Source organism: Vicia villosa, linkage group LG4 (assembly GCF_029867415.1).
Source record: "Vicia villosa cultivar HV-30 ecotype Madison, WI linkage group LG4, Vvil1.0, whole genome shotgun sequence".
Taxonomy (NCBI): Eukaryota; Viridiplantae; Streptophyta; class Magnoliopsida; order Fabales; family Fabaceae; genus Vicia; species Vicia villosa.
The window spans coordinates 165,165,604-165,237,692 of NC_081183.1; the positions used below are offsets into that span (position 1 = coordinate 165,165,604).

General features: G+C 33.5%; 4 protein-coding genes and 1 long non-coding RNA gene across 25 annotated transcripts; 1 reads left to right on the forward strand and 4 right to left on the reverse strand.

Moving 5' to 3' along the window:
* Positions 1–3,826: 3,826 nt before the first annotated feature.
* Positions 3,827–7,813, reverse strand: LOC131595769 (uncharacterized). 4 transcript variants are annotated; one of them, XR_009282069.1, is made up of 5 exons: positions 7,559–7,813; positions 5,785–5,970; positions 4,557–4,934; positions 4,289–4,468; positions 3,827–4,027 (listed from the first exon to the last, which is right to left on the reverse strand). XR_009282069.1 is itself a non-coding variant. In XM_058868228.1 (2 exons), exons 1-2 carry the CDS (start codon positions 6,073–6,075, stop codon positions 4,740–4,742), a joined length of 486 nt encoding a protein of 161 aa, XP_058724211.1. In that variant the 5' UTR covers positions 6,076–6,493; the 3' UTR covers positions 4,289–4,739. The 4 variants fall into 4 exon arrangements, 1 of the variants encoding a protein (XP_058724211.1); XR_009282068.1 differs by lacking the exon at positions 7,559–7,813 and having other exon boundaries at positions 4,557–4,585; positions 4,738–4,934; positions 5,785–6,493; XR_009282067.1 differs by lacking the exons at positions 3,827–4,027; positions 7,559–7,813 and having other exon boundaries at positions 5,785–6,493.
* Positions 7,814–8,579: 766 nt separating this feature from the next.
* LOC131600158 (uncharacterized) lies at positions 8,580–9,572 on the reverse strand. The gene is made up of 3 exons (XR_009283040.1): positions 8,946–9,572; positions 8,725–8,873; positions 8,580–8,629 (listed from the first exon to the last, which is right to left on the reverse strand). It is a non-coding gene; the product is annotated as an uncharacterized LOC131600158 (long non-coding RNA).
* A 24,598-nt stretch (positions 9,573–34,170) lies between these two features.
* On the reverse strand, positions 34,171–35,873 carry LOC131598243 (uncharacterized). The gene is made up of 3 exons (XM_058870862.1): positions 35,559–35,873; positions 34,528–35,481; positions 34,171–34,383 (listed from the first exon to the last, which is right to left on the reverse strand). The coding sequence occupies exons 1-3, from the start codon at positions 35,871–35,873 to the stop codon at positions 34,171–34,173; spliced, it is 1,482 nt and encodes a 493-aa protein (XP_058726845.1).
* A 14,630-nt stretch (positions 35,874–50,503) lies between these two features.
* Positions 50,504–51,539, reverse strand: LOC131598244 (early nodulin-like protein 3). The gene is made up of 3 exons (XM_058870863.1): positions 51,344–51,539; positions 50,690–51,265; positions 50,504–50,529 (listed from the first exon to the last, which is right to left on the reverse strand). Exons 1-3 carry the CDS (start codon positions 51,537–51,539, stop codon positions 50,504–50,506), a joined length of 798 nt encoding a protein of 265 aa, XP_058726846.1.
* Positions 51,540–54,330: 2,791 nt separating this feature from the next.
* On the forward strand, positions 54,331–58,456 carry LOC131595770 (uncharacterized). Of its 18 annotated transcripts, none has more exons than XM_058868238.1 (10): positions 54,331–54,620; positions 54,739–54,801; positions 54,957–55,031; positions 55,173–55,238; positions 55,321–55,377; positions 56,233–56,282; positions 56,447–56,512; positions 56,620–56,689; positions 56,815–57,098; positions 57,263–57,442. In XM_058868238.1, exons 4-9 carry the CDS (start codon positions 55,188–55,190, stop codon positions 56,860–56,862), a joined length of 342 nt encoding a protein of 113 aa, XP_058724221.1. In that variant the 5' UTR covers positions 54,331–54,620; positions 54,739–54,801; positions 54,957–55,031; positions 55,173–55,187; the 3' UTR covers positions 56,863–57,098; positions 57,263–57,442. The 18 variants fall into 18 exon arrangements, 11 of the variants coding, with proteins under 11 accessions (XP_058724221.1, XP_058724212.1, XP_058724215.1 ...); XM_058868229.1 differs by having other exon boundaries at positions 56,457–56,512; XM_058868232.1 differs by having other exon boundaries at positions 54,331–54,589; positions 56,457–56,512.
* Positions 58,457–72,089: the final 13,633 nt, after the last annotated feature.

Sequence of the window (72,089 nt, forward strand, 5' to 3'; positions counted from 1 at the left end):
GTAGTTGGGGGCAGAACGAGACGGAGTAAGGAACAGATTTTGTTGTTGGTTGGTATACTGAATTTGTTCTTGTTCTCGTAGTTGTTGTCATTGTTGTTGCCGTTGTTGTTGTCATTGTTGTTGCCGTTGTTGTTGTTTTTGTTCCTCTTCAGGTTGTTGTTGGGGTAGGATGTAGTTGTGAGCACGGGGGTCTATTAAGTAGAACGGGTCTGCAATAAACAAGTTAGGGGTGGTAACCGTACGGTACCAACTCATGTACTCGGCGGACGGTTTCATCTCATGATCACTCACCGGGAAGTTGAGGACAAATTGGTGACGGTCCTTCCACATCTGGCGCCATTCGGGTGCGTAATCCTTCCAGTTTTGGTGATTCCACTGATGGTTGACTCGTCTGAGGTACCACACTCCCAAGTCAGCTGGAGGGTCGGGTATACCTTGACGCATTCTGAACTGTAGCTTGACCCGTTCACTATGGTGCATTTCGATGATGTTGTACCGGATCAGGCAACATGTTGTAGTCCAAATGGCTGCATCTGCAGCTCTAGGCTCATGGTCGCAATTGAGGGTTTCTTGTGTGCATAAGACTACACACACGAAAAAAATGAGATCTCGAATAAGGCCAGATAGCAAGAACCAGAGCTCTGAGCCTCCACCACCTGTGAGGCGGTTCGACTATCAACCGGAGTATCGTCGAAGGAACGGGTACGTCATTTTCTCTCCCGTCAAACCTCCCATGCATGTTATGTTTTGGAATATCCATTCCATGGAACAACTTAAGAGAACCATCCTGAGGTTTTTGGACGGGGAGTACAGTCCCGCCGAAGAAATCAGATCTATCAAGAGGCTTAGAACAAGGGGTGGTGTTTTTCTTGAAAGACAGCGTTGGTGGGAGACTATGGAAGACGACATCCGATGCACTCGGATGATGGAGGACAGAGAAGACATTGTTTTAACCATTGTAATATCCTAGATGCCGCAGTTTCTTTATCATTTATGTAACTTCTGTACCGTTCAATCAAATGCTCTTAGCATATTTCAATGAAATGATATTTTATCGTTATAAAGTTTCCAATAAGTATTTAATTTATAAATAATTAACAAAAATCTTTCCCGCCATATGTACCCGCTAAAAAAAGTTGCTACAAGTGGTTCTCTCTTCTATAAATAGAGGTGTGTGTGTGTGGAGTTGAAGCATTAACTCTTTTTTTCTTCTTACTGCAAACACTTAAAAATGAATTAGGTTTGGGCTGTAGTCTTTTTTGAGGAAGGTAGGCACATGCGGGTTTGCGTGAACCCGCATTGGGATTTCAAGAGAATTGTTAGAGCCATCAACACCGGGTTTCGTCAACTGGATAGTCCAACCAGGAAAGTTAAATAGATAGATTATCGTTGTCCATACATTACATTGACAGATAGTAACCCAGAAGGCACCTACATGTATTATTGGGATCGTGTGAAAGACGATGTGGACGTGGATCTAATGTTTTGCACACACAGTGGAGAAGTTAACCGAGGCGTTGAAAATCCACTTGTTCTTGCAGTGATACTTGAGTAGTTTAGATTATGTGTTGTTTTATTTGTTGCAATGTAATTTCGTGTACTACCAGTTGTTTTGTGTTATTTTCTTTTTTGCAATGTAAAATCGTGTTCTACCAGTTGTTTTGTGTTGCAAACGCCGGATCATTTAATTAAAATTAATGTGATTGTTGTGTTAGTTGTGGTTGTCTGAACATTAATTAAGCTAACAGACATATACATTTTATAATTGAATAATTACTAAAAAATAGATAATATTTATATTTTCAAACAAATAAAAAATAAACATAATTTTAAAACATGATTATTCTTAAATTAACATATAACATCGTTATATATATATATATGTGTGTGTGTGTGTGTGTGTGTGTGTGTGATTATTATATACATTTTTTATATTTCAGTTTTTTTTCTCTTCAAAGTGAAAGTTTATAATCTTTTGTTAAAATCTTGTGACTGACCTAGATCAGCGTGCGTCTGTCTTTTACATTCAATTTGGAATCCTGTGATAGACATAGATCAGCGTGCGTCTGTCTAGTCTCATCAATTTGGAATCCTGTGACAGACATACATCAGTGTGCATCTGTCTAGTCTTGTCATGTTGGAATCTTGTGACAGACCTAGATCAGCGCGCGTGCGTCTGTCTAGTCGCGTCACGTTGGAATCTTGGGACATACCTAGATCAGCGTGCGTTTGTCTAGTCTCGTAATGTTGGAATCTTGTAACAGACCTAGATCAGCTTGCATTTGTCTTGAGTCAATGCAAAGCTGTAAGCATTACTCTATATAAGACAACCAATATTTTCTAAACATTACAACACACACAAACAATATTGCCTACTCTGACCTGATATTACAACACCCAATCACTAACCCGAAAAAATGGCTTCATCTCCCCAATACCTTGTACATGCCCATCTAAACGGTGAGACTTACTCACATGAAATAGCCGGTTTTGTGATGAGAAACACTCAAGTTGTGCCATTTTTGTTAAGCAAAAGAGACACCTTTACGTCCTTCATTCAGCAACTACACGTTAAGATTGCAATGGGTCCTATTGCAAACATTTTTTTACCAATGTCCCTCTTTCAATGACAACAACACCGTCAAGTTTTATGAGATAGAGATTGCAAATGACGAAGACCTCCAAGATAATTAATATTTAAAAATGTATTATTGTTATACTAAAAAGTAATAATATATTAATTAAAATGTCAATGTTATTATGTATTAGAAAAATAATTGCTACGATTATAAATTTATTTTTTGGGAGACTAATAAAATAAGGGACGTATAAAAAAATGGTTGCAATTATAGGGTAGGTCTTATAGAAAAATTTCTTGAAAAATATCTTAAAATAAGGGACTTAAAAAGGAAAAATAAAATATTTTTTATTTTCGTTTAAGATAATCAACAATATCTAATATTAATTGAGTGTTAAACTTATTTAGAAATAATCATGGACATTCCAACTTATTTTATTTATTACAAACTCAAGCGTTAATTAAATCTAACGATTGATATTAATAGTTCTCATTTCTCATATAAGATATCAGTTCTCACCGGATAGGCTCAATATATATATATATATATATATATATATATATATATATTTATTAACTGATATATTTATTAACAATGGTTGATATAACACTAGTACAAAAATGTTAATTTACACCCGTTTTTTATTAAATTTACACCCATTATTTTTAATAAAAATCGGGTGTATATCCACAGGGTGAGAAATGTCTAACGAATTTACACCCGTTTTATTTTAAAAATATCGGGTGTAATTGGGCGTAATTACATTTTTAATTACACCCTGTTTTAATAAAAATCGGGTGTAATTGGGCGTAATTACGTTTTTAATTACACCCTATTTTAATAAAAATTGGGTGTAATTTGGCGTAATTACGTTTTAATTACACCCTGTTTTAATAAAAATCGGGTGTAATTGGGTGTAATTACGTTTTAATTACACCCATTTTAATAAAAATCGGGTGTAATTGGGCGTAATTACATTTTAATTACACCCTATTTTAATAAAAATCGAGTGTAAATATGTTCTTAATTACACCCTATTTTAATAAAAATCAGGTGTAAATACGCCATTTATGAATGAACAATTATATCTATTTACACCCTATTTCATATACACCATTTAGTTATATTTCATTTTCAGTCATAATATTGCAAATACTATAAAAATCATACACATAAAAATCATATTTTAACTAAGTCAAAATATTTTTCATATTAACCAAAAAAATATACAAAATCATGTACAGTCATAATATTTCAAGTATTATAAAATAATACACATGTAAATTATATTTTAACTAAGTCATAACACTTTCTTCATATATAATTTTACGCCATGCGTGACGGTTAGTTTCGGTGTTCTCTAGTTCAATTGAATCCAACCGCTTTCCACATGTAGCATTGGATTCATCCATGGCCAAAATACCATGCCCTGGAGAAGCAATTGTTTTCTGTATGCAAAAAAACAAGACACAAAAAATTATTACAAGAAAGTGTTATTACAATAAAGAGTCACATGTATCAATGGTATATAGCTCAGATGTGCATTTTAACACGCTAATGCTTTGCAACAAATATGAAGATTTATTCATTTTTTCAAATCATTACTGATGTTAGCATGTCAGTGTCGGTGTCATGTCCGGTGTCGGTATATGTGTATGTGCTTCATAGTCTAAATATGCTTATGCATACAGTTAGAGAAAGATACATACCAAGAGTTTGATTGATCCTTCTATTGTAAGCAACAGGATACATCTTAAGAAGCAAAAAATGAAGTGATTGACACACTGTTGGGAAGTGATAGTATTGATGCCTACATGTTGGACACTGAGACTCACGCCGACAATTCATCGACTTATACACACACCAGAAACAACATATGTGACCACAAGCTGCAAAAATGAAGGGAAAAAAACAAAATTCACAACGCTACTCGCATTTTTAATATATATTTCAAGAAAATATTGATTGTTGCCTTACATAGTACAATGGGCTTGTATAATAGATCCCTGCATGATAAAAGAAGTGTCAAAGTTAGTTAGTACAATTTGATAAAGAAAACAAAGCAGCTCAAAAACAAACTTCAAATGAAACATGTCAAAAACCAATTTCATCCTTTTAATTTGGGCTATAAATAAGTAACAACGATTAAGTAAAAAACCTTCATATACTCATAGAAAAAAAATAAGATTTGAGGTATTCTTTCTCCACTCTAGACAACACAATCCACGGCAGAGTGTTCATGATTCGAGCGTTCTTAAGGGCGAAACCCTTAAGAATCGGCAATGGAATTCCCTTCTTTAACTGCGAGTTCAAGTACGGTATCAGGGCGGTTTTGAGGACAGTTGATGTCAATGACTGCAAAATGGATACAAAGTAAAAGAGTAAGATTCATATAAATGCCTTGACTAAGTAACTGATAAAGGTCATGTATTTCAAAGTCGAAATTACAATGATTTTTGTATGAACATGGAGATGGTGTTACATATGTGAAAAGATCAATGATTAAGTCTATGGAAACGATAACGTCGATATCTTGATCAGACACTTCTATAACCGGTGGAGAAGATACCGAGATATTAAAATTCATGTCATCATTTGGATATTGTTTGTATAGTTGAGGAATGATGAGTTTCCATTGAGGAATGATGAATTTCAAAAGAGTAACAGTTATGTTATTTTATGTTCTATTCTCCATGGAAAAACTATTTACAAAATTCTAATAGTGCCTTAATCACTATTAACATGTTCCCTTATTCTTTAAGCAGCTTTCCAAATTTCACTACACAGATTTGACAAGGGAAATAATTTTATTGAATCATACTGTTTGTACAAATCTTAGGTGTGTACTTGACCAGTGGAATGCACTCCTACCAACGTGACAGTGTCAATCATCTCATTAACTTCATATGGAAAAGAACAATATTTGTTGTTTCTAGGTGTTTTATTCATTGTAGTTTTAGGAAAGTCACCATTTATGGCATGTAAGAGGATTTGATGGCCATGCCTCTTGAGTTATTTTATAAAAATGTCACTTGAACATCAGTTTGAGAGAGCTAATTTTTTAAATGGTTAACGCATTTCAATGAGTGGTTAATGGGTATATAAAGATTGGACAACTCATTAACCATCAACTCAACTTAATTAACAACAATCTCAGGTGTTACACTACATGTAGATTTGAACACTTGAAAAGTAGCAAACATACCTGCTGTGATTTTTTAACAAGTTGCTGCATGACATCAGATTTCAGACGCCGCAAAATAAATGGCCCTAGGATAGACTTCATACGACTAATTAAATCTGTATCTTCAGCACTTAGTAACTTTTTTAAATCAACATCTTCAGAAGCAAAAATATCAGGCATCATAAACTCCAACATAGACCATAACTCCTGCAACAAATTCATGACAAGGCTTACTTCAGGAAATACATTTATATTAATAACAGCAAAACTAACAAATAGAGGAGACAGATTTTGCTCAAAATGCAAATACATTATCAACACAGAATAGAAAAGACGGTGTGTTTCTTCCTTTTGTTTTCCCTGGCAGCAACTGTTTCTGCATAAGCCTAACACAAACTTCCAAAGTTGTTTCTATCAAGTTGTGTATTACCATACAGTTATTCAAGAGGAACTGTATAATATAGCATAATATGGATGAAAACCCGGAAGTATTCATAATTTGAAAATACATACAACCTACGACCTAAAGTAATAATCAATAAGCACCCAACAGTTTTGTTAACCTACTTTCTAAGGAGGGAATAATGGGAAAGGTGACGTGACATGTGAATTCCATATAAAAGAACATGACTTTAAAAAGTGAGAAAAGAGAAGGCGGCATTCAGTGACAGGGAGAAATCGATGCCCTTGGACAAGGAAGAAGCAGATCCTCTAAGAGTCTACAATGCCGTTCACAGTCTATCTTTTTTCTTTATTTTTTGGACTACAGTTGATGGGAAAATTAGAAGTTTTTCCCTACTGTAAGGAGTTAATCTCCATATTTTTCATAGAGAAATTAGAGTTCCTATCAGAACAATGCTAACTAATCCATCAAAAACAAACAAACAAAGTGTACACTGAACATACACTTTTTTGAGACTCAGTGGGTTTTAATTGATCCATGTTAGCCAACCCCACTCAGTGTGATAAGGTTGGTTGTTGTAGTTAGAGAGGGGCTTTAATTGAGTAATTACTTCCCCACTTGGGAATTTTTCATCCTTTAATAGTTTGAATTGATCAAGGAATTCCCTTCCATTTCTTCTATAAATTAAATTCTTCCCATCTCTCATCTATGCAACTATTCTCGTCATCTACTTATCTCTACAACTATTCTTATCTTCTCAACTCCTCTAGTTGCCTCGTAATATAATCATGTCCTCATCTATTCCTGTTGGAATTTTTCATCCTTCAATGGTTTGAACTGTTCAAGGTATTCTCTTCCATTTCTTCTATAAATTCTTCTCATCTCTCATCTCTGCAAACTATTCTCATCATTTCCTCAACTCTGCAACTATTTTCATCTTTTCAATTCCTCTTGTTGTCTCGTGATTTAATCATGTCCTCATATATTCATGTTGTTGGTGTGTCGGGTAGAATCTTACGATACGTGTTACAATCCCAGAATTTACGCTTTTTCTCGAAAGCTTTTGGATTCACATAGCCGTGGGTTTCCACTTTCCACATTCCACCCCAAAAAAAGCTTTTGGATCTAGAGAACATGGGAGCCAAAGGGAGAAGCAAAATCAGGGAGAATAGCAAGGCCATCCTAATAAGAAGGTTCAAAACATGCTGAAAGAAACCCTACAAGAGGTAGATGCCAAAATCAGAGAGGCAAAGACAAAACCTCCTAAATAAGGAGAGAAAATCAACAAGTTTACTTCTGTTTTTAGAAAATGAAAAAGGGTGTGATCTGTGAAATGTAATCATAACAGCTAAAACCAACTCACAGACGCAAACCTGGAAAAAAAAAACTCACCTCTCAAAACCACTCAAAGACAAAACATATAACGTTCCATCTCTTCTGTCAAAATGTTTCTTCACCCACAACTTTTGTTCCGCTTAGTCCCATCCTCCCATTGCTTCCAACAAAAAAGTAATGTAATGGGCCAAGTTAAGCAAGGGTGGGAAAGGAAATATGGTGGGCTGCGGAGGAAGGAAGTCTGAAGTTGAGAGGATCCTATTATAATTTCTCTGCGTCTAAACAAACAGCAGGGGGGCAGGGAATGAGATACAAGAAAAATAAAAGCCTATCATGCTCAGATTTCATCGTAAAAACAATAAATGATCAATGAAAGTTTGCATAATTGCATTCATAATTTTTTTGTACTTTAAAAAAGACAAACAATTAATACTTACCAGAACACAGTTCAGTTTCATAATATCAAACTTTGCCTTCTTCTCGATAACCCGCCGCATGTATTGTACAGCCATTTTAACCTAATTGGGGAGAAAATGCAGCCAAATATCTGACTCAATAAATGTACTAAACAATTTCCTAATAAAAAGAAGAACCGTAACTATAACAAGAAAACCTAGATTCAAAACAAAATCTTAATCAAAATTAATTCCAGTCTTCAATCCTAGGGTTTCCTGCTACTTTACTTTTCCATCTTAACAAAAGGGAAATTACTAGGACCCGCAGATACACCAAGTCCTAGAAGCTAGAGCGTAGAACAATTTAACCTACAACAATGTAAGTTTGTGACAAGTTAGAAAAAACACGGTTTTCAAACTAAATCTCTATGTAAAAGAAAGTAATAACATGTACTTACTTCAAGAACTTTGTCCAGTACATCCGTGTCCAATATGTCTGGTTTGAATCCAACACCATTTCCAGTTATATGATGAGGACCTGTATATATGGATAACATCAGAATCTGCGATGACTATATTCATTACTTTCCACCCTTATTTTAACCGCCTTTTACATCTATATTTCATATAAATCACTTCACCGATGTCAAAAATGACTAAGAAATGAACAATGATATTTAACAGGTTTACCACCATTGAGCACATTACTTTCAGATGGCTCCACTCCATATATCTGATAAGATTGAAAACAATTCAAAGTATTCATTAAGAGTATCTAACAGAACACTCTTTAGTTTGTAATTTTAATTGTGATATGAAGAAAATCACCTAAACATTGGGGTTTTGGGATTTAAGATACTGTCCAACCCCAGAAACAGTGCCGCCGCTACCTATTCCCATAACAAATATGTCCACTTGCCCGTTCGTACCCGCCGCCGCTTGGAACTGATCCTGTAAATCTATTCTTCCCCAAGTTTCTGTTAACACAAAAAAGAAGAACATAAAAAGAAGAACTTAAATTATACTTCATTCATTTCATCACCACATACCACAATAACCATCAATTTCTTCAACTTCTTCTCCCAGAAGCCACATCACCACGAGATATATAAGCGCTTATAACAACAGTCCACACAACAACATTACTCTCACGCATTTCACCAAACACTTTATAAGCATCTTCAATACAACCCTTTGCCGAGTTCAGATCAATCAACGAAGTAGCCATAAAGGAATTCGACTTAAAACAGCACTTCGTAGCACAACAATGAACTTCTTCACCTTCTACAAATCCTTTCGACTTTGCACACGACTCAATGATCATCAGAAACGTGAAGCAATTCGGCATCACCGCCGTCACGATGAAGTTTGTTTTGGGTTATTTGGTTGGGGAGTTTGATCAAACAGCTTCAGCTTCGTTGTCATCACTGTGAAATGAGAGATGGTTTCCTCTCAAACTTCTTCAGCTTCATTTTCGTCACTGTTAAATGAGCGATGGTTTCTTCTCAAACTTCTTCAGCTCCGTTGTCGGTGGTGAACCACGATGCTAAACTGTGAAATGAGCGAAAAGTTTTGGTGAGAAGAGTTTCCGTGAAAAAGGTTTATGTGAAATGCGATGAATATGGGGTTTAGAACATTGTGCGATGAATCTGGGTTTAGAACAGTGTGCGATGAATCTGGATTATTTTATTCACACTATTTGTTACTATGTCAATTAATATGTTTAAATTATGTTATTTATCTAATAAATTTAGACTCATTAATATTCATTCATTAATTTATTAGTAATGTTTAAATTATCTATTAGTATTTAGTATGTCATATATATTAAATATTTTAAGTTATAAAATTAAATAATTTTTTTTAGTTTATATAATTTACACCCGTTTTTTTAGTTTAAAGGGAGTAATTGAGATTTGATTATGATAATATTTTTAATTTAAACCCGTTTTTAAAAAATAGGGTGTATATTGTACCCTGATAATACTTAAAATAACACTTTATTTACAAAAGTGCCACCGCGTTTCTCATTTACACCCGTTTTTAGTATATTGGGTGTAAATTTTAAAATTATATTGTTCTTTTTCCATTAGTGTAAATAGGAGTGGGTTTAAATGTTCATTTTCTAGTATGTTTATTGTCTTATTTTTTAGGCAGATTTATGCTAACACGTGTATTTGCATAATTTTTATGTTTTTAGGTTTAAAACACGCAGTGTCGGTAGATTTTTTTATCTCGTCATATTTTTTTTTTGGAGTGGCAGTAAATTTTAGATCCACATATTCATAAAGGTGTTTAATCCTATGCTATATATTAATGCTTCTATAGTAAAAAATTTGCTCCAACACAATTATGTCCCCTCCGTCTTACTCCATTTTTGTGTGAACTTTTACGAGACGGATTTTAACGAGACGAGAATGACTGACCGTTTGCCACCGCTGTCTAAATGGTAACAAACCACAAGTTCTTATAGTGTTAGCTATTATAATAATGGTGAGTGTAGCAGTTACTACTATTTACTATATGATGATGGGTCCATTGCAATATGGAGTTGGAGTTTGATAGTTCAAATTCAAACCAATGCGTGGTAATAATTTGAAACCCACTTCACCCTCTCACACACATATGCTACCTAATGTCTAGTTACTCTATAGTACTCCTTTTATCATCAATGAATCATTTTTTTGCTAAGTGTGTACAGAAAATTAACACAATACTGTTCCACTCAAATTCACATGTTATCAAAATAATAACGTGTTCCAATAAAACATTTCATGATAATACTGTATTGTTTTTTTATTTTATTTTAAATTATACTACTTTTTTAGCCTAATGTAACTACTTTTTTGTGTCTAAGTTTATGTTCTTTCTAGAGTTCAAGGTTAAAGAGAAAATAACAAGAAAATTATATATTAAAGGAACAGTTGAATCCTAATAGTATTAGTAACAAGTTCCATCTAGAGAGTTCATGGAACTTGATGCAGTGTATGTAAAGAATCTTTTTGAAATACTGACACACACAAAACTATCATTGGTCTGGCAGAACACATAAACTTTTGCTGATATTTAAGGTCACACTTGAACTTCTTCCTATGTCTTCTCTCACTCTCTTACACTTTTTTTACTTTACTTGCGTCGGCCAAAATGAAATGCAAACAACTAAAGGAAGGTACTGGTTCAAACTGAGAATTCTATACCATAACTTTTTGTTTTTGTTTTTTTATCTAATATCTTTATTAAATTTATATGATTTAGGAAAAACTAGTATCATATATACAAAGAGAAAGAAAGAGACGGCTACAAATTATCTCATTCTCCAACCGTCTAAAAAATATTTATTAGACATTTTAGGTAAGTCACAAGTTTGAAATCGACTAAACGAAACCACCATAAAAAGGACACATGCTAATATTGACATCCACAATTACCTTTTTCCGAAATAAATTTCATGTAGAAGGAAATTTATTAAGAAGAAGTTTTCAAGAAAAAACAATTACTAGTGTCTAATTTGTTGAGAAATAAGGGTGAGATGTGCAAGTATTATATTGTTTTATATTATTTGAAAAAGTAAGTTGAATAATTTATAAGCGATAGGATTCAAACACACACCAATTGTCTTAAATTTTTTGGTGAATATACAACGTCTCTCTCATTTGTTTAGGTGAATCTTTGATATTTAGATGATTGTTGTTGATATTTTTTACATAAAAAAAATATTAGCAGAACTTGTTGCTACCATGGTTACTAATGGAAGTAAAATAAATTTTTAGAGTAATTACCATAAGCACAATGAACAAAAGAAAGTGGTTGTTATGACGATGATGAGAACATTGTAGATGATGAATGAAGAAGACATAGATAATTAAGAAAAAAAGTTATGTACTTGCATACTGAAACAATACATTATATAATTAAACATAAAAATAAAATAACTCCCTAATAATTCTTCATTTTCTAATACATTAATAAAAAAATTTAATGTAAAATCATATAATTATATAATATATAAAATATAAAAGTTAAATAATGTGTTTGGAGTCGGAGAATCCACGGGACGGAGGGTACTTTTCCAATCCCTACCTTAAAGTGTCATCGGGAGAACTTTTCCTTACATCCATGTCTCCACAGAGGAATAAATCTTCAACTTCGATGCTCCAAACAGATAATTCCCACATAGATGCTCCAAACTTCGATGCAAATTGATATTCCTAACGAGTGTCATAGAGACACTCTTTAAGCATTCTATATAAAGGAAATATTCCTTAAATAAATTATTTATTTCAATTTCTAATCTGTTGAATACAAATAATTTCAATAAAATAAACTTTATTACTCCTTAAAAAAAGTAAGTTATTTTGATATTTGAAATATTGAATATAAATATTGTTTACTTTTTAAAACTCTTAACAAATACCTTTGAAACACTCGTTAGCATTTTCCTTATTTAAATAACATAAATATAAATATTAATAAGATATTCAATAAAATAAAGTTAAGGTAATTAAGGAGGTTAAAAACATAACCTAAATATTTGAGACTTAAAAATTTAGATTGAGTTTTTCTGTCAATTTAGTGCGCTTTGATTGAATTTGAACTCTATTGTAATATGTCTTTTGTTAGATTTTAATATTTATAAAATTCTGACATATTTTTTATTTGTATTTAACATGGTTGTGATAAATAATTTTATCGTACAATATTGTGTCTAAATTTCAATCTCTTAAATGTTACAAAAGACATTCGAATATAATTTTCAATTGAATGTGTGAACATTACATTACATTACATATGGTGTAATAAACATCCCCTTCAATTATATTGTGTTTGTAAGTTTGGGCCGTAAAGTCCAAACAGAACTAATGGACGACATTCAAACAATGATGAATGTGTAAATTTTCAACTCATCTCCATATTTATTTTGAGTATATTTTAGTTAAATTATATTTTTGAAAAGTCACTTCCTATAACTAACATGAGTCAATAACATTCTTCTTATAAATGAAATTGTATGGGATTAAGGGTGCAGCTACTAGGGGTGCCAAATGCAAAACTCAAACATACTTTAACAAACAACTAATTGAACTGGGCCAAATCAATGATACACAAAAGGCCCAAATATAAAGAGCCCAACTCTAACTGACCACAAAATATCCATTCTTCTCTCAGCAACACCTACTTTACTATATTCATGGAACACGTCTAAGAGTTAGCACCAAAATGTATATTTTTTTGTAAATGATATCTTATGGTTTTAAGAGTCGAATGATAATTTAAATGAGATTTTGGAGACTAGTCCTAGAAACATATGACTTTCTCCTAAAAAGGAAGTAAGATATGGTATATAAAATGTAAATTTAGGAAAGGAGAAGCGTTTCTAATCTTGAGTTGAAAGTTAGAGACCATACATTACCACATTACCATAAGTAACACAATTTAAATATCTTGAGTTCATAATGCAAACTTCTTTAGGGGAATCTTCTTGTTTTTCTTATTTATGCTAACTGCATATTCCTTCTGGCTACCAGCGCCAATACTGCTCTGATAGAAGTGTGTCTAACGACCCAATTGAAAATCTCATCATAACCAATTCCCTTCTACTATGAATACCCCTTTGGAACTAGGCGAGCCTTGAACTTTTCTCCTTCTTTTTCTGTTATTGTTAGCTTTTTCTTGTACATCCACTTGCAACTGATAGCTCTTTTTTCCTGTGGCAGCTGAACAATATCTCATGTCCCATTCTTTTTATAGACTCCATCTCCTCGACCATAGCACTCATCCACCTATCTTTCTCCTAACTAGCCATAGCCTCACGAAAAGTAGAAGAGTCTCTTGAACTAGTAAGAAGATCATATGCTACTAATTCTTTAAACTCGTATCTCACTGGAGGTGTAATACGACAGGGATCCCTATCACGTACAAGTTTATTGTCTTGTATTCCATATAAATCTTACAGTGCACCTGAATATGAGTCTGGTTCTTCTTATTGTTGAGTTACAATATGCCTTGGACTCACAGGTGGCTCCTCAATGTCCACTTGAATCTTGTCCTGACTGAAATTTTCTATCTCACTTGCAAGGTCATGTTGAATGTGTTACACTCCATAATTTTTATTATTTTATTTAAATTGAATTTAAATTATTAATGGGATTATTGGGAGTTTTGGTGATTTATCGGAGAAATTATGAAAAATAGACAATTGGGCCTAATGTGGGAGTTGGTAATAGGGGAGGTGTAAAATAGTAGGCCTTACTAATTTAATTTTTATTTTCATAAAATAAAGGAAATTGGAAAAGAGAAGGAAAGAGAAAGCAAAAGAGGAAGAAAGAAGAGAAACTGAACATACGTGAAATCAGAGGAAGAGGAAGGGGAAGCTCTCAAGAATTTGGCTAAGGTAAGGGATGACTAATTCCTTTTAGCCTATATTTTTAGTTGTGAATGATAGAATTGATTATGTAGGTTGTTTGTTTCAATTGGATGTATGTTAGGTTTTGGGGGTTTTGGAATGTAAAGTGTAACTGGGATGCAGTTGATGAAATTGATTGATTATGAAACATACTTGATGTTAGGTAACCCCAATGCATGTTAGAAATGTATTAGAATGTGTGAATTGGTGTTGTTTTGAGTTTTCAATTGGTTTGGTACGATTTGGTGTGAAATAGAGAAGAAGAAATGTTGTTAAATATAGAATTTCTGCTACTGAGTACGCTGTAACCAGGTGACAACGGAACTGTAACCGATTACAACCGTGAAAAATAGTTAAACTGAAGTTTTTTTAGGGGCTGTAACCGGGTACGCTCTATGAATTGATAGAATGGTTGTATTATTTATGATGGATACCTAGAAAAGGTCGTGTTCTCTTTGTTTTGTTAATACTAGAATTTTCATTTTAACTTGTCTTGAATTATCATGTTTTGATCGATTAAATGTTTTATTTTGCAGGCTCGTCATTTCCATTTTAATTTTACAGCCACCGTCGCACCTACATTTATTGAAAGTAGTCTTGAAAGTATTTTCTTATCAATTCAGGTTATTTCAAGTGGAAAATTTTTAATTAAACCCTAAGGTATGTGCATGTTTTTTTTTTTTTTTACAGATGTGCATGTTTTTCAAAGTTACACTTCAGCTTATTCTGACTGAGTATGAGTTCTTTGTACTCTTGATTAGTGTTTTGTGGTTATTTTTATCAAATACTCTCTACGTTATTTATTATAATTTATTATAAGTAGCTTTGAATAAAAACTGTATTTAAGTATAAGTCACTTTATAATTTTAATAGATAACTAGTAGAAGACCCGTGCGTCCGCACGGGTAATTTAAATCTTAAGATGGATAATGTATTATAAACGCATAAAAAAAGTTTAAAAATTCAAATGAGGAATGTAAAATTAAGATTTATAATACATAATATAGATGTAATGAAGCTATATATAGTAGTTATTTTAAAAAATAATAAGTTGGAAATGACATCATCTTTGATTGAAGTGTACCAAAAAAATGTGAAAAGAATAGAAAATAAAGAATTAGAAAAATTAATATTGAATGAAAGTGTTATTGAGAAATTAAACATGGAGTAGTAGATATATATGAAGTTATTCAAAGCAAAAACAATGTTTGGATTATTCAAAGAGTTAAAATTGTAGGCAACAATGCATATTTATTGGGATAGACAAATATGAATATAGTGTGAATGAGAAAATATACCTTTATGATTTCATGGTTAATATTTAGAAGTGTTATTGCTTAAAATAAAAGAGGTATTATGGTGATAACAACCCGTGAAAGTAGTGAGTTTTAGTGATAAAGTTAACATAAAAAATCTATTATAGTGGTTGTGACCCGTAAAAATTATGAATGTCCAAATAAAAATAAATTAATGTCCGAAAAAATGTATTATAGTGGTAGTGATTTGTGCATTCGCACGGGCCCATTAATTTTAATTAGTGCATAATTTATTTATAAATACTTGTAAATATAAAATTATAAAATTATTTGTATAATGCACAATAATTTTTTTATCAAAGTAATACACAATAATCATATCAAATATCAAATGAAAGTTATAGTAAAACTATCATAAATAATTGACCAATTATAAAAATGTAATCAATCATCATTTTAAATACTTTTCAGATAAAAAAAATATTAATATGAAAAAAACTAATAAAAAAATAACATTCAATTTGAATTCTAAATGATAAAGTTTGAGTTGTTAAAAACCGTGCGTGCAGATGCCTCTTAAAACATACACTAATATTAATTTAATAAAGTAATTAAATTAAAACAAATAATTAAAAATTAAAATTATAGTTTATATAAAGAAAATAGTAAAATAATTCATTATTGTTTCCATTTCAAGCATCACACAATTTTATCTAATACTTAATAAATTAGAGTGTATATTAGTCTTAGCAAAGCTATAATAGCCTCCGCATCAAGAAGCGGGCCTACAGAAAATGATCACAATTGCATGGTCACAAACAAATTTCAATCTAATGCAAGTGACATTCATTCAATTTAATAAATTAAGTGTCAGTTTAAATATCCACTATATAATCAAGTTGAATGCAAGTGACATTCATTCAATTTAATAAATTAAGTGTCAGTTTAAATATCCACTATATAATCAAGTTGAATGCATATACTAATTGTTTTTTGATACTCAATTGTAGTAGATAGTATATATGTACCATTGCAATTTTACAGATAACAGAGTACCACATCACATATATTAATGCAAAGGTAGCTTAAGTAGTGTCATGATAATTTAAAATGCATAAAAATAAGATGTGATTTGTACTGTAAATGAAAGTATGGGTTCAGATATTCTATTTATAATGTATAAATGTAGTTTACATGGATGTTGAAATCGTAAATGTAATTGTACCTTCCCCAACAAACCTGGTTTGAAAGCAGGCATACAGCAACTAATAAATGGGCTGCTGCAAAAGATAGCAGTTGACATTTAATGTAAACTTGATCCTGCGCAGATGGAAGCTGAAAGTAGCAGTAAGTAAAAAATCAGCTAAAATATCTCTAAATACAAAGCTCTTAAATCATCTTTAGTATGGTATTGTTAAAATTTCTACGCAGCTGCAGGATTGAATTGGACATGACATACACCTAGCCATAAAAATTGTAAGAAGAAATAAAGTAAAAACCTATTCCAAATAATCCAAAACGGACCAGCACATGATATTAAAATGTAATATATTTACTTGGTATTTTAATGAAAAATATTAATCTAATTTTTATTTGGTATTTTAATGTAAAATATTTATCTCATTTACTCCTGATGTATCATACATCTAACTTTTATTTGATTAAAAAGAGTCTAGAATACTTTTTTGATACATTCTTATAATTTTCTATTATAGTCTTGTGGAATATTTGTTTGGGTGCTATGGGATTTGTTAATGTGAATGGATTCTTAGTGGCTTGCATAACAACATCTGTATGGCACATCATGATTCAAGAGTAAACGAGTGAGTAATCTGAGATTAAAGATTTATCTGCAAATCGACATCTTTGCACGATTGAATTACAATAATTTGTGTCTAGTGTATAATTTTATAAAATATAGTGAGATTTTTCATAGTTAAAACTCCAAAATATTCTAATAAAAAAATCTCTAATTGACCAATTTTGAATCCTTATAATGAAAAAATTACAGAATGGTAGTTTGAAACCATTATTATTTAGCAACAATATTTTAGTATTAAGTAGAACTGATACTTCATCTTATAACTAACTTAATACTAAATATATACTTGAAAAAATCTTCTAAGAATTATACAATAAAAAAATATGCATTTCCACCAGTTTTGGTGCTTTGGATCGTCAACTGTTTAGAGGAGGTGAACCATAGTTATATTTTTGTGGATGATCTTGAACATTTATATTAATAATAAGTTGGCGTCCATCACTGAGATTCCAAAACTAACTTGAAAGCAACATGAAGAATAAATTAATAAACAATATAAAAAAATTTAATGGAAAATAAATTAAATGCTAAAACCTTTTTTTATTTAATGGTGGTATCCTTGCAGCCACTGTCATTGACAAGAGAATCACAAGATTCTTTGTTTTGCTTGGAAATTTTTATTAAATAGATTAGCCACTAGAGATCAATTGGTGAGAAGCATGGTTGTCAAAATCGGGATCTCGATAAAGATCGTTAGGGTATAGAAAAAGCGTAAATCGTAGGATCGTAACACGGATCGTAAGATCCCAACAAATAAACAAAATAATAGAAATAACTAGGAAAAATTACTTTAACATAAAATTCTCATTAATTTAATCATCAATAGCAAATATTTTATCCAAAAAAAACATAATAGAAGGTCATTTAAAACATTGCAAGTCCCCAAACCCTAAAGTATATGTGCACAACAGTCAGGGTTAAATATGGGTCAGTTTATGGGTCGATTACAATTGTTTAATGACCTGGTCGAAATGGGTCTAAAGCAGGTAAAATCAAAAAATGGATTGTTGGGATCTCAAGATCCCACGATTTAAAGATTTTTCTCTAGGAGTTCAAGGCTCCAGCCAAATCCAAGATCTTTGTGCCACTTAAATCGGTGGCCGGTTGCCGGAGCGTAAGATCGTAAGATTTTGGGAGTTAGAGCGAGATCCCGACAACCATGGTGAGAAGAGGTGTTTTGGTTGGAGGAATTGATTCCGTGTGCGGTTTATGCTCTACCGGAGAGGAAACTTTATCTCATCTTTTCTTTATGTGTGAGATTTCTATTCGCATATGGAGAAGGGTTTTCATGTGGCTTGATTTATCCGGTTTTTTGTCTCTTGAGGAGTTTGAGGATTTCTTCTATAATGTTGGGAAGATTCCTTGCATTAATAAGCGTTTGATTGCGGGTACCGTTTGGCTTGCTACGATTTGGATGATTTGGTTAAAGCGTAATGCGATGATATTCAAAAAGGAAGACTTTAGCTTTACCGAATGCATGTCGGATATTGTTTTAATTTCTTGGAGGTGGTTATGTGCTTTTCATAAGCGTGTTAATCTTTGTAATTTTTATAATTGGAATACTCTACCGCTTCTTTGTTTTGAGAGGTAGTTGTATTCTTTTTTGTATCGGGGCGGAGCATCCCTTTTGCTCCCGTTAATTCCATTATCTATTTAAAAAAAAAAAAGAATCACAATCAGAAAAGCTAGGTTCAATATAAATTTCTTAAAATCAATCATCTTAGAAAAAAGATAATTGAAGCTATAAGATATACTTATGTGTGGAGTGAATGGGGATTGAATGGAAATAAATATACAAGTCTTGAGAGAGACCCTCCAGAAATATTCTGGCAATAATAATAAAGCTAAAATATATGAATCCATTTTGGACTGAATAATTCTAGTCATTACCAATGAAAAGGATCAACATAATTTTTCACAGGTGCTTTGAAAAGGATCGGTAGAATTTTTGCTAGTCCGATTGCATCCTAACCAACAATTGTAGTGTTAACCAAAGGTTGTTGATGTGATTCTCAAAGTCGTTCCAATGAAGGTGCAGAAACAATCCTATACTACAAACAACAATGGAAATAAATAAGTTTGTAGAATAAAATTAAAATTTAAATAAATAAAATCCATCATCCCACCAAACAATACAACAAAAAGAACCAAATATAAAGGTTGAATTTAATTCCTTCCTCACCAGTGGTCCCATTATATGAAGTGGAAGCTAATAGTATGTGTTAAAATTTACTATTCCAAGATAAGAATGATAATTCCCAGAAGCAGAGCCACTACCCTGCACGGTGATCATATACACAATGTGTAAAATTATCAAATTATAAAGCCATAAATATTTAAAGATTAACAGGTTAATCCATCAAAAGAAGGAGTGCATAAAAAACATCAAAGGGAAAAGAAAACAACTTCCAACTCTGCAAAACCTGTGTGCAGTACCTTCTCAAAATTTCAGCCTTCATGTCAAAACCTGTGTGCAGTACCTTCTAAAACCTGTGTGCAGCAACACGATTTTAAATGCGAGACAAAAACAAAGGTCCTTGTTTTTTTCACTTATAAGAAACCAGCTTTACTTAAAGATTAAGAAAAATAACACTATCATGAACTTGTTCTTTTTCAGGATAATGTCTTTGTCAACGTGATTGCATCTGTACAATACCGCGTTGTGGCTGATAAAGCGTCTGATGCCTTTTATAAGCTCACCGACATAAGGGAACATATCCAATCATATGTTTTTTATGGTATGCTTGATTTTTCTAATCCATTCCATTATTGACATTAGTATTTTCAAATAGTCGTAATAAGAATTTGAAACCTTGAGAGCATGGTCTCAACTGTTTCATCTTCTTCCATTTTGAAGGCTTCGTACTTTTGAATGAGTGCAAGGGCTTTGGTGTCTTTGACTTAAGTGTTTCCTTCATGCGTCATTCTCAGAGAGTCAAAAATGTTTTTGGGTGAATCTCTGTTTGTGATCTTCTCATACTCTGTGTATCAATAACACTAAGACGGATAGTTCTGGCCTTGTGATGATTTTTGAACTCTTTCTTCTGTTGATCAATCATGCTTTTTATTTTGATCTTATGACCAATTTCATTAACCGGATGTTTGTAACCATCTGTTACCATATCCCAGAGATTAGTGTCATGAGCTAGAAAGAAACTCTCGGTTCTGTCTTTCCAGTAATTTAAGTTCTCTCCATCGAACATTGGTGGTATGCCATTGATTTTGTCTCTATCATCATGGTTATCATTGTTGTTGTTTTTAACTGGTTTCGTCATAGTGTTTTTCTTTTAGGATATTTTTTTGACACAGTTCAGTGTATGCACCCAGAACCAGACGCTCTGACGCCAATTGATGAAACAAAAAACACAATAAAGGGGGTTGGATTGGGTTTTTAAAACAAATTAAAATTTGACATGTTTGGTTATCCTTGTTTGTTTGAACTCAAACTACTCTAGTCCACCCTGTTAAGGTGATTTCACTTCTCTCTTACGAGGGCTTAATCAACTAATCAAAAGTTAGATTACAAACACTTAAACAACCACTTAAGTCTTTTCAAGAACAACCACAATCCAGATTTCTCAAGGTATTACAATTACAAACTTATAACTTAGTGAGAAAACAAATTGCTTCTGAAAAGCAAAATCAGAACTATGATATATACACAATATTTTAGCACAATAAAAATTAAGAGATAAAAACGATTGAATAGGTTTTGAGCGCTCTTAGGATTTCGTGCATGAGAGTGGTTGTCCAATTCTTCAACAACGTCTTCTTTATATAGAGTGAAGCTTTAGATCTGTTGAGAGAGACATTTTCTTGTTTTGGGAGTTGATAATTTTGATTTAAGTCTATTTCCAAAAATAGAGATTCTGTCTATTGAGTTTAATTTCCATCCGTTATGGAATATTGCATCGAATATTATGTCATTTATTCTGATATTCTGATCATCATAGTATTGAGTGCAGCTTTGGTGCTTGAAGCGCTTTCTGTATCAGAGATTGAGGATTTTCTTGTTTGTCTTCAGAACTTCTTGTTCTTATAAACTTCCTTTAGATTCTTCGGAACTTCTTGTTCATGTGAACTTTTCTCAACGTCTAGATCTTCTTATTCTTGTAAACCTTTCTCAATGCAGCCTTCTGCTTCTGAGAAACCATTGTCTAGAACATATTATTCTTATAAGCTTCTCTCAATGCAACCTTCTACTTCTGAGAAATCAATGTTACCTACTTCAGAACTTATGCAATGTAAAGCGTAGGATTAGAGTGCATATTTGTTCTTATCTAAAATTATATGTTTGTTATCATCAAAACTCTTTCGAAGATGTAGAACCAAACTATATGCTAACATTTCTTCTTTCTGAACCATTATTCGATCTTCCTATTATCACACCAAAATCAAGGCTAGATGCGTTCCTACGAATCCATGTGAGCATACTATCATGATCATCAAACTCTTGCTTGTTATTAAAGTCACCGCCGACATCTACAGCCTGACAACCCATTTAACATCCGGAGAAACATCGTTTGTAGAAACTAATTCTTTTGAGATATTATCAGGGTGAACCATACCTATTTGTAAACAATAACAAAAATAATACAAAATTAAAAAATTTACGTAAAAAAACATCACAGACATGTTCCGAAGATGTGCCTACGAAACATTTTCATCTTCAACACGTTTCCGAGTTGTACCTACGGAAGCAACATTACATTTTTTTACAAAAAATTGATGATGTGAGGAATGTAATGGATAAAGTTGAATCTTTGCCTGGAATTCAGTCTTCTCTTGCTCCCTTTGATTTGTTGCACCAAAAAGATGGAATTTTAAAATGAAAAGTGATATTGATGATGTAGGGTTTTTAGGTTGGTGAAAGGTGAGTGTTGAAGAAGAAAAACAACAATGGGGAAGTGATCATGCTGGTTTAAAGTATATCAGATAATTCCGGAGCTATATCTATGAAATATTCAGGCGCTAAGACATTCCGTAGATGTATCTATGGAAAAACCCTGAATGATATTAATTTGAAGTTTTTCCCAACTTTAACTAGTTTAAAATACTACCGTAGATGTAGCTTCGAAAAAACCATATTTTAGCAAAAGAAAGGTGTTTCCTAATTTATATCTTTAAAATCATGGGGCATAAATAAAATTTTGCTAGATGTCTAAAAGTATCAATGAATGGATACAAGTATAGCCTATCAAATGAAATGTTATTGATGGGAAATACTTGCTTTAGTTAGAAAAACACCTTTATTTCCTACACACTAAATTCAGGTAATGATGATTTTAGTATTAATTCTTTTGCAGAAACCTGGAGGAATAATTTTACTTCTTGATGAAGCCTGGTATGTGACTGTCAGTGATTTCACTGTTCATTTAGTATTGCTTTTAGTTTTATAGAAGCTAGATGCATTGCCTTTTAGGATGCTACTTTATTTTATTATCTTAGTTTTTACGGTTGTATGCTTTTTCCAGTTTTTTGTAAGTAGGATATATGCAAGATATAATATCATGCATTACTTGAATTTTGTAGTTCTGCTTGTACAGTTGTACTCATGTTAGCCTTGTTGTGTGAAACAATATGTTTCCTAAGACTACACATGAAACATTCGCTCAGAAGTTGTACCAAACATTCAAGAACAACAAGCGCTTTATCAAACTGAAACTTTCTCGAACTAATTTCACAATATCTCATTATATCGGGGAGGTATCTTTACTCTTTTTTTATCACATGTTTCCTTTCACAACCTTTTATTTATTTATTTACTTAAAAACTGTTGCTTGTAATATTTTGTTTGCCTTCTTCTTAACTATTTCTTCTTTGTCTAGGTGATATATCAGGATGATATGTTTCTGGATAAAAATAAGGATTATGTGGTGGCAGAACATCAGGATCTGATGATAGCCTCAAAACTCTCTTTAATGGCAGGTCTATTCTCCCGCTCTCCAGAAAAATCTTCAAAATCATCAAAATTTTCTTCAATATGATCTCGCTTTAAGGTATTAATTTATACCACTCCTTTTCTGAGCTCTATTGTATTTCATTATCATACAGTCTTTGTGACATTCCTAGTTCCTACCTCAAGTTTTTGGGGTTTTGTTTTTATGTTATACTAGTAGTAAATGACACGTTTATGAAAAATGCGGTCACAACTTCAGTCTTTGATGGAGACCCTAAGTTCAACAGAACCTCACTATATTAGATCCGTGAAGCCAAATAATGTTCTCAAGCCTGCTATTTTTGAAAATCTCAATATTATGAAAAGTTTGATAGCAATTCGGGAAGTAATGACGAGCAAAATAATGAAAGTGTAGGCTTAAATAATAGGGATGGAAGTGACAAAGGCAGTGACACTCACGTATAACTTTTAAATACGTAATATTTTGTTTGAAAATCCCATGCATATACTATGTTAGGAAGAATGTAAATAGGTTAACTATTGATTGTACATTATCAAATAATGTAAATAGGTTAACTATTGATTGTATTTTATCATTTCATTATTAATTTTCTTACTGAGGTGGTTTTGAATTTTCATTTGTATCATATTTTCAAACAATGTTATTATTATTATTATTATCATTATTAATATGATTATTATTATTATTATTATTATTATTATTATTATTTTGTGTGCCACTTTAAACAAAAACCCGCTGCCAAAAGGGGTGCATTAGAAAGCACTTCTGAATTAAAGTGGGGAATAGACAGCGCTTTTAAAGAAAAGCGTTGTCTAAAGTGATGCCTAAAAGATAACCAAAAGCGCACTCTAAAGAGAAAACGCTGCTAAAGGGGTACTTTTCAAAGCGCTTTCTAAAGTGAAAGCGCTGTCTAAAGGGGTGCATAAGAAAGCGCTTTTAAAGTCAAAGCACTGCCTAAAGGGGTCATATAGCAGCGCTTTTACATTAATCCAAAGCGCTGTCTTTACCTACAGCAGCACTGGAATATACAGTGCTTTAAAGTGCTGTCTAAAGCCAAAAAAAGCGCTGTCTAAAGTCTTGTTTGGCGTAGTGTCGGTGTCATGCTCTGGTCTTGAACACTGGGGAATGTTTGTTTTAGAGTTATTTTAATAAACTCTTATTTTAATTATTTGGATAATTTGGTTGATTTAATAGTTGATGACTCTTTGGTGTTGATAACTAATGTTTTACATTATTCAATTTATGAAACTCTATTACGTTGTGTTAAACATGTTTGATGAATAATGTTGATTTATGTTCCTCGGAAAAGCATGACAGATGTTTTATTTTATTTAAAGAGTTGTAGCATCCTTTTACTTGTTTTACTCTGAATTTAATTTGTATTCCGCGGGGTTTAGAAGGGTGTTACAGAATGCATTTAGAAATTTGATGTTTAAAAAAATAACGGTAATATGTTAAACTATTTATTAAGAAAAAATGTGACATATCATTAATAATTATATAAGAAAGAAGGAAAATTGGGTAACCTACTACCCATCTCACAAATTTGTGGTTTTACCCAAACCGATCCAATGATATAGTGGGTCGTTATTTTACCTCACCCAAAACAGAGTACCATGTATTTAGGGTGTTCAAAATCAAATCGGCCCAATAAAAAATCGCAAAAAAGAATCGAACCAAACTGCAAAAAACCGCATTTGATTCGGATGTGTTTGAGTCATTTTCTAACACAATCGTGCGGTTCGGTTTGGTTTGCAGTTTGTATTTTGCAAACCAAATCAAACCAAACCAAACTAAATCGCATTATGTTTCAAAACCTTACCAACCAATATATATTTATTTAATTCTCTAGAGAAATCACTAGTATATATTTTATCATTGTATAATATTTATTTTAATTTATATATCATTAAAATACAAAATATTATTCATTTATAAATATTACTTTGACAAAATATATTTTATCGTATTCATAATGTATATCTTTGAAATCATGGGGCATAAATGAAATTTCGTTAGATGTCTAAAAGTAGGGGTGTGCATGGTTGGTTATTTTCAAAAATCAAACCATAACCATTTTAAAACCATTTAAATGGTTTGGATTGATTAATCATAACTACATTTTAATTAAAATTGATTATAAAACTGGTTATAAATTTGGTTATGATTATATAACCGGTTATGATTAATCATAACTACATTTTAAAGACAAATTATTTTGATAATTAAAATATTTGAATTTGGATTATAACCAAATTATAACCGAATCCAAAATAATTTAACCGGTTAATAATTATTTAATTATATCCAGATTATATTAATGGATAACCAAACCATTAATAACTAAACCGGTTAATAACCATTCAATTATATCTGAATATTTAAAAGTATTTTAAGTTTGGTTATAGATTTCACAACCGGATATTTTGTGCACCCCTATTTAAAAGTATCATTGGATGGATTGAGATATTTTCTTAAATTTAGTGGAAATTGAGTCTTATTTTAGTACCTTCTGTTTGACCTGATTGGAAAGTTTGGGCCTCAAACCAACCGGACCCGACAATTTGTCCACCTCTACTTTTCTAAATCTCGGTTTATATGTTGAAATGTAACTATAATGATAGGTGAATTACTACGTCATACAAGATGACAATATATAAATGTAAATTTCTTTTGTAATTATATTCTAACTCTAGTAATTAAGTACAAAGTAAAAAATAAAAAATCTATTAATAATTTGTTAAATTTTAATTGTTAAAATAAATATTAAACATACTTTAAGATCTCACAATTCACTGTCAATGGAAAAATATTTTTCGGTATATTCGAATTAAATTCTTCAAATTATATGATTAATCTAAAATAATATTGAATGGGACTTTACACTGTTTTTTAATAAAAAGGAAAAAGAAAAAGGTTACTAAAAAAGAAAAAGTCATCGGCCAAACTTCCATTATGTGGCTTAGTAGTGCTTCAGAAGTTGACGGGGAAATCACGGGATTTATTCCGAATTTATCTTGTACTTGTACAAGTGGTTATATAATCCTGAGAGAAACAAGGTTTTAAGGTATCATCACTGCTTGTTGTTTTTGTAAATTCATTTTGTGAAGTGATAGAATGGTTGTATTATTTATGATGGATACCTAGAAAAGGCGGTGTTCTCTTTGTTTTGTTAATACTACTAACTTCACTTGTATGGATAATACTAGAATTTTCATTGTAACTTGTCTTGAATTATCATGTTTTGATCGATTAAATGTTTTATTTTGCAGGCTCGTCATTTCCATTTTAATTTTACAGCCACCATCGCACCTACATTTATTGCAAGTAGTCTTGAAAGTATTTTCTTATCAATTCAGGTTATTTCAAGTGGACAATTTTTAATTAAACCCTAAGGTATGTGCATGTTTTTTTTTTTTTTTGACAGATATTGTGCATGTTTTTCAAAGTTACACTTCAGCTTATTCTGACTGAGTATGAGTTCTTTATACTCTTGATTAGTGTTTTGTGGTTATTTTTATTAAATACTCTCTACGTTATTTATTATAAGTAGCTTTGAATAAATAGGAAATTTCTTCACCCACCTCCTAACCTTCTTGCTCACCCTTGGTGAATTCACAACACTACCCGTTGTTTCGGAAGTTCATTTCCGAAAGGTGCTTTTTTTTGAAAAAAAGGTGTTTTCGGAAATGAACTTCCGAAAACGTGTTTTTTTTAATATAAAATATTGATTTCGGAGATGCATCTCCGAAATAAAGTTACATTTTCAGAAAATGTGGTGTTTCGGAAGTTCATCTCCGAACTCACCCCCCTTGGAGGAATTCGGAAATGCACTTCCGAAAAAAGGTCTGGACAGAAGAAAAATAACAAACAAGAATGATTCGCTTTATTTAATCGGATGAAGACGATGGAGGAGACGCTGCAACAGGTTAGAAAGTCTTGATCCTCTAGAAATCCATACCACATTGTAACTTACCAACATAATAAACAACAACAAAAAACTTATGAGCAAACTATACTTACATCATAGTGGTGTAGATCCTTATCAGCCACTCGCAACTGAAAATGATTAGCACGAACTTGAATTTTCCTTCCCAATTTTCCTTCCCAATTTTCCTTCTGAGACGACGGAGCCGACTCTAGAGTAGCCTTCTGTTTAACTTCGGCAGTCAGGCTCTCGATGGAGATCAGAGCCGAACTCAAGGAAGCAACCGGCGCTGGGACAGATGGAACAAACGGCGCTGAAACAGATGGACGAACAACCGGAGCTGCAACAACAGACGGAGGAGAGGTAACCGGGGCCGGAGCATATGACGGAGGAGGTGGATGTCCGGAGGAAGAAGGATTGGAGGTACTTCCACCGCGAGAGCCACGGCCACCACCACCACGGCATGATCCTGCAGCATTGATGGATGATTGTTGAGAATGTGCAGGAGATGGTTGACTCCGGCGATTTTCGGGATGATTTCCTCCACCGCGGCGAGACATTGTGATGAAAGTAGTAACAAGAGATAGAAAACGTTAAAGCAAAGAAGAAGACTTAGGATCGAAAATGATTTGGGATATTTTGAAAGAAAAATGGGTGAGAAGCTTTTAAATAGGAAAGTGTTTTAGAAGTTAACCGTCTGAGAGTGGTGGGGAGAAGGAAAAGGGAACTTCGAAATTTCAAAAGGTTTTTTATTCTTTTAAATAGGGCGTGGCTGTGGAGCTTCCCAATTTTTGTTACGTAGGCTTTTAAGTAGGAAAGTGTTACCACATTTCTTAGAAGGTAACCGTCTTAGAAGGCTTACGTAGGCACATGTGTCCACATTTCTTACCTGATCAGGGGACGTCATTACAAAAAAATCAAACAAAGGGGTGCGCTGGGAAAGTCAAAGTTCTATGTTTATAATCCAGAAGATGGATAGTGTTCGCGGCGATGAAATCCAAGAATCTACATATTGAAATCAAAACAATCCAAAAACTAAGATGATAAATCCAATACAAAAACACTGTGCGATACAATCCGAAATCAGAACAAAACAAAACAAAACAAAACACGTCAAACAAAACAAAAACACGTTATTCTGCCCGACGAGCGTTACAAAATACACATCAAACAAAATAAAAACACGTTATTCTTCCCGACGAGCGAACTCCTCCGAATGAAGATAATTATACCAATCCTCATCCCACTCAGTATCAGAACCATCAGCGTTGATCACGCCTGAAGACTGAGTCTGCACGTCCGAGCCATGGACCCCCAGGGGACGAGAAGCAGAACCAGTCAAAACCTTCTTCTTCTCCTTCACCTCCTTCACCTCCTTCACCTCCTTCACCTCCTTCTTTGAAGAACCCTTTCTTCCCTTAGCGCCACCCATTCCTGCGTAAAAATGAAGAAAGAAAGGTCCATGAGACCTCCTTTTATAAAAGAAGAAAGGGACACAAACTTCAAAGAAACAGGCACAATAAACAAAGGCGTTAAAAATAAAGTACTTGCAAATTAAAACGGACACTCCCTACCCTCTCTAGAAGACGCAGTCCTGCGTGCTGGTTGATTGTCTGACATGTTCCTGTAAACAATTGAAATCGATTAATATGCGAGACAAAATAAAAAACAAAAAAATTTGAACTTCTGATACATTTCGGAAGTTCATTTCCGAAAACTGGGATGGAGGTGTTTTCGGAAATGAACTTCCGAAACACCCCTGCGATGGAGTTTTCTGCAACTTCCATGGCAGACCCCTAAACCAAACTTCAAACCAAATCAAAATGCTTCTAAACAACCTAAATACTACTAACAACCTAACCATATATCATTTATGCAATTAAAACCCTAAATAACATGCATTTGAATAATATATCTAAAAATTTCAAAACTTACAAAGTGTTAGGATTGAGGGCTTTTGAATGTTGTTTAGCAGCTTTGATGCAGCTTTGGAATTCTGTTTGCACAAATTTTCGCCTTTGCCACTTTTTGTTTTGATTTAGGGTAAATGATTGGGGGAGGGGGAGTGTTTTGATAAATCTGCAGAAATAGCAGTATTTCGGAAGTGAACTTCCGAAATAATGTTTTCGGAAATGAACTTCCGAAATAATGTTTTCGGAAATGAACTTCCGAAATAAGTCAATTTTTTCAAAAAAAGACGCTTTCGGAAATGAACTTCCGAAGCAGGGGTATTTTGGAATTTTCGCTGGGGGTGACCCCCATAGGGAGGTGGCTAAAGAAATTTTCTAAATATAAGTCACTTTATAATGTTAATAGATAATTAATTAATAATATTTTTTTGTGTAATCGGGTTGAAGAATCCTTAGTTCTCCATTTTTAATATCTTGTTTACAAAAAAAAATTATAACTAATGATATTTTTTCTATTATATTCTTAAATATTTATTATTTTTTATTTTTTCAATTATATAAATTTATCTTTTATATATATTATTAATAAATGATAATTTTGTAAAAACATTTATAATTTCTTATTTTCATACAATAATTCGTATCTTCCTCCCTAATTATAAGATCCTCTTGGATTTTTTTTGTCCTTTTTTATTAGACCCTCTTCAACTTTTAAAGTGCATTAGTTATTATTTTCCAAACATATCCCTAATCATATTACATACAAAATTGTACAAAATTGTTAATATATTCTTTACTCTAACAAATTTTCTTAATTTTCACAATTTACTTTACTCTATGGGATCTTATATTTAAGGATGGAGGGAGGCAGTATTATTTTTCTTAATATATGTGAAAAATTCAAAATGTCTTTAATAAATTCGGAGGTAACATGTTTTATTAGTTTTTGTTCATATTAGATAAGATTATGGTAGTTAATGATAATGTGGTGATGTATTATAATGTGGTGATGTATTATAATGTGGTGATGTGACTTGTGTTATTTGTGCTTTGTGAATTGTTGGTTGGATATTGAAAATCTAAAATATGTTGCAATAGGGTGAACAATTTATTTATGATGTTTTGTTGTTTATGAACTCATAATATAGTTTAATTGTGAATATGTCTCACCCTTACTGTTGACCATTTTCCGATTAAGGAGTAGCGGTGTTGTGCTTGGTGAGGATAGCTTGTAAAGCTAATTTGTTAGTTCACTCGTGTCAGTGTCATACTCTAGTCTTGTAACACTAGGGAACGTTTGTTTTAGAGTTATTTTAATAAACTCTTATTTTAATTATTTGGATAATTTGGTTGATTTATGAGTCGATCACTCTTTGGTGTTGATAACCAATGTTTTACATTATTCAATTTATGAAACTCTATTACGCTGTGTTAAACATGTTTGATGAATAATATTGATTTATGTTCCTCGGAAAAGCATGACAAATGTTTTATTTTATTTAAGGAGTTGTAGCATCCTTTTACATGTTTTACTCTGAATTTAATTTGTATTCTGCGGGGTTTAGAAGGGTGTTACAGAATGCATTTAGTCATTTGATGTTTAAAAAAATAGCGGTAATATGTTAAACTATTTATTAAGAAAAAATGTGACATATCATTAATAATTATTTAAGGAAGAGAGAAAATTGGGTAACGTACTACCCAACCCACAAACTTGTGGTTTTACCCAAACCGATCCAATGATATAATGGGTGGTTATTTTACCTCACCCAAACCAGAGTACCATGTATTTAGGGGTGTTCAAAATCAAACTGGCCTAATAAAAAATCGCAAAAAATAATCAAACCAAACCGCAAAAAACCGCAATTGATTTGGACGTGTTTGAGTCATTTTCTAACACAATTGTGCGGTTCGGTTTGGTTTACGATTTGTATTTTGTAGACCAAACCAAACCGCATTATGTAACAAAATCTTACTAACCAATATATATTTATTTAATTCTTTAGAGAAAGCAACTAGTATTATGTGTATATTTTATCATATTCTTTGTATAATATTTATTTTAATTTATATATCATTAAAATACAAAATATTATTCATTTATAAATACTACTTTGACAAAATATATTTTATCGTATTATTTGTATAATATTTATTTACGAATGAAATTTTATATATCATTTGTAAGACTCTTCTGACACACGTATAATTTCGCATATATTTTTATGAAAACTAAAACAAATAAGACACAAGGGCGTCACATCTTCATAGAACATCATATAACAAACAATCCTGCTCCGTAACACGGGTTGCAAAACACTTAAACATAAATAGTATCTTTAGTACTATTAATCCAACTTCCTTTAAACTTCGCAGCGGAATTAATAATTCTTAAAAAAAACTCCTTCATTAAATTAATCAATATCATGACAGGTAATTCAAACATCAACAAAATCATCACACTTCATGTTTATAACTTCATGATTATAAAAGTAGTGCAAAATCCTTCAAAATTATGAAGGTATTTAAGGTTCACAACCAATCGATCCCAACCCCGATGTTACATATCAGAGCAAGACACGCTGGACTCAACAGAAACTAAATAAGCGCACTCTGAAGCTACCTCCTAAGCTTCCTGCACTAATCTTGATCACCTGCAAGTTACCCAAGTTTTGAGGCAACATTTTCAAGCAGAAAGGGTGAGTAAATCATAATAATTATAAAAGACATATGGAATAGATATATTAGTTATATCAAGGAAACAACAACATAACATCATTTACTACATTCTATAACATAATAGCTATAACTAGTTCTTCACGTTAAAACATCATAATACAAGCACTAGAAAACTATATCCTATGAATAATACAAGCACTAGAAAACTATATCCTATGAATAATTTTTTTCTTCCAAGACATAAATCATTGCGTTAGTTTTCCAACGCTTCAAATGACGCATCAAACGGAGTTCGAAAACTCAAATTATGGCCTTAGAAAAATCTACCAAAAATGGATGTCACTTGGGACTAGTCAGGTCGGCCTCTCTGTTCTTCAAGTCGACTCATACTGAGTCTTTGGGCATGCATGAGTCGACGCAAGGCCCTGATTAGGTCTACGCATAGGTCACGGTTGTGGAGTGTGTTTCCCTCGGGTTTTCCCAGATCGACCTCCCTGTTCTTCAGGTTGACCTATCCCTGGTTTGTGTTGAATTTTTTTGTTGTGTTGTTTTCCTCATTGCTGCGAATTTCTGCACCTAAATAGCCTCTATTCCACTCGAATCCAACACAATACAACCTCAAAATCATCATAATTCCTCATGTTTACCTAATACAACAACAACTCAATTCATTATACATCCTGTGCATCAATAGGAAGCAATTACCACATCAAATCATCATCAATTTTGTCATGTTTATCTCATCATCAAAAATACAACCAAACCCCAATAATCCTTCAAGTATCTAAGCCTTAAATAAATTATAATAACAATGAAAAAACTCCCCTTACCTTAATTCGTAGTTGAATCATACTTCTCTTCACGTTCTACCGAAATCCAAGGTTCCTCTCGCCTCTTTGTGCCCTATCCTTCTCTTCACAGTGTTTCTCCCAATTCTTACGATTGCACAGAATTAGACAACTAAACCATTTTCCCTAGTTTAACCCTATGACCCCTAATATGACTTTCCTCTTTTTGCCCTCACTCAATTTACGATAATTGGGAATCAAATGAACAAAATGTGCAGGAGTTAGCTCATGGTTGTGAGAGGGCTCAAAACTAGTAACTTTTCAAATCTTACAAACAAAGTCATAAGCTACTTGAAGTCTAGCACAACATCCCGTTCGCATAATTGTCCTATGTTTATCCTCATTCTTCTTATTTTTCCTATCACGTATACCCTCTTTATTACAAAGTAATCAACACATAACAATCTTATTTTCATGATTGCGCATCACATCCTCCTCCCTCATAGAAAATCCATGAAAACGTAAATACATTATGTAAAATTGTATAGCCTCTTCCTCTGTGCTAAATTACATAGCTCTTATATCATCATGTGTAATTTCCCTTAAACATTTAGTACTATTGCAATTCTCTTTCTTTGATGTATCCCTATTAGTATCATTACCATTATCACTGGTGAATTCTTCTACTTCTCTCTCACGGTTGAAATCCAAAATTTCTTCACTATACGTATACATTTTAAGTTAAACTTGCCTTTAAAAAAGGAAAAAGAAAAATCGTTATTTAAACCCAAAATCACAATAACAGTATCATTACACCTCTAAAATTAAACATTATTTAACATCATTTAATTTGTAATAAATAAAATATTGTAAAATAATAATAAGAGTGAAGACCCATTTTAGTCCCTCACAAATATTGAAGAGTCCAATTTAATCCCTGGAAAAAAAAAGTCCCAATTTAATCTTTTACAAAATTTAACCGAGTCATTTTAGTCCCCGTATTAATAATTTTTTCAAACCGGTTTTTTTCACATACTTTTAAACCGTGACTGGTGCCATGTGTATTATTTATGCCACGTGTATTATTTACAAAAGTAAGAGACACCCATTTTGGTCCCTAACAAAAAAAAGGGACTCAATTTAGTCCCTTACAAAACTTAATTGGATCATATTAGTCCCTATGTTCAATCATACATTATAGTACCACCAATTTAAAACTAGGGAGCAAAAATTTTACATCCTATCATATACATTATAGATATATGTACCATCACAAACAATAATTAGCTTGCACATGACGAAACCATGAAATTCAAAAGATATTGTGCTAACAATATAATTACTTCATAATTCAAAATATTATAGTATCATCCAATTTCAAAATATTGCACCGACAAATAAAACTTTAAAATCCAAAATATCTAGTATCATCGAAATAAAATCAACAAAACAAACAAAGTACCATAAAATTGCAAAGAACATCGTACCAACAATTACAACTTAAAAACAAAACATTTGATGATGTCATAAAATCTATAAGACAAATTTAAATTAATAGAAGGAAACATCAAGTTGGCCGCCATTGTGTAAATTTAGGAGTAGGCATGAATCCATGACTACTAGGCCCTGTTGGTGGTCGGATCGATGAAGTTCCAACTGTTGAAGGACATGCAATGAAAGACGGTGTTGGTAGCCTAACTGGAGGAGGTGATGGTGTAACAGGAGGTGGTGATGGCCTAATAGGAGTAGACCTTACAACTGGTGGTTGTGGTGATTCCAGCTACAAAATTAAATATTAACATAACATTAGATTGAAATAAATTACAAGCAAAAGTAGAAGTGACAAAATTATTACCTGTGACAAACTTTGTGATTGAGGTTGAGTTTATGACAAACTATCCATAGTTGTTGTTTTCTTTGCTACCTTTTTGTTCTTTTTCACATATCCTGGTTTTGGAGGTCCCTTGCATGTCTTTTCATAATGACCAGCTTCACCACACTTTGGGCAAATCACTTCATATCTTCTTTTAACCTTACGTGTTCCGCTCCCTTGCATATCTTCTGAAATTGCATCTTTCCTTCTATGCTTCTTTGGTCTACCGATAGGTATTTTCAACTTTGGTGGTTCTGGCTTAGGATGCTCTGTAATTTTCCAATATTCCTGACTGTTGACTGGTAGAATGTAATGATCATAAGTAGCATTCAAAGCTTCCATTGTGAGCCACTGATGCACATAATTCTCAGGCTTCTCAACCTTATATGCTATAGCTGCAATGGCATGAATACAAGGCATGCCAGTCAATTGCCACATTTGACAAGTACATGTTTGCAAATCCAAGTTCACCCCAAGGCTTGTGCCATGTCTTCGAACCTCATATTGATCATCACCTGTTATTTGAGGTGTCCACTTATTGCTCTCTACCTTTAATCTTTCAATCTTTCTTTGTTGAACAGGTGGTAATATACTCTTGCATGTGCCTAAGACTCTCTTATGGGATGCCATCCTCCTCATCAAGTAACACCTCAACTCTTCCATCATTGTAAAAATAGGCTTTTCTCTATATTTCACAATCTTGCTATTCCAAACTTCACACATGTTGTTTGTGATGTTATCCAACTTAGGCCAATGACTGAAATATGCCTTCACCCATGCTGTTTTATCAATGTTGTTGAGATAACTCCATGCTTTTTCATTAAGTGTCTTCAATTTGTCCATATGAGCATTGAACTCTGGTTCAGTTGTGCTTTTTGCACATTGCCACACAATACCTCGAAACTCTTTGTCCTTATATTGCTTGATGAAGTTCTTCCATATATGGAGTACACAATTCCTATGATAGGCAAGTGGCATTGCTTCCTTTAGTGCAGGCAATAATCCCTATAACAAGAGAACAAAACAATATTGAAAGAAATCACAAAATCTAATCATGTAAATTATAAACAAAATAAAATTACCTTCTGTTGATCAGATATGAAGTTCCATCCATGGCTCACATGGTCTCCTATGTCACTTTCAAGTAATGTCAAAAACCACTTCCAATTATCTTTTGTCTCAGAATCAACCATTGTGTATGCAATAACATAGAATTGGTTATTAGCATCTTGAACAACAGCTGATAGGAGTTGTCCCCCATAATATCCTTTCAAAAAACACCCATCAAGTCCTATCAATGGCCTACATCCAGCTTTAAAACCTTTCTTGCAAGCATCCAAGCAAACATACAGTCTCTGAAATAACGGAGGAGATTCCAATATGGGAATCACTTCCATCTTTGCAGTTGATCTGGGGTTGCTTCTCCTTAATTCAGCCAAGTAATCCCAAGTTCGTCCATATTACTCCTTCTCACAACCTTCTACTATTAATCTTGCATTTTTCAGTGCCCTAGATAATTTTTTTTATTGATATGGACAGAATATTCCTCCTCCATCATCTCATATGCTTGACTCCTTTTAAGGTCAGGTTGAATCATCAATCTTTGCTTCAACTTATTTGCAACCCAATCTCTACTAGCAGACTTGTTCCTAAACACTCTACAACATGCATGTTCTGGATTGATTGTTTTAATCTGATAAGTAAAACTACTGCTATTCCATGAACAAAATGCAACCCATGGACATTCCTTAACACGACAAACAGCCCTAGCCCTTATTTTATCATTCTTTTTCCACTTAATTTCTCTTCCAAGAGCAATGTTCACATCTTTCACGGCATTCTTAAAATCTTCCAATTTTATAAATTCCATGCCTTCTTCTATTCTAACTTCACCAAAAATAGCATTAGAGTTAAAAACATAAAACTTTGACTTTGAACTTCCCTCATCATCTGTGGATTCTGGAGTCCTAATATGCTCAGAATATGATGTATATCCATCAGCTTCAAATGAAGCTTTGTCACTATCTTCTCCATTTGAGTCAACCATGTTTCCAACAATATTTCCTTGATTACTATTGACATTATCGTCTTCATAACTTTCATTGTCCGACTCAAAGTCATCACTGTCGAAGTCACTTTCAGAATCACTTAGAAACGCTTCTGCATATCAATACATATCAATACAGTTAAACAACATATATATATATATATATATATATATATATATATATATATATATATATATATATATATATATATATATATATATATATATATATATATATATATATATATATATATATATATATATATATATATATATATATATATATATATATATATATATATATATATATATATATATATATATATATATATATATATATATATATATATAGTTACTGTACTTTTATTTTTGAAGATTAAAATAAGGTTACTTTTATTTTTGAACTACCAATTTTCGGTCCTCACAGTTAAATAAGTGGCTAAGATTACCTTGGTTATTATCATGAATTTTTGTTCTTTTAACTTAAATTTTTTGGAAAATTCATAATATAACATGATATCCTAATTTCATCCTTTATCATATAGTATCCTAGCTTAAGTTTTTAAGATAATTGGTAGTTCAGCTTCAACTTTTAAAACAATATGGTATTCTAAGTATTTAAGACAATTCTCAATTTTCAAACGTATATCATGTTAACAGGGTATATAGCTTCAACTTTTGGTTTGTACATTGAAGGTTCCACCGCAAAGTTTGTTTCAAGAATCATGAAACAGAAATATACTGGTGACATATGTAAAGGAAATAATTTTTAAAAATTAAATAGATGACAACTTTAATTTTTTGGTGAGTTTTATTTTCAAAGGCTAACATGAATTTTTTTAACTTTCAAACGCTAATTTCAAAATTGCACGTTGATACTAAGGCTAAGATTATAATAACAAAGAAACTTACCTTTGTCTCCGTCTCCGGTATGCCGTATATCGTCTTTTTTAGTGGAATTATTTGTCATTATCGTCAACGTCAAAAATTGATTTTGCTGTATGAAAGTGGGAGATTGAAGAGAGACTAAAGAGAAAAACCTAGTTCCCTGTTTCTATTTTGTGAAAAAAAATATTAATGCCACGTAGATAAATTAACCGTACACATCATAGGTTTAGAATAGTCCAATGATTTAGGGACTAATATGACCCGGTTTTATTTTGTGAGGGATTAAACAGAGTCTTTTTTTTTCTAAGGGATTAATTTGGGTTCTATAATTTTTGTGAGGGACCAAAATGAGCTTTCACTCTAATAATAATTTAATAAATCATTCTTACTGAAATAGTGCTTCAACACTTCTATAATTTGGTAAATAATTTGTTTATATGACTCACCATTTTTATAAGCTTTCCATAAACTTCATAAATATTTTATATTTTTGTATTGAGTATGTTATTCATAGTAAGTTATAATCAGTTAATAAATGTTAATATTAGGAAGATCCTAAAGTCCTACATTGGTTGGAGATAGAGCATTGAAAGAGTATATATAGAGGGACACTCCTCACCATACCAACCGGTTTTGTAAGGATTGACCAAATTATCAGAGCATATCGATCGGACCATGGGCCGCCCACCATTATCCACGCACCAAGCCCAAAAGAGTAATGGGCGTGAGGGAGTGTATTAGGAAGATCCTAAAGTCTCACATTAGTTGGAGATAGAGCATTGAAAGAGTATATATAGAGGGACACTCCTCACCTTATCAACCGGTAGGTATTACTCTATTTTGGTTCATTACTCTACTTGTTTCTTGCTAGTATTATATATACTATTATATTTATTTTTTTAACTTTTAAACATCTCTATAAATTTTTAATACTTTTCAAGCTTTGCAAAAGAATAAAATTAAATTATTTTATTTAATTTTTTTATTAGTTTTAATTTAAAATCCTTTAATTTCTTTTATTGTATTAATTTCTAAATTTTTCTTCATCTTCTTAATTTTTGAATTTTCGTTCATCTTCTTATTTATATTTATTCTAAAATTTTAATTTACTTAAAGTAACCTCAGCTAACAATTTTAAATAAGAAAATTCAAAAAAAAAAATTTTATGAAATATAAAAACTAGCTGTAGTTTAATTTAAAAATATAAATAAAAATAAAAAATTTGAAAATTATTGATCATACCTGATCAGAATGGATCGTCGATGGTCTGTAATAGTTGGACTTGAATGAATTGAGGGAGCGTACCTGGAAGGTATTTTAATGCCAAAGTGAGAAGAGAGAGTAATCAGAATGCAAGTACAATGTAAGAGTGAGAATGAATGATGTTACCTGACCCTCTAGTGAAAGAGGGTATTTATAGCTCCCAGTGTTGGGTTAAGATCGCCATCTTGGACTGAATGCCCAGACCCAAAATGGAGACTGCCAGAATCCTACGTGTGTAGCGGACAACAACAAGTGGTCTCCATCCTGGGTTAACAACTCCGAAGTTTCAGGGGAGACGTGGTCAGAGGATTGAGGGTGAAGAAACCCTACGAGGAGAAGGGTCCTCGGGGAAAAGGATGGACGGAGGCGCTCGCAGAGAGCGCCCGTTTGAAGCTCTGCCTGTAATCCTGCTCGGTCCACAATTCCGCTCGAGGAGCTTGCGGGTTAGCTGGGTTTACTCAGAGTGAGTCGTGTCCGGTGTATGGGCAAGTATAGGTTATGGTGACGAGGAGCCCGACTAGGCCTTCTCTTAGGTCAAGAAAGGTTTGGGCCTCATGTTATATTTGAACCGCGCGCCGGCCCAATCTAAAACAGTTATTATTCAACAAATAAAACATAAGTAGTGTAGAAGTTAACATTATAAACATAAAAAAAGTAAAATAGAGATTTATTATTAGAAGAAGTCAAAGATGTACAAGTTTAAAAACATAAATAATAATAAAATTTTAAATAATAATTTCTAATAAATTTTAATAATCTAAATACCAATAAAAATATATATGATTCAACAATATAATATAAATTTTTTTCAATGGAACTCGAATCCACCTCAAGAACATGGCACTCGAACTCACCTAAAGAACTGTCAATTGTATGGGATTATAAAAAAAGAGTGTAACATCTCATGTATTTACACCTATTTTTTAATAAAAGGGGTGTAAAATAGCATGTATTTACATCCATTTTTTAATAAAAAATTGTGTAACATGTATTTACAACTGTTTTTTAATAAAAAATATGGAACATAGCATGTATTTACACCTTTTTTTAAAAGAAGGTGTAGCATAGCATGTATTTACATCTGTTTTTAAATAAATAGGGTGTAACATAGCATGTATATGCATCAATTTTCTTTGGAAAAGAATGTACATAGCATGTATTTACACCTATTTTCTATAAAAAAAAGGGTGTAAAATAAAATGCATTTACACTCATTTTTTAACAGGTGTAAATTTGTTAGATATTTCCCTCCCTCTGAATTTACACCCCCTAAAAATAGGTGTTAATTTCATAAAAAAATGGATATAAATTAACTTTTTTGTAGTAGTGCATAGTTTTGAGATCTCAACTCAAGTGTCAACTTGGGGCATGATTAATTCACTTTACACCAACTATATATAATATATAATCCATTTCTGCAACATAATATGCCTTTTCTTTTTCTCTCTTTTTCAAATTTAATTCTTTACTATTTTCTTTTTAAAATCACCAACTAATCATTCACTCTCAAACAAGTTTGTAAAATACACGTTTATGATTCTATCAATATTTTAAAATTACTTTTTATTCTATCATTTAAATATGTTTTCCTAATCTATGTGACACTTAACTTGCTACATGAGCATGAATAAGGTTTAACATGCCAATCAAACAAACACCAACATAACATATTTGTCTTTTGTTTTGTTACTATACTAGGAATTTAGGAAGAAAGAAAAACTAAACTTAGAAAAAGACATGGTTGAAAGTATACAACTTAACGGAAAATTCTAGAAAAACACGTTTTTATATTTGAATAAGTTTACAGTAATCACCTATTTTCCCATACATGTTTATTTAAATATGTGATAGCTATTAAAAAATATATAAGTAAATAAAAGTTTTAATTGCACCAATTAAATATTAAAAATAAATAAAAATTAATTATTGAACCACCATCATTTATTACTCACTTCAAATAAATCTTTATTAATAGTAATTTTAATACCAACTAATAAAAAATATAACTGACTCAGCTATCACATGCATACTACAACACAAACTATTTGTAAAAAAGATAATAAGAGAAAATAAAAGTTCATTAAGAAGCTTTAAATAATTCATTACAATGTTATCAAATCATAAAAAACACCTATAAGACAACCAACTCTTTATCCTCAAATCTTTTGAGTAAGTTTGCCGGACTATTTCCTCCAAAAGCAGCATATCCAACAGACCCGCATATAACGTAGAATATTATTGTGGTTAAAACACTTATCAAAGTAGGAATATTCGCCGCTCTTCTTGCCTGTTTAATAATATCATAACAAGCAACTGAGTTTGATAGTTTAATTTAAGAAAATATTAATATTCATGTCATCAAGAGTTTCAAAAGTATTTTTATAAGATAAAATATTTTACCTCTATGACGATCATATAATAAGAATAAGCAGAGCCGGTCCTTTGAATTTGGGTGCCTTGGGCGAATTAAAAGGGTGGTGCCCCTATAATTTTTTAATAATAAATATATAAGAATAAAAGAAATAATTGGATTAAAAAACACATTTTCATTGTATACTATATCAAAACATAAACCAATATAAAGAGACTTATTCTTCTTTTCGTCTTTTTTCCTATAAAAAAATTGACCAAACCTTTAAAATTATTTAAATATCATCTCTTAGCAGTTTTTGTCGCAAAATTGTTAATAATTTGTTCATAATCAATGTTCTTCAAAAAATTATCAACGCAAGACTATTTAATATATTTTGTGACATAGTAGACCTCAAATAGGATTTTAATAATTTTAATTAGAAAAACTTCTTTCAACAGATGCAACACTGATAGAAATAGTCAATATTACTCTATAATTTATGTGTGCATTAGGAAAACAGATAAAAGTCTTTAAAAAACTCAATATCATATAGCTTGATTTTGATTCAAATGTTAAAACTTCTCTAATAACTTTCAATTCTTCAAACAAAATTTCACCATCAAGATCAAGAGAATCGTCATGTTTTAAACAATTTCAAGATGTTTACAATATGCTTTCAAGTTCTTATCAAATAATGATCTAAGCCTTTCAATACTAAACAAGAATCCAAAAATATTTTCATATGTGTTATACTCCTCAAATCTTCTATCAAGTGAGCCAATTGTTTGATCTACAATATGTAAGAAATAATGATTTCAAAAAGACTCTTTTACAAATCCAGATTCTCTATATTTTTTCAAATACTCAATCAAACCTTTTACTAGTTCTATAGTCACATCAATACACATGTCTTTTTTTTTTTGTTGCAAATTTTTGCTAATTTCATTAACAACAATTAACAATTCAAACCAAATAATCATAGCTACAAAAAATTCAAAGTTTCCAATTTCATGAGTTGCTAAAGATTCGACTTCACTTTTATTTTAGGGATCATTATCTTGTTCAGCTAGTTGAAGTAGTGCTTCACTCTTAATTTTGGGATCAATAATATAAAATATTTTTGATATCATTGTTTTAATTTTAGTGTCTCAATTAAACTCTTTAGTTGTTAAAATTATGAATATATTAATTAACTTTATTTTAGATAAATTAATTGATTTTATTCTACTCTATATTCTATTTATAAGAGATTACATTCTTTTATTGAGTAGTATCCCTATAATTTTGTTAACCAGTATTTTTTAGCAAGTATTTTTGTAATAGAAAATTCTCTTTTAATATATATATATATATATATATATATATATATATATATATATATATATATATATATATACGGGTAAGAAAAAAATTTGAGTGCCCTAAAATTATGGGGCCCTGGGCTCCCGCCCCGCGAGCCCGTGCTCAGGGCCACCCCTGATAGAGACCATGCCGAAGTGCTACCAAAACTCTATGAATAATAGCATCATGTTCTTATAGTTTTAATTATCCATGCAAAATATTGTTATTGCGTCAAAATTTAAATAGGAGTTTTACAAACTGATCGGTTGAAGTGATTCGACACCGTGTGAATAATTAGCAGACAAAATATTTCGAGTTTTTACTCGTACCAGATTATTTTATTAATCCATGTTGCACATAGGTCGTGTTGGTAAGCTCGTTTTATTTTTTCGACGGCATTTAAGGTCATAAATTTACCTGTCAAAGTCTGTTTAACCAGGTATTTTTTATTTAAAATTTTGATCATTTTTAGTCTGTTTTATTAAAGTTCGTTCCGCATAGATCATTTTAATATTTTTATTTTTATTTTTTAATAAAACACGCGTTCAACTGTTATTCGTTCCGGGTATTTTTTGTGTGTGTATATCTCGGTTAACAATATAATATAATCTAGGTCTTTTCCTTAAGTAGCATCACTTAAGAAAATTACTAAGCATCACTTTCAAGTGGTAACTAAAATATCTAGATACTTTTAGTTGTTTTATTACTATTACAATGTTTGTGAGTAGAGAGAATTAAGAGTTGTGATTTAATACACATGGATTTAGCATTTGATCAAATGGCCATAATTCATTCACATTCTCTATTTAAGAAAACAATGATCAACACCTCTCACATTGTCTTTCTCCTCTTCTATGTTAACCGAACCTCCCTCCTCCACTCTTCATATTTTTCTTCTTCTTGCATTTTACATATATACCTTGTGAGATTTGAATGATCTTTTAGAGAGTTTTAGTAGATCAATTTAAGAGATGATTAAAGAAAAGATTAAAGCTTGAGGTAACCAAATATTTTTTCCTCTTTTATATTATCTTAGCTGCCCAATCTTGATGAGAGTTTTAAAAAGTTCCATAAAGAAATTACTAGTCATATATTTTGATGAAGATATTTTCTGCTTGTTACTTTAAAAATGTTGATTATTTTAATAACTTTTGTTGAAAAGAAAAGAGAAAATTAAACTTATTAGAATTGTACATATACACGTAACGACATATGTAAATAAATGATATTTAATACTCTTGCATTTATAATTAACTAACCGTTGGATTAATTTTTTTTGGAAAAGAAGGACTCACTGCTCTAGTTTTTGTTGAATTACTTTTATTAAATTGATTGAAAATAGTGAGTTTAATTTATAACTAAAATTTATACTTGTATGATCAAAAAGAACTAAGTTAATTCATTATCACTTAGTCCAATTTTATGTAACTTATGTATAAGGATATCAAATCTGTTTTAATTTGAAAGTTATATCTTTAGAATCAAATACTAAATATATTAATATTTTAGATCCGTTGGGTGATCATAATTTTGTTTTGTCTTTAAACTTGATTAAAGTTAAAATTGTATTGGGATGATTTAAATTCATTATTGTTTTAAAGATGGTAATATTATATTTTAAAGAATAATAACTTGTTTTTTTTGTAAAAATGACTAGAGTTTATGTGTTGAATTTTTTTACAATTGAAATTTTTAGTATAAAAGGAATATAAATTTTTTTGTTTCGAAAGTTATGTGCTTTAAAGGTATAAATAAAGATAATTTTGTTTTAGTTTTCAATCAAATATTATTTAGTTATGTGTAATGCTAACGAGTGCCCCAGAGGCACTGGTTAAGAGTTTAAAATGGTATATTTTGCTTATTAAATACTTTTAATAAATATAGTAAAAATTAAAATAATTGACTATTGTAAGAAATAAAAGATATGTTTTTCTTAAAAATACTTGTATTCAATGCATTGAAAGTTTAAATAATAGATTTATATAAAGAATATTTTCTATATTTGGAATCCTTAACGAGTGCCCGAGTGCTAGCATCACCCTTTAGTTATTTATATATTTATGGCTGTTAGACAATGATTTTATTTAAAGTATAATCAAACTATTTGATACAATAGATTGCTAAAAATAATAAATGAATTTAAACTAGTGAGTTAAGAACTTCTTGCATTAATAATTTATTACTCTTCTAAGAGAAAAATTATTTTTTATTTGAAATGATATATTCTTTTTAATATAAAATGATTAGTTAGTAAAACGATAATTTTAATTGATTAGGTAAGTGGCCAAAATAGAGTCTTAATTATGGATGTAATTGGGTTAGTGTTAACTTAATTAATTTGTGTATTTTAAAAGGTTGAAAGTGTGAACTGGATAGACACCTCGTCGAGAGAGACATACCGTTCTCATGTAGCGTAAGTTGAATGTGTTTGACGCATGCTAAGGTAAGGGCACTTTCTAACGATATTATATATGATTGAATGCATATGTGCTGGTATGAATGATTGTGTGCCCGGTTGGGGATGTGTGTTTTTGCTGTGATGTTAAACTTGAGAATGTGTTTCATATGATTTGTTGAAAATATATGAATTGACTTGTGGTTATGATTACATATGTGAAGATTGTGTAAGCACTACTACAAAATTGACTTTAGACAGCACTACATAGACAACGCTTTTAAAAAAAGCGCTGCTATAGGTTCTTAGAAAAAAAATAAGTTAAAACTTGAGCATAAGCGCTGCCAAAGACTTACTTTAGACAGCTCTTCATAAAAGCGCTGCTATAGGCCGTTTGCACAGGCAGCGCTTTTTTTCCAAAGCGTAGCTATAAGTTAAAAAAAAGCGCTTTTTTTCCAAAGCGTAGCTATAAGTTAAAAAAATTAAAATTTTAGTAGAAGCGCTGCTAAAGTCTCACATTGCGCTTTTGAAAAGTGCTGCTAAAGACCAATGTGCTGCCTAAAGTTAATACATAAGCCATATATGCCTTAGGTAATTAAAAACTTCAAAATTTCTAAAATAATGAGAAAGCGCCTACGAACAGGTTTCTTTGTTATTCGTTCTTCTTCTCAAACGTGAAAACCCTAAATCCCAAATCAATTCTCGTTCTTCTTCCTCTCAAACTGAAAACCCTAAAATCCCAAATCGATTCTCGTTCTTCTTCTTCTCAAACTGAAAACAATAAAATCCAAAATCGATTCTCTTTCTTCTTCTACCATTCTCAGTCGGCATTCGTCGTTCTGTGAATAGGAATTAGTTTAAATGTATTTATTTAGTGTAATTACCGATATAGCCCTGTAACCTTTATATATACGAGAAATAATAATGAGAAAAGTATCAAGCCAAGAATTATTGACATGGTATCAGTAGGTTTTCGATCAAACCTGTGAGTTTTAGGTTAATCTTGCCTTTATTCAGCGACACCCCACTGGGTCGCTCTTGAAATCGTCTCGGTAGATCTCGTTTCTCGGTACTTGAAATCATCTCGGTTCTCGGTAATCTCTTCCAAGATTGCGATTCTAATCTCGGGTGCTTACAAATCGTGTTTGCTTTGATCGTGTTATCGTATCGGTGTCGGCAGATATTCTGAATTAGGGTTTTGACTCTGTGTCGGCAATTATTCTGAATTAGGGTTTCGACTCTGTGTCGGAAATTATTCTAAATTAGGGTTTTGACTTGGTGTCGGCGAGTATCCTGAATTGGGGTGTTGATTTGGTGTCGGCAAGTATTTTCTTCAGTGTTCCGTTGGTGTTTCTTGTTTCACGTTAACAAAATTGTTACGTTAACAAAATTGTTCTTAAGTCATCTCTGATATTATGGCTTCCGAAGAAGAGATAGATCATATTTGTGTTTGTTTTACAGGAAAGAATTATCTTGTTTGGGAATTTCAGTTTCGGATGTATGTCAAAGGGAAAGGATTATGGAGTCACTTGGACGATGTCTCTTTGGCACCGTTAGAGACAACTGACTTAGATGCATGGGAAATAGAAGATGCTCAGATTATCACTTGGATTCTCGGTACTATTGATCCTCACATGATTAATAATTTGCGATCTTTTTCCACTGCCCAAGAAATGTGGAACTACTTGAAGCGTATCTATAACCTAGACAATGCGGCCAAACGTTTTCAGTTGGAGCTAGACATTGCCAATTACAAACAAGGCAATCTGTCTGTTCAAGAATATTATTCTGGTTTTTTGAATTTATGGACAGAACACTCTGCAATTATACATGTTGATGTTCCCAAAAGTTCTCTCGCGGATGTCCAAGAGGTCTACAATACTAGTAGGCGAAATCAATTTCTCATGAAGCTTCGTGCAGAATTTGAGGTTATCAGAGGTGCCTTGTTGAATAGGAATCCCGTTCCTTCTTTAGATACATGTGTCGGTGAACTTCTCAGAGAGGAACAGCGTCTTGCTACTCAAGGATCCATGTCTCGTGATGTTGTCATTTCTGAGTCTGCTATGTTTGCATATGCTCCTCATAGTAGAGGTAAAGGTCGTGATATTCGACATGTCCAATGTTTCTCTTGCAAACAATTTGGACATTTTGCTCAGAGTTGCAGTAAGAAGTTTTGTAATTATTGCAAGAAGCGGGGCCATATTATCTCTGATTGTCCCACCCGTCCTCCACGATCAACACAACGTTCGGTGCAAGCATTTTCTGCTAGTACAAGCTCTGCAGTTGGTCCTTCCATCACCAATCCATCTAATGGTGGTGCTCTCCAACCTCAAATAATCCAACAGATGGTACTTTCCGCTCTATCAACCTTGGGAATTCAGGGTAAGTCTTCGAATGTTTCCCGCCCGTGGTTTCTTGATTCTGGTGCATCCAATCACATGACCGCCTCTTCTGAATACTTGCACAATTTACATTCTTACCATGGTAATCAGAAAATTCAAATTGCGGATGGTAATGCTCTCTCTATCACGAATGTTGGTGACCTCAACTCTGATTTTCGGGATGTGTTTGTAGCACCTGGACTTGCTTCCAATTTATTATCTGTTGGTCAATTGGTTGATAATAATTGTAATGTAAATTTTTCTCGTGATGGTTGCCTTGTGCAGGAACAGGTGTCGGGGAAGGTGGTTGCGAAGGGGCCTAAAGTGGGAAGACTGTTTCCACTTCAGTTTATTTCTAGTCATTTATCTCTTGTTTGTAAAAATGTCTTGAATTCTTATGAGGATTGGCATAGAAAATTGGGTCATCCTAACTCTGCTGTTTTATCTCATTTATTTAAAAATGGTTTATTGGGAAATAAAAGTGTTGTTTCTAATGCCTCTCTTTCATGTTCTGTTTGCAAATTAGCTAAAAGTAAAACACTTCCTTTTCCGTCTGGTGCTTATCGGGCTTCCTCTTGTTTTGAACTGATTCATAGTGATGTATGGGGTATGTCTCCTGTAGTTTCTCATGCTCGCTATAAATATTTTGTCACATTTATTGATGATTATAGTCGTTTTACTTGGATATATTTTCTTCGGTCTAAATCTGAAGTGTTTTCTATGTTTAAGAAATTTCTGACATATGTTGAAACTCAATTTCATGAAAGTGTTAAAATTTTTCGCTCTGATTCTGGTGGTGAGTACATGTCTCGTGAGTTTCAAGAATTTCTTCAACAAAAAGGCATTTTGTCTCAACGATCTTGTCCCAATACCCCCCAACAAAATGGGATGGCAGAACGCAAGAATCGTCATTTGCTTGATGTGACCCGCACTTTACTTCTTCAAGCTTCTGTATCACCCCGATTTTGGGTGGAGGCTCTTTCCACAGCTGTCTTCTTGATCAATCGTCTTCCTTCTACGGTTATTGATCTCGATTCTCCCTTTTTTCGTCTTTTTAAAATTCAGCCTAATTATAATGATTTACATACCTTTGGATGTGTTTGTTTTGTTCACTTACCTCCATTTGAAAGGCATAAGCTTGGAGCGCAGTCTGTTCAATGTGCGTTTATGGGATATAGTCACTCTCATAAGGGATTTGTGTGTTATGATGTCACTAACCATCGTTTTCGTATTTCTAGGAATGTGACATTTTTTGATAATCAGTTTATGTTTCCATGTGTTTCTCCTGTCATGAATGATATTGTTACTCTTCCTAAGTTTTCTATTATGCATCAATCTATAGAACGCTATAAACCAGGTCATGTATATGTCAGAAAACACAAACAGCAGGTTCCCACACCCCTTCCCGACGCTGAACCGCCACCTGATCCTGTAATGGTTGAACCACGACTTTCTGGTCGAATATCTCGAGCACCAGATAGATATTCACCAGACAGGTATGATTCCTCACATACTTCTCTGACTGCCACACTCTCTAGCATATCTATTCCTACTTGCTATTCACAGGCTGTTAAAGATGTACGTTGGATAAAAGCAATGAATGAGGAACTTCAAGCTCTTCAAGAGAATTTCACATGGGATATTGTCTCCTGTCCTCCTGATGTTAAACCCATTGGCTGCAAATTGGTGTATTCTGTGAAATTGAATTCTGATGGGTCCCTTAACCATTTCAAGGCTCGCTTGGTTGCCTTAGGAAACAAGCAGGAATATGGAATTGATTATGATGAGACATTTGCACCGGTTGCCAAAATGACATCTGTCCGTACGGTACTCTCTATAGCTGCTTCTAACGGGTGGACTCTTCATCAATTAGATGTGAAAAATGCTTTTCTTCATGGTGACCTGGCGGAAGATATTTATATGACTCCTCCTCAAGGTTTATTTCCGTCATCTAAGGGTGTGTGCAAGCTCAAACGCTCCTTATACGGTTTGAAACAAGCGCCTAGAGCATGGTATGAAAAATTTCGCTCCACTCTACTTGGGTTTTCCTTTACTCAGAGTCAGTACGATTCTTCTCTATTTATTCATAGAACATCTACTGGAATTGTCCTACTTCTTCTGTATGTTGATGATATGATTATTACTGGTTCTGATCATGCTTCCATTCAAAGCCTTAAACAGCAGTTACAAGCAGCGTTTCATATGAAAGATCTTGGTAATTTGCATTATTTTCTTGGTCTTGAGGTTCATTCTACATCCAAGGGCATATTCCTCCATCAACACAAGTATGCCACAGATTTAATTTCTATGGCTGGTCTGCAATCGGCTAATCCAGTAGATACTCCTCTTGAGGTTAATGTTAAATATCATCGTGATGATGGTGATCTGTTGCATGATCCTTTATTGTATCGTCAACTCGTGGGTAGCCTTAATTACTTGACTATTACTCGCCCTGACATATCATTTGCTGTTCAACAAGTAAGTCAATTCATGCACTCTCCTCGCCACCTACACCTGGCAGCAGTTCGACGTATAATTCGTTACTTGAAGGGAAGCTCTCATCGTGGTTTATTCTTTCCTACTGGCGTTCCTCTTAAATTGAGTGCTTATAGTGATGCCGATTGGGCAGGGTGCCCTGATACTCGACGATCTGTCACTGGTTGGTGCATGTTTCTTGGCTCTTCATTGATCTCATGGAAAAGTAAGAAACAAGCGAGAGTCTCTAAATCTTCTACTGAATCTGAGTATCGTGCCATGTCTGCTGCTTGTTCTGAAATAATTTGGCTTCGTGGTCTTTTGGCTGAACTTGGATTTCCTCAAATAGAGCCAACTTCACTTTATGCTGACAATACAAGTGCCATCCAAATTGTTGCGAATCCTGTTTTTCATGAACGCACCAAACATATTGAAGTTGATTGTCACTCAATCCGTGACGCTTATGATGACAGAATAATATCACTTCCTCATGTCAGTACTCAGTTGCAGATTGCAGATATTCTTACCAAGGCTGTTCCGCGTCCACGTCATCAGTTTCTTGTTAGCAAATTGATGCTCATTGACAAGCAACATCAATTTGAGGGGGGATGTGAATAGGAATTAGTTTAAATGTATTTATTTAGTGTAATTACCGATATAGCCCTGTAACCTTTATATATACGAGAAATAATAATGAGAAAAGTATCGAGCCAAGAATTATTGACACGTTCTACTTCTAGGGTGTTGATATCATTCGCCGCGCCGTTCTTCTTTGTCCAAACAAAGAAATAGAAACTGAAACTCAAATCAAGCAACTTGTACTGATTTTATAGCCATTAAGATAATCAATGTGAAATTTACTCATTCTTTGCTATTTATTTTTCTTATTCTTTGCTATGTTCCTCTGTTTCTAATAAGAATAGCTTAAACATAAGCACTTATTCGATAAGCGCTTATATGTATTAGTGGACTCTTTTGATTGAGCATCAGCACCTGTTAGCTCTGTTGAAGGAACAAAATTATTCCCGAACCTAAAATAGTGAGTATCGATGATTTAACTTCACACATACTTGGCTTAATAGTAGGATCAGTAGCAATAGATGAAGTTATTGAAGTTGGTGTGTCAACCTTCTTAGCAACTATAGAACCATCAGCAGTACAAAGTTTACCGTCTGCGGTAAAACTTTTGGACGACATCACTACAGATGAAACTGGTGGTGTCTTCTGTACAGGTTTTTCAATAGTAGAGACTGTTTTGTCAGTCGCAGCAGTAGAATTGTATATCAAACCAACCCAAACCACAACACCAAAACCCACCGAACTTGCTTTCGACTGAGACGGGGGCGAAGCATCCAAAGCGGACTTGTGAATCAGAGGTGGCGACAAGCCACTTACGGGAGACGGGGCTGCAACCACGGTAGGAGGAGGGTTACGATGTCTAACTTCCATGACTAAAACAATAATCTTTTGCCCTTGTTTACAATGATCAATATTGCCAGTGATGAAAAAATACAGACCCGAATCACCGAGCTTGAATCTCGAATCTCCGTCGTCCATCTTTTGTTTTGGATGGTTGATGTTGCAGGAATCATAGTCTTCCTTCTTCACCACAAGAACTGAATCACTTTTTTTATTGTACTTGAAATCTACAATATAGTCAAAATAAAAACATTAATATAAAAACATTATGATTACAAGGTTGAGAAATAATGAATTGGACTTACTGAGAGTGTCATTGACTTGAAACCTGTTTCTCTGGGCCCAACTATTGTAGTAATCAAAAGGTTTGAGATCCCAACCATCTTTACCCCCAACGTGAAACTCTAGTGGTTGAGATGAGGATGAAAGGAGCAACAATGGTGTCAACAGAAACATAAGACCGAGAAACAAAGCCGAAGAAGAAGAAGAAGAAGAAACCATTTTGGTATCTAAGTTGGTGTGTGAAGAATGAGAATGTAATAATTACTGATTAGTATATATAATAAGAATTGATAGAGGTTAGAGTAGATAACCGTTGAGGGGAAATGTATATACAGCGAAAATAATGTGTTTGCTTGCTGGTAGTGGCATCATGATGTATTGGAACTTTGGAAGCATGTCATGAATATATTGGTATTTAGGGTAGTGGGAATTTACTTGAATCCCAAATTAAATGAATTTCTATGTAAATGTTCTACTGTTGAATTGAATCAATCGCATTTAGTATTTAAGATGCTCTATTTTCTCAATCTGTCGTGGTGATTTTTGTTACGCATATCATACTATTGAGGAGGAGTCTGTTTATGTGTTGTTAGCCTAACATAACAATGAATTACTACCTTGAAAGAATCATTATTCTCTCAGCAAAGTGGGTAATTGAAGCTTCTCTCATGTTATTGTCTTTGTCCTTATTCAATAAATTATATTAAGAAATATATAAATGTCTATGGTGTCAAAATATATCTTTATGGTGTCAAATTAAATTAATAGTATCTAATTTAATTTTCTAATGGCTATGGAATTAGTTTAAGAATTAGTGTGACAGCAAATGGAATAATGCCGCAGATGCTATCGGTAGCGTGAATATCAGCTTAGTGAAAGGTTCTAATTTTTAAATAGCTCACTTTGATGATTAGGTAGTTGGTTACTTAATGATTTTTAGGGAATTTCTACACCACAATTAGCCTCTGTGTAGCTTTTGTTGGGCATTAGCTTCTTTTACTTTAATAGATTTCAATAACAATTAGTTATATTTTAGTGATTAATTCTTAGTTCCATGCATTTTAAATTAAACTATTTAATCTTTCCTTCCAGAAAATGAATATTGGCAATCAGGAATTTTTACTAGCACAAATTCATATTCATTTAACATTTTGAATATAAATGGGTTGCCTTTGCTGTGCATTTGTAATCGCTACTGTTTAACTATTTTCATACTCTAATATTAATGTAATAATGTGGGGAGGAAGGCTGATAGTCTGTGAGTGAAACAGAATATAGCATTTTGTATGTACCATTAACCACCATCACTGCTTATATTAAACTTTCCATATTTTTCTTTTACCTTGTTCTGAAAGCCACAAACCCCACATATATTGATTACTTCTGGGGACTGTATATATGTAATTGATGATTAGAACGTACTCCCTCCGTTTTTTATTATAAGTCGTTTTGGAAAAAAAAATTGTATTTAAATATAAGTCGCTTTACAATTCCAATGATATAATTAATGCTATTTTTCCTATTATATCCTTAAATATTTATTATTCTCTCTCCTTTTAATTATATAAATTTATCTTCCATATATCATTAATGAAGGATAATTTTGTAAAACCTTCATAATTTCTCATTTTCATACAACAATTATTATTTTTCTTAAACTGTGTGAAAAGTCTAAAACGACTTATAATAAAAAACGGAAGGAGTAATTTAATTGATTTTGTGAAATAGTTGACAGACGATGAATAAATGAAAAGGTGTTCATTTAATGTTTATTTAGCATCTTAGTAATGTTCATAAACTGTATAATGTTTATTTAGCATCTTAGTAATGTTAATAAACAGTATTGTTTTAAAATCAATTTTAATATAAATCTAATTCTATAACTAGTTTGAAAATATAGTTAGTTTTAATATAAATTCAATTCTCCTTCAATACCAACTTAGGGTTAATCATATCTAAACCGGATGAAGTCATGGCGTATGTACTCAACCGTTTTATGGCTAGCATAAATTCAGAAAAGTTGTTCTTTTTACCGTTTAATACTTGCAACAGATTAGACTTTAATTCTAAATTCATCTATTATAATTTTTCATATTTTTACATTGTGTAGAAAGTTTTCATCTCACATTTGTTTTGCCTTACAGTGGACATTGGTTGTTGGTCGCGATTAATCCTATCAGTGAAGTTGTATATTTTCTGGATTCCTTACAAAATCCAGTTAGTACATACAAAGCTATGAAGAAGTTGGTTGATATGTAAGTGAGATTGTTCTAAATATTCGTGTGTATATTTATTTATTTATGGGAATTGTTTTAAATTATGTGTTTATGTGTTATTAGCGTTATACAAGTTTTTCGAGCACAAAGAGGAAGTCAAGTACCAAAGAGTAAAGCCAACAACATCACATGGATTCGAGTGGAGGTATATTAATTAATTATCACATTTTTTATTATATCAATAGTGATGATACGTGATAAAACTTAGGCCTTATCCATATTTTCTTTCCATGTGTAGTGTCCTGGGCAGCGTAATGAAGTAGATTGCGATTTTTACATGTTGCAGTTTATGATAGAAATTCTTCTTTCGAATCAAATAGAGATTCCGTCCAAGGTATCACTACTAGAAATTTGGCCTACGGCCACGCTAAAATTTTCCACAGCTCAGAAACTGTGGCCACATATATGATTTGGCCATGGTTATCAAAGCGTAGACGTATGTTATAGAATATTGAATCCGGAGTGTAAAACTGTGGCCTGTACTTCAACTACCACGGTTAGACAACTGCAGATATTTTTAGTCGCAAAAGGAAAATCGCGGCCTTAGAATTTTGACTACAAACTGTGGCCCAAGCCTAAAAAATTTTATCGCGTCAAATTTTCCCTCTTTTCGTTTCCCTCAAATTTTTTGTTTCCCTCCTTTTATTATTATTATTATTATTATTATTATTATTATATTAAAAATTAAATAAAAATTAATTAATTAAAATGAAAGAAGAGACCCAAGTATCAACTTCAAGCAAAAGGAAACCAAAATCCAGCGTAAAACCCTAATCCCAATTGTTCAACCTTCAACAAACCTGGAAACAAAATCCTTCTCCTCCAAATCCAACCTGATAAAAAATTGAAAAAGTATATACAAGGATCCTCTTTCTCATTCCTTCCTCGCGTAACCTAATTCCTCCTACCTTTCTCGCGTAACCTAATTCCAACCTCCTTCCTCGCGTCTCCTATGTTCCACTTCTCTGCGGCATTCTTCGATTCTCCGTTTCGGTACGATCCTCTTCTCCACTTCTCCGCTTCGGTACGAGCCTCTTCTCTGCTTCTCCTCTTCTCCTCTTCTAACGTTTCTTTCATGATTTTCTGTTACAAGGATGCATGTAGTTCATCTGCGTTGATCTAATCTAGATTTTGTTTTGCAGATTTGATTCCTTTGTTGAGGTACCAACAAAAGCTTCCCGTTGTCAATTATTTGTGCTAACAGGGTAGGGTTTCATTTTTATCTGTATTGTTATAACTGTTGTGTTTCTTAAGGTTACATTTTGTTAAGGAGATTTGAAACCGAGTGGGTTGAGGTGAGTAACTAAGCTTGAAGGTCTTGACAATGAGAGTGGTACTGAGTAGTGATTTTTTGTTGCAGGATTGGAAAATAGGTCAAGCTTTTGGATGCTGATATTAATTATTGAACAATATTTCTTCTTTTTAATGTATATTTGTGAGTATGTTGGGGTTGGTTCTTCAATAGTATGATTCTATTTGCAACTCGGCTAAATCAAAATATTAGACCTATTTGATTGAAGAACCAGATTTATTACAAAGCATGCCCGGAAAACTAATATTTTATTTACTTTTTTAGGATGATACAATTACAATGAAGAATGATAAAGGACCGGAGCTGCATAAAGAGAGATTCAAAAATAAGGTAAAAAAAAACACTAGCATTTCAATTTTCAGACAATGATTATATTGATACTGTAAAGTTTAATATAAATCTTGAATGGCAGAAACGTGGAAAACAAGTTTATGTTTCATTTCCGCCTCCTCCACCACCGATAATCGTGGTAATGTATTTTGTACTAGATCTATTTTTCCTTTGTTTCACTCAATTTGAGTTTATGTTTGTAATCTTAGTTAGTTGGAATGGACATGTATTGGATTAGGCTAATTTGCGTGATATGAGCTGGTCATATTGATCATTCTGCTAGAGTCATGAAAGTGATAACATGGAATAGGTCTTTCAAGGGTGTGTCAAACGGAGAGGGTGCTATAGAACTGAAATTTCTCTAATGTATGCTCTACCTATAGCTTTTTTGATCTCCCTTCCCTGGTCTTCAACAATATTCTGCATCTCTTTTGTGATTTTTGTTTGTTGTTTGTTTATTTTTTATTACTAATACATGTTTAACTTCAATCTCTCGGGAAAACGAGGAAATATTTGAAAGGAAGGGTGCATAATACATTTGATTCTTTCTTTTTTGACTGCGATTATCTTGTTGGAACGCTGCTGAAGAAGCAAGGTTAAGGGAGGAATTTGAGAGGGAGGGAAGAAAACTTCCTCCTAAAGAAGAGTCACAAACTTTTGATTCAAATGTAATCACGCCTGGCACCGAATTCATGGCTGTTTATCAATTGCACTTCAATACTATTTTTTTAATCATTTCATGGTTTGTTATAACTACTTGATGTATTTGAGTAATATGCTTTATTAATCATGTAAATTAATCATGTGCTATATGTTTTACATTTATAACATGTGTGTGATTTTCTGCATGTCGATTGCTACAATGGAGTAGTCTCTAAACCTCAGTTGGTATCAGCTACTTATTGAAGTTTTATTTTCAAGTGGAAATTACACCATATCGTATTTTAAGAACCTTATAAATCTATGATTTAATTGCTTAAAAAAGGAATTGCAGGTTTTATGTGTGCATTTCCGACCCTCTGAAGATGCTCCTGCTACTCTGTGGTGAGAAATACTTATGAATAATAGTCTTGAAATGTATGACAGGACACCAAAAGAAATCTAAGCACTGGAAGAATTGAAATGCTTATTTAGTTCATGATGCTTTTTAATTGAGCTAATGATTTTGTATATTTTTAATTTTTTTTTTGTTTACTGTTGTTTTCCAGCTTTCTGCAGCCGGCTGATAGTAATAATACAGAGCTTCAACAATGGTTGTGCAAGGAGAAAGTTAGGTAGGTTACTTGTATGATATTTCGTAGAAATTTTTCAGGATGGATATTAGTTTCTTTTAGATTTAGTTGTTTCTGTTTGTAAAGTTTTTCCCTTGATGTGTTTGAAGTAACCGGCATCGTGTATTTCATTACCCTAATTATGATTTACCATTTCACATTTGGCATGCTACACACAAGGTGCAAATCTTTGAGTGCTTGAACCTCCTTATGCCGAAAGGCCCCAATTATCTATCAGAAATGACAAGATGATCTTTTTAATTGAAAATCAATAATTCATTGATGACTTTTTGATAGTGTTGCAGGCAGACTTCATTATCTTTATCTTTACAGGGTCTTGTGAGTATTTTTAGTACCTCGTTCTATAGCATTTCATGTGACAAAGGGAGTAAAAAAGGAGGAACTTGCTACCAGATTGACAGAGGCAGACCTTTCCTCATCTACCATAAAACGACTCAGTGAGCTTGAAGAAAACGTTGGGAAGTTAGAGTCAAAACTCAATGTGATGCCTCCTGAGAAAGAGGAGCTACTGAATGTTGCAGTTTGTCGTGTGGATGTCGTGGAAGCAGAGCTCATTGCAGCGAAGAAGGTAACTATGTTTCATTTCAAATCAAATTATATATCATGTATAATCATTTTCCTACATTGTGAAGGAATTTTTTAACTTAAGGTGTGCATTATGGTATTAGTGTATGCTAGATTGATCAGCAATTTGTTATGTATGTAAAGCAGTGTGTTCAACTTTCTAAACAGGCTTTGTACGAGGCTTTAATAAGACAAGAAGAAATTTTGGCTTACACAGACAGACACGGAAAAAGCAAATTCAAGGCAAGTCAAAGGTTAAGGCATTTTTTCTAGTTTATCAATATAAAGTAATCAAATTATTGTTATGCTTCATGGGAATTCTTTAAAAATGTGTTCATTTTGTTTGTAAAGCAGTGCTGGAAAAGTGACAGTGTACAGGACAGTTAGTGGCTATCTCTCACTTTGTGTGTGCGCGCGAGTGTACGACTAGGAGATTAGATTGACATGTACAATAATGTTGATTCTGTATGATCGTTTTCAATACTTCATTTGAATGCTTGGGTATTGAATAATATTACATCCACACATGTAATGACATATACTGACATATTTATGTCAATTTGCTTGTAATATTAATCTTGGGTATTGAATAATATTAATCTTCAGTGTGTTCTTTATCTTTTCTTGCACTTTATCATTATCACAAGGTCAAAGTTCTCACCTTGCTAATGTTTTTGATAATGAAGATGATAAGCAAAGATCTTTTTACTCTTCTCTTTGTGTACAAAGAATGGGATGCTCTGCCTCGGGAGAGGAGGAATAAGTGGTGTTGGGAAAACAGCATCAATGCTAAATGTATGATAAATGGTGTTGATGTTAGGTATAGTTTGAATTCTGTTAGTGAAGTTAGTTTAGAAGTTAAACTATTTTCTTCTTCTTTTGAATATGATTTGTGGGCTGCTGAGTGGTTGTGTGCAGGGAGTTGATTTTTGTTTGATGTGCATTGTGTTGTTATGGTTGGCTGGATGAATTTTAATGTGCCTTCACTCTGATTTTTTGTCTTAAGCAAGTGTAGGTTCTGACTTTGGTTTATGTTTTTTCTATCAAGTGCAGGGCTATTGAAGGCTTTCTTGAACTTTTTCTTCTGTTGTTTGCAAGAAAATGAGTCTTGGAAGAGAATGCAGTAGCTGCTGAAGAAAAGAAGTGTGATAATAACTGTTTGAGAAGTAATGGTAGATAGCTTAGGGATTTATAATTTGGGAAGTTAGTTTTAGATGCATAGGTTCTGTTATTGTGGATTCAGTTTTCTGTTTGAGAACTACATGGCAGCTGGCTAGGTTAACATGTATTTTCAATCATTCAACAAAATATTGAAATATTTGTATCATTTGATGCAGCTGGTAATAATTATTGGTTTTTGATTATTAATACATGTGCATTTATATATATATATATATATATATATATATATATATATATATATATATATATATATATATATATATATAATATGATACAGAAATAAACTGTGGCAAGATTAATGATTTAGAATGCATAACATATAACCACGGTTTTAAATAGGTGGTCATAACCAAACCGTGGCTATATCTTAAACTAATATTGTGTCGTAAACATTAAAATGAAACCGTGGCTTTACCATATAGTCACAGTTTTTAAGTCATGGCAAGTACAAACCGCGGCCTTAATCAAGCTACCTAAACTGTGGCCTAAAAAAGCCACGGTTGTAAAAAAGGCGTGGTCTATACCAAAAAACCGTGGACTTTACTTTAGGCCACGGCCGTATACTCCACAGTTGGATTTCCGTGGCCAAACCGTGGCCTAATCGTTACGCCACGGTTATTTTGCATATAGCCTCGGTTTTCTGGGCGTGGCAGGAGGCCTTTTTTCCTGTAGTGTATGGATTTCTAACTTAAGAGTTATTTTAATATTTAACACATATTTCTCATATAATTAAATAGTTTTAACTTAAACATACCATGTTATATTATTTTGTAGTACTTTGATGACTTCAAGTGTGCTACTTACTCAAAATCTAAGTTGGATGAACTTTAGGAGGAGTGGTGTCAATTCATGATTGAGTTGAAAGTTGTATAGGTATATTGGAATCTTACTATAATTGATGAGAATTTTGAGTATAGCCAAGTGCATGTTGCAATATTTGATTTATCTACATAGATTATTTAGTGATGTGTAGGCCGTTTGAAATACATTCGTGGCAAATGTAGAATGGTTTTATGTACACTAATGTAGAATGTTTTTCACCTTTATATTATTTTGTTTTTGGTTTTCTATTATTCTGTTTTGTGATTGTAATGGTTTGATGCAATTGTAGGATATTGAAGGGTAAAAAGGTTAGCTGGCAACAAGAAAAAGTAGATATTTAGCATCCTTTTGACTTGTGTAAAAAATAACAATGTTTTGGATGATGCAAATTTTTTCATTGAATTGGATGTAATTTTGTTGTTGTTTATTAATATATTCTTAGCATATAAAAAATACAAAGTTTATTCGTAGATATATATATATATATATATATATATATATATATATATATATATATATATAATATATATATTCTTAGCATCTTAGCTCTGAAAAATAGAGTTTTTTGTTGTTTATATGTGAAATTTGTAATGGTATATACAGGTGCAAAATGTGGTGAAAACCTGGGGCAAGCCTTTTTTAAATAGATGCATCTAAAAATTTCGTGGACATTAGACAGCGCTTTAAAAGAGAAGTGCTGCCTAAAATGTAATACCCCGTATTAAATTAAATGCTCTAATGTTATTAACTGACATTGAGGTTTCACTAATTGGTACATTAGAGATACTTAGGACATTTAAGTTAGAAGTGCAAACTTAAGAATATAGTCTTATATTCTTTCCTCTTTTGCTTTTCTTCTTCATTGCAACATAAACAAGGTTCTAGAGAGAAGAAGTAGAGAGAAGGAAGAGCAAGAGGAGAAAAGAGGAAAAAGCTTGGATCTTCACCATTTCTCCGCCGAATCAACTCATCTTCATCATCAACGACTTGTAATCGAGGTGGGTTCTAGTTAGAAACTTATAGTTTTGATTTATGGATGAAATCATAAGTTGAGAAATTGGGGTTTTTGGTAAAAATCTTAGGGTTTGACACAATCTAAGAGATTGATGTTTGTTGCTGCTAATATATCCTGAGTAGAGACCATATATGTTGTTCTATGCTTTAGTATGAATTTGGAACAGGTTTGAGTATGGAGATGGTTGGATTAAACCATGGGAAAAGCAAGAAAACAGATCTGGAACTTCTGATTTCGCGCGCTTCGCCGAACGAACGATAGGTGGCGGCGCGAATCATGCAGAAGGATTATGGGGTTTGGTTCTGTTAACAGTACGCGGCGCGTACAAGGCTTCGCGGCGCGAACACTGCGAGTCTGTGAGGTTTGCCACTGCCTGAGGTTGGCGGCGCGAACAACAGTTAGCGGCGCGAACTGAAGCCTTTTCTTAGCAAATTTTAGTTGAATGAGATAAAACTGTTTCGATCATAACTTTTGAACCATAACTCTGTTTTAATCACCGTTCGAAGTGGTAGGAAGCTAGAAGCGTGTACTTTCTAGTAGTGTAGGTTTTGGGATCGAAAGAAGAATTATTTAATCGGGAATCGGGAAAAATAGTTTGATTCCTCGAGTTGTTTTATCGTTCGGAATTATGTGAACGGTATACTTTTAGCATATTGATTAATTGCTATATAGTTGTGATAACTTGCCATTTGTTTACAGGAAAATGATAAAAATTGTTGGTTGCCTTTGGTGTAACCTAGTATATTGTATTTGTTTGGGTGAATCCTATTGCAGGAGGATTGGTATACTTCATCGTATACAAATATGTAGCAAGAGGTTTGAATAACTACATGGGTTATACGAATAAGAGATTAAGTGAGGAAAACTAGGATTTGTTAGGTTATGTAGCTTAACAAAGAGTACCTAAGATGAACATTATGTGGAACATACGTGTATTTAGAATCTTATGAGGAAAGGCTAACAGGCCTAGTGATTTGCGTGAGCGATCACCAATGTATGAAGGGCTAACATGCCTAGTGGTTTGCGTGGGCGATTACCATTGTATGATGTATTAATCGGAACCATTGTATTTCTTTTTTTTCCTTTTTTTTCCTTTGAATGCAAAAGAGGCATTCTATGTGCAGAGAGGCACTGTGCAGAGAGGCACTGTGCAGAGAGGCACTAATAATCTTGGCAGGTTTGATTCCCGCCTTTGTGTACGAATGGAACCTAAGGGTAGAGACTTGTGATGGTGTACGGGCCATGTGAAGTGACGATTCATGGGGGAAGGCTCATGAATCCGAATCCATTTCATATGTCAAGATTTTCCAAAGGATCCATGACTCGTGCCACCTCCTAGACGTAGAAGGGGACGGGAATAGAGGGATGCCTTGGTATTGGTTTCCGATTAGTAATCTTGTGTTTGAGTTGTTGAACTCTAAGTATGATTCCATATAATGTTAGTATGTGAACTCAAGGTCTAGTTCCTTGTCTTGATTTGAGAGTGATAGGATAGAACCTTGTAAATCCGAGAGGACCCATAAGATAGGGAACTCACTGAGATTATTTTATCTCACCCCATTATATATTGATTTCAGGTACTTCAGTTTCCGCTAAGGGTAAGGAGAAGGCAGTTGACTTCCTTATGCTTCTGTTATTTTAGGCATGGCAAAGCTTCCGTTGTGGAGTTCCTTTGAGATCATTGTTTGATCTAGTTCTTAGAAATTTCATTTTGAACATCTTGTATGTATTATGCCATTGTGTAGAACTTTTGTATTAGGGCATTAATATGTATAATGTGTTGACTAGGAACTTATTGGTATTTCAGTACCAAATACTTGGATTCATGTATATTTATATGATTTGATGCATGTAATTATATATGGGTGTTACAGTTGGTATCAGAGCAGGTCGTATCCTCGACCTTGCCATGAGATATTATAAGTGTTTCTTCTGTCCAATATGTGTTGTGTTCCCATGATTTTTGTTGTGTTATGACTATGGTATTGAGCCTGATCAACTTAATCCCATTTTCATGACCTCCAGGAACATGGTGGACGAACGCAGGACTTGTGGTTGACCCCCACACTCAACCCCCACAAGTGAATCAACCGAATGGCGGTGAGAATATTCCGTGGCCCCAGTTCATGCAACAGATGCAACACCACCAGAATCAGTTCACGTTGCAGATGATGCAACAGATGAATGGCGGTCATAATGTTCCAGTGGTTGTACCCGAAGCTGCAGGTGCGACTTATAAGGATTTCATTCGCATGAATCCTCCGGAATTTCATGGCGGATTAGATCCTATTAAGGCACACGAGTGGGTGGCCAATGTGGAAGGAATCTTTGAGATCGTGCATTGTAGTGAAGAGGACAAGGTGGTGCTGCTTCTCATTCGCTAAAAGGTCCAGCTATGAGATGGTGTAAGAGTGCTTCTGCGTTGATGACTATTCAAGAAGTACCTAAGGAGTGGGTTAATTTCAAGACCACTTTTATGGAGAAATATTTTCCTAGTTCCCTGAGGATTAAAAGGGAATTGGAGTTCCAACAGTTAAGGCAGGAGAATATGTCGGTGGCTACTTATGTTGAGAAGTTTGAAATTCTGGCTGCTTATTCTAGGCAGGCCGGGTATGCTCCTGATGAGAGTTGGAAGGTGGACCAGTTTTTGTTTGGTTTAAGGGCTGAGATTTCGCATAGTGTGTCCTAGAGGGAGTTCACTACCTATACGGAGTTGTTGTTACAATGTTATGTGGCTGAGACCAGTTTGAAGAAAGTTCAAGCTGAGGAAGATTTGAAGAAGAATCAGAATGAGAGAGGAAGGCCAAGCCAATAGTTTCGGCCTAGGTCACAAGTTTTCTAAGGGAAACAAGTGTAAGGTTCTCGGTTTAGTGCACCTCCGGTGTGTCGTGGTTGTGGTAAGAATCACCTTGGAAGGTGTAACCTTAAAAAGGGTGAAATGTTTTTATTATTGACAAGAAAGGCATGTGGTGAGGAATTGTCCTCAGAATAGGAATCAAATGCAAGGAAGAGGTACTGGTCGAGTGTATACCTTGGATGAGATAGTCGAGACACCGTGGTGTGTGAGAATTGTGTTTTATCTGTGGGTGGTAGAAATTCCAAATTGATCTTAATTGTTTACCACTTAAGAAAGTAGATGTTGTTTTGGGAATGGATAGGCCTTCTACTAATTCGGTATTCATTGGGTGTGAAGAGAAAGTAATCATTATTCCATCTGAAGAAGTTACTCCGAAAGATGTTTTGACTACTATTCTGGAAGGTACGGTAGGTATGATTAATTTCTTGTTTGGGAAAGAGGAGATTGTTCTGTTGGTTCTCACTGAGGAGACGAGTGACAAATTCGAGATTTCACAATTGCTGTTAGTGGTTTCCCTGATGTTTTTCCCGAGGATGTCAGTTCTCTTCCTTCCGGAAAGGGAAGTGGAATTCTCTATTGACCTGATACCGAGAACGGCTCCTATATCTGTTTCTTTGTATCGGATGGCACCACTTGGATTGAGAGAATTGGAGGAGCTGATGGATAAACACTTTGTACCGTCAGTTGAATAAGGCCACTATCAAGAACAAATACCCTTTACCAAGGATAAACGACCTGTTAGATCAATTGAAAGGAGCCTGCGTGTTCTCGAAGATTGATTTACGGTCGGGTTATCACCAGATCCGTGTGAAGAGCTCAGATGTGCCAAAGACTGCCTTTAGAACTCGTTATGGTCATTATGAATTCTTGGTAATGCCTTTTGGTGTAACGAATGCTCCAGCTGTTTTCATGGACTATATGAATCGGATATTTCAACCTTATTTGGACCAATTTGTAGTAGTCTTTATTGATGACATTCTTATCTATTCTCGTACTCCACAAGAACACGGAGAACACCTGAGGATTTTTCTGTCGGTATTGCGAGAGAAGCAATTGTTTGCTAAATTGAGTAAGTGTGAGTTTTGGATGACGGAGGTAAAAGTTCCTTGGTCACGTTATATCTCAGGGAGGTGTGGCAGTGGATCCGTCGAAATTGAAGCGGTAATTAATTGGGAGAGGTCGAAGAATGCCTCAGAAGTCCGAAGTTTCTTGGGTGTAGCCGGCTACTACAGAAGGTTTATAAAAGGGTTTTCTCAATTGGCTCTACCGATGACTAGACTTACTAGAAAGGAGTGTCCTTATGATTGGGATTCAGGGTGTGAACAAAGCTTCATGAGTTTGAAGAAAAGATTAACGACTGCTCCTGTTTTAATCGTTCCTGATCCAAATAAGTCCTATGAAGTATTTTGCGATGCTTCCAAGAAAGGGTTAGGATGTGTATTGATCCAAGATGGCCAGGTGGTAGCATACACATCTCGACAGTTAAAGGTCCACGAGGAGAATTATCCAACTCATGATTTAGAATTGGCTGCGGTTGTTTTTAACCTGAAGGTGTGGTGTCATTACTTGTATGGAGTTCATTTTGAAATGTTTAGTGACCACAAGGTTTTAAAGTACCTATTCGATCAAAAGGAGTTGAACATGCGTCAGAGGCGGTGGATGAAATACTTGAAGGATTATGAATTTTGACTTGAAGTATCATCCAGGCAAAGGGAATAAAGTGGCGGATGCATTGAGTCGGAAGGTGTTAAAGAGAGCCGAATTGATGATGTTAGAGTATACATTGTGGAAAGATTTCGAGATCTTAATCTTCAATTTGTTGGACTGAAAATGGAGTGTTGATGGGAAACTTTAATATTAACTCCATTTTGAGAAATGACATTCTACAAGCACAAGCGTCAGATGCTAAGTTACAAGAGGTGTTGGTTCAACCAAGATTTATTCGAGCTATGGATGGAATGATTATATTAATCAGAGGATTGTGTTCCGGACGATGCGTTGTTGAGACGAAGGATTTTGGATGAAGCTCATAAAGGTGCTTTCACTATACATCTGGGTTCTTCGAAAATGTATCAAGATTTGAAGGGAGATTATTGGTGGTCCGGAATGAAAAGAGATGTCGTGGTGTACGTATCGGAGTGTGCGATGTGCCAACAGGTAAAGATTGAACATCAAAGACCAGGTGGGTTATTACAACTACCAGAGATTCCATTATGTGAGTGGGATAGTATTTCAATGGATTTTGCGGCTGGATTACCATCGTATTCAAGGTGGATATGATTCTATCTGAGCGATTGTAGATCGGTTGACGGAATCTGCACATTTCTTAACCGTGAAGACTACTCACAAGGAAAGTCATCTTGCACGGTTATTTATTGCAGGAATTGTGAAGTTACATGGTGTACCCTCTGGTATCGTGTCGGATAGAGATCCAAAGTTACATCAAGGTTTTGGAGAGCTTTTCAACAAGCTACGGGATCTGAATGGTGTTGAGCACTTCGAATCACCCTCAAGCAGACAGTCAAACGGAACGAACGTTATAAACCTTAGAAGATATGTTAGAGCGTGTGTGCTTGAAAGTGGAGGAGATTGGAAAGAGCTTTTGCCATTGATTGAATTTGCGTATAATAATAGTTATCACGCGAGTATTGGTATGACACCTTATGAAGTATTATATGGGAGGAAATGTAGAACACCGCTGTGTTGGATGGGTGTTGGTGATGATAGAGTTTTGGGACCGGAAATTATTCAGGAGACCACGGTCAAGATTAGAATGATTCGTGATAAGGTTAAACGAGCACAAGATCTTCAGAAGAGTTATGCGGGTAACCGTAAAAGGCCTTTGGAGTTTATAGAAGGTGACCATGTATTCTTGAAGGTTACTCCGAGATTGAGGTTGAAGGGACCGTTTAAGTCGAGAAAGTTAAGTCTGAGATACGTGGGACCGTATGAGATTCTAGAAAGGATTGGTGAAGTAGCTTATCGTTTAGCTTTACCACCTTCTCAATCGGAAATGCGGGATGCTTACCCTCATTTATTCAGGTAATTCTTAAATTCGAGGACGAATTTCTATTTAAGGGGGGGAGGATGTAATATGTAACACCCCAAATCTACCCAACGTTATATTTAAATCAGAATGCGGAATTTTCAAACATTAAACATGAGGCATTACATTCTCAACTTATTCCAACAAACAACCAACCTATATTTGCTTTTATTATGATACATAGCATTCGGCGTTCACAACTTATAAATCATATACAACTTTATCCAACTAAAAATCAAAACTTCAATTTATAATTATTCAAGAATTATTGTAATAACAACAATTAGAAACAATTTCAACAACAAATAATAACAACTATTCATCGTCTTATAATAACAACAACGTGACCGACATAAACAATCATAATCCCATCCCGAGTGCTACGTATCAGAGCAAGACACCAATCGACTAACAGCAACTAAAGACTTCATAAAGTTACTTCGCTTCCACAACTATTCTTGAGTACCTGCTCAATTACCCATAATAGGTAACATCATTACAGAAGGGGTGAGATATCATACAATATAAACAGGTGTATGATAAACAGTATATTAGATTAGGATTATACAAATTCTACCACTTTACATAGCAATTATACAACAACGAGTAAGCGACTTAAATCAATACAACTTACTAGCAACAACAACTTAGTAACAACAACTTAATAACAACAACTTAGTAACAACAACTTAATAACAACAACTTAATAACAACAACTTAGTAACAACAACTTAATAACAACAACTTAATAACAACAACTTAGTAACAACGACTTGATCACAACAACAACTTAACAGTAATGACAACTTAACAGCAATAACAACTTAATGGCAATCATAACTTATAACCAACAATAACTTAATCACAAAAGCAACTTATAACCACATCAACTTATATCAAACGACAATTTATCAAATAGCAACAACAACAACAACAACACGATAACAAATTAAACATCGACAACAACAACGGTAACAACTTAAACATCAACAACAACAACAACGGTAACAACTTAAACATCAACAACAGCTCAGACATACAAATCGAATGTGACTCAACTATGCAAATGCATGTGGTACCATTTGGAGTAAAACTCCCAACGTAAACATATGCTAGGTTATCGAGGCATTTCAACAACGTAAACAGGGTGCCATCAAGGCCAACGTAATCAGGTGCCATCTAGGCCAACGTAAACAATGCAAATGTATGCATGCTACAACAACCACAACGTCATAACAACAACGAAACAACAGCAACAACGACAACAACAATGTAAACAACAACTTGAACATGCAACAGATGCATCAACTTAATCCAACATTGGTCATACGACCTACAACTTAAACATGCCCACAAGTCGAGACAATAACAACGCTGAACAACATAATCAATTTTCAACTTATTCAACATTGGCCATAGGCCTACAACATCATCAACGTAATCAACGACAATTCAACAACGACGTATAACAACAACATTTCAACATAGTAATAACAACTTGTTCAACAACGACAACATATTCCCAACAACTTACTAACAACATATTCAACTATATCATGTTCAATAATAACATACTAGAAACAACATAACAACAACAACTCGACACAACGCTTACTCATACCGACTATTATTATAAGTCTTATTTATACTACTTAATAGCAACATATACTACATTCTACTCAACAACTTATACTTAATTGTCCACCAACTTACATCATCGGTCCTTATACTACTACCAAATTATTCCTACCAAGGTTGTAACAACTCTGCAGCTATCAACTTAATATTCGCTATCAACATCTACCACTAAGGCACCAACAACTTAATTATTATTATTTGTTAATTATCAACAACTCCGTTACTTGAATTACCGCTACATAAGCCATCATTATTGCTACAGTTACTTTTATCGCATTATAATTAGGCTACCGATTCAGCCTGCTACTTTATACTTCTGCCATTGCTCCTTCGTGTTATTTTCCACTTTCTGCAACTTATACCACATGCCAACTATTTCTAATAATAAGCATTACTACTAATTCATTTGATTGAATTTCTACAACTTAATTCAAGAACACAACATTTATAACAGCAACATAAAAATTTTCCACCACTAAAACACAATACAACAACAACCTACAAATCATCCCCAAATCAACACGGAGCAACCAATTATGAATAACAACCAAGGACTCAGAATCAACCACATAATCAAACACCAACACTGAGGCAAATTCATAAACCCCATCCCACATACGTGTTCATCATAACCCCGGTTATAGAGTAAGAACCCCACCCTTACCTTTGGATTGGAGATTCCTCTACTCTCCCGGTTGCCATAGCTTATGCCGCCGCTTCCAACTTTTCTCCGAAAATCTTTTCTAACAACGTGCAGAGACGCACCAAAAACCTGTTCGGAAATCGTTTTGTCAGACGGACTTAAAATCATCAAAACGAAAATCGCTCCGGTCAGAAGTTACCTCTACGAGTCTGGAACGCTGTGTCCAAGAACCGCGACGATCCAACGGTTGGATCGGGAGAAACATTTGTTTTGCTAAGGTGTCTCACCACAGAAACTTGCTGCGAAAATTGGACTTCCCCTGGCTTTTCTCTTCCGCCATTGCTCTCTTCTTCACCTCTCCTCCAAACCCTTATTTTCTTCGTACAGTACAACAAAAACCTATTTCTTTTCTTTTTCTTTATTTTCCAAATAATCCAAATAACTCCTATAACTCTTATTGGGCCAATCATTCACACTTCCTCATTGCTATTTACCACACACTAATCCAACCCAATTCACTTAAATCAATTAGTCCAATAAATAAATCATATTATTCTTACTATTATCCTCCAATTAAACCGACTAAATAAATCCGACTTAAACTTAATATCTTCGATCAGCATAACAATCCAATTTCAGCTAAATCCAATAAATAATTCTTCCATAATTTAATTAACTAATTAATTAAATTCGGGGCGTTACATAATATCCCGTATTAAATTAAATGCTCTAATGTTATTAACTGACATTGAGGTTTCACTAATTGGTACATTAGAGATACTTCGGACATTTAAGTTAGAAGTGCTAACTTAAGAATATAGTCTTACATTCTTTCCTCTCTTGCTTTTCTTCTTCATTGCAACATAAACAAGGTTCTAGAGAGAAGAAGTAGAGAGAAGGAAGAGCAAGAGGAGAAAAGAGGAAAAAGCTTGGATCTTCACCATTTCTCCGCCGAATCAACTCATCTTCATCATCAACGACTTGTAATCGAGGTGGGTTCTAGTTAGAAACTTATAGTTTTGATTTATGGATGAAATCATAAGTTGAGAAATTGGGGTTTTTGGTAAAAATCTTAGGGTTTGACTCAATCTAAAAGATTGATGTTTGTTGTTGCTAATAAATCCTGAGTAGAGACCATATATGTTGTTCTATGCTTTAGTATGAATCTGGAACAGGTTTGAGTATGGAGATGGTTGGATTAAACCATGGGAAAAGCAAAAAAACAGATCTGGAACTTCTGATTTCGCGCGCTTCGCGGCGCGAACGATAGGTGGCGGCGCGAACCATGCAGAAGGATTATGGGGTTTGGTTCTGTTAACAGTACGCGGCGCGTACAAGGCTTTGCGGCACGAACACTGCGAGTTTTCTATGAGGTTTGCCACTGCCTGAGGTTGGCGGCGCGAACAAAAGTTAGTGGCGCGAAATGAAGCCTTTTCTTAGCAAATTTTAGTTGAATGAGATAAAACTGTTTCGATCATAACTTTTGAACCATAACTCTGTTTTAACCACCGTTCGAAGTGGTAGGAAGCTAGAAGCGTGTACTTTCTAGTAGTGTAGGTTTTGGGATCGAAAGAAGAATTATTTAATCGGGAATCGGGAAAAATAGTTTGATTCCTCGAGTTGTTTTATCGTTCGGAATTATGTGAACGGTATACTTTTAGCATATTGATTAATTGCTATATAGTTGTGATAACTTGCCATTTGTTTACAGGAAAATGATAAAAATTGTTGGTTGCCTTTGGTGTAACCTAGTATTTTGTATTTGTTTGGGTGAATCCTATTGCAGGAGGATTGGTATACTTCATCGTATACAGATATGTAGCAAGAGGTTCGAATAACTACATGGGTTATACGAATAAGAGATTAAGTGAGGAAAACTAGGATTTGTTAGGTTATGTAGCTTAACAAAGAGTACCTAAGATGAACATGATGTGGAACATACGTGTATTTAGAATCTTATGAGGAAAGGCTAACAGGCCTAGTGATTTGCGTGAGCGATCACCAATGTATGAAGGGCTAACAGGCCTAGTGGTTTGCGTGAGCGATCACCATTGTATGATGTATTAATCGGAACCATTGTATTTCTTTTTTTCCTTTTTTTTTCCTTTGAATGCAAAAGAGGCATTCTATGTGCAGAGAGGCACTGTGCAGAGAGGCACTAATAATCTTGGCAGGTTTGATTCCCGCTTTTGTGTACAAATGGAACCTAAGGGTAAAGACTTGTGATGGTGTACGGGCCATGTGAAGTGACGATTCATGGGGGAAGGCTCATGAATCCGAATCCATTTCGTATGTCAAGATTTTCCAAAGGATCCATGACTCGTGCCACCTCCTAGACGTAGAAGGGGACGGGAATAGAGGGATGCCTTGGTATTGGTTTCCGATTAGTAATCTTGTGTTTGAGTTGTTGAACTCTAAGTATGATTCCATATAATGTTAGTGTGTGAACTCAAGGTCTAGTTCCTTGTCTTGATTTGAGAGTGATAGGCTAGAACCTTGTAAAGCCGAGAGGACCCATAAGATAGGGAACTCCTTGAGATTATTTTATCTCACCCCATTATATATTGATTTCAGGTACTTCAGTTTCCGCTAAGGGTAAGGAGAAGGCAGTTGACTTCCTTATGCTTCTTGTTATTTTGGGCATGGCGAAGCTTCCGTTGTGGAGTTCCTTTGAGATCATTGTTTGATCTAGTTCTTAGAAATTTCATTTTGAACATCTTGTATGTATTATGCCATTGTGTAAAACTTTTGTATTAGGGCATTAATATGTATAATGTGTTGACTAGGAACTTATTGGTATTTCAATACCAAATACTTGGATTCATGTATATTTATATGATTTGATGCATGTAATTATATATGGGTGTTACATAAAAGCTCTTTAAAAACTTTGTATCAGAAAAGCGTTGCCTAAAGGGGGCCTTTAACAGCGCTTTTAAGGAAAAAGCGCTGGCTAAAGTGGGCCTTTAGCAGCGCTTGTGGGAACAGCGCTGCCTAAAGGTGGCCTTTAGCAGCGCTTTTAAGAGGCTTTTTCTTAAAAATTGTTTCAGAAAAGCGCTGTCTAAAGGGGGCTGTTAGCAGCGCTTTTAATATAAAAGCACTGTCTAAAATGAGCCTTTAACAGCGCTTTATAGGTAAAAGTGCTGACTAAAGGGTGCCTGTTATGGAACAATTGAACGTATTACATGAAATTGAACGTATTCTTAATAATTACAAACAACACAAAATACACATGGATGAAACCATCATTGTGTCTTCCATAATAGACAAACTCCCACCTTCATGGAAGGATATAAAAAGGACCCTCAAACATAAAAAAGAGGATATATATCTTGAGCAATTGGGTAATCACCATCGATTAGAAGAAGAGTATCGTAAAGAAGATGATACTAAAGACCAATTTACTCACGAGAAAATACATGTTGTGGAAGATGGGAAATCTAAAAGGTCTCATGATAATAAGGAAATAGATGGTGAAGATGTTCGTGACAACAATGGAAATGTACAAAGGAAAAGAAAGAAAGGAAGTTGCTTCCATTGTGGCAAACCGGGACATTTCAAAAGTGAATGTAGATTCTTGAAAAAGTTGAACCAACAGAAGAACCCAAGTGCACGAAAGGATGATCTTGTTGCATAGAAGTAACTTCTAGAAATTATTCACTTTTAAGAATTGTTTATCCAATGTCGGATAAAGTTATAATTAAGGTTGTGTTGTATGTAATAAAGTGTGGATTTATTTGGTTTGTATAATTTTATTGTGTGATATATTTATATGAAAGTGGATTTCTTTTT

Excerpts from the sequence above, each read along its gene's own strand:
- LOC131595769 (XM_058868228.1), bottom strand. The coding sequence starts at position 6,075 with ATGTATTTGCATTTTGAGCAAAATCTGTCTCCTCTATTTGTTAGTTTT. Across the intron at positions 4,935-5,784 it reads TTGTTAAAAAATCACAGCAG|TCATTGACATCAACTGTCCT; the intron begins GTATGTTTGCTA and ends TCCATTTTGCAG.
- LOC131598244 (XM_058870863.1), bottom strand. The coding sequence starts at position 51,539 with ATGGTTTCTTCTTCTTCTTCTTCTTCGGCTTTGTTTCTCGGTCTTATG. Across the intron at positions 51,266-51,343 it reads TCAAGTCAATGACACTCTCA|ATTTCAAGTACAATAAAAAA; the intron begins GTAAGTCCAATT and ends ACTATATTGTAG. Across the intron at positions 50,530-50,689 it reads TGATCCTACTATTAAGCCAA|AAACAGAGGAACATAGCAAA; the intron begins GTATGTGTGAAG and ends TATTCTTATTAG.
- LOC131595770 (XM_058868230.1), top strand. The coding sequence starts at position 55,188 with ATGAAGAATGATAAAGGACCGGAGCTGCATAAAGAGAGATTCAAAAAT. Across the intron at positions 55,378-56,232 it reads CTCCACCACCGATAATCGTG|GTTTTATGTGTGCATTTCCG; the intron begins GTAATGTATTTT and ends AAGGAATTGCAG. Across the intron at positions 56,513-56,619 it reads TTGTGCAAGGAGAAAGTTAG|TAACCGGCATCGTGTATTTC; the intron begins GTAGGTTACTTG and ends ATGTGTTTGAAG.
- LOC131598243 (XM_058870862.1), bottom strand. The coding sequence starts at position 35,873 with ATGGAAGTGATTCCCATATTGGAATCTCCTCCGTTATTTCAGAGACTG. Across the intron at positions 35,482-35,558 it reads TCATATCTGATCAACAGAAG|GGATTATTGCCTGCACTAAA; the intron begins GTAATTTTATTT and ends CTCTTGTTATAG. Across the intron at positions 34,384-34,527 it reads ATGTGAAAAAGAACAAAAAG|CTGGAATCACCACAACCACC; the intron begins GTAGCAAAGAAA and ends TTAATTTTGTAG.